At 36.8% G+C, this 72089-nt stretch overlaps 1 pseudogene; it reads right to left on the bottom strand.

Moving 5' to 3' along the window:
- Positions 1–48261: 48261 nt before the first annotated feature.
- Positions 48262–49203, bottom strand: LOC100993605 (aldo-keto reductase family 1 member B1-like; annotated as a pseudogene).
- Positions 49204–72089: the final 22886 nt, after the last annotated feature.

Here is a 72089-nt window from a genome sequence, read left to right as displayed (position 1 = left end):
AAATATGGGCAAAAGACTTGAACAGGTACTTCACTAAAGACAATAACCAAGGTGGCCGAATAGGAACAGCTTAAGTCTGCAACTCCCAGCAAGACCAATGCAGAAGGTGGTTAATTTCTGCATTTCCAACTGAGATACCCAGTTCATTGCGTTGGCAATGGTTAGGCCATGGGTCCATCCCACAGAGGGTGAGCAGACGCAGGGTGGTGTGTCACTTCACTTGGGAAATGCAACAAGCTGGGTACCTCCCTCCTCAAGCCAAAGGAAGCCATGAGGGACTCTGCTATCAGGCTGGGTTACTATGCTTTTCCTATGGCTTTTGCAATCTGCAGATCAGATCCCCTTGTGTGCCCACACCACCAGGACCCTGGGTTTCAAGCACAAAACCAGGTGGCTGTTTGGGCAGACACCAAGCTAGTGGCAGGAGTATTTTTTTTATACCCCAGTAGCACCTGGAACCCCAGCAAGACAGAACCATTCACTTCCCTGGAAAGAGGGCTGAAGCCAGGGAGCCAAGTGGTCTTGCTCAGCGGGTCCCACTCCCTTGAAGCCCAGCAAGCTAAGAACCACTGGATTGAAATTCAGCAAGCACAGCAGTCTGAGGTCAACCTGGGACGATTGAGCTTGGTGTGAGGAGGGGAGTCTGCCATTACTGAGGCTTTAGTAGGCGGTTTTTCCCTGACAGTGCAAAGGAGGCTGGGAGATCTGGGCTGGGTGCAGCAAAGAGGCTCTGGCCAGACTGCTTCTCTAGATTCCTCCTCACTGGGCAGGGCATTTCTGAAGGAACCATAACAGCCCCAGTCAGGGGCTTAAAGACAAAACCCCCATCTCCCTGGAACAGAGCACCTGGGGAGAAGGGGGGGTTGTGGGCACAGCTTCAGCAGATTTAATCATTCCTGCCTGCCAGCTCTGAAGAGAGCAGCTGATCCTGACAAGAAGGATTCTCCCAGCACAGCATACCAGCTCTGGCAAGGGACAGACTGCCTCCTCAAGTAGGTCTCTGACCCCTGTGCCTCCTGACTGGGAGAAACCTCCCAACAGGGGTAAACAGATAGCTCACACAGGAGAGCTCTGGCTGGCATAAGGCCAATGCCCCCCAGGGATGAAGATTCCAGAGGAAGGAGCAGGCAGCAATCTTTGCTGTTCTGCAGCATCCACTGGCAATACCCAGGAGAACAGGGTCTAGAGTGGACCTCCAGCAAACTGCAGCAGACCTGCAGAAGACGGGCTGGTCTGTTAGAAGAATAACAAACAGAAAACAACAACATCAACATAAGGGACCCCCACACAAAAACCCCATCCAAAGGTCATCAGCCTCAAAGATCAAAGATAGATAAATCCACGAAATGAGTAAAATCCAGGGCAAAAATGCTGAAAATTCCAAAAACCAAAATTCCTCTTCTCCTCTAAATGATCGGAACTCCTCTCCAGGAAGGATGCAAAACTGGACAGAGAATGAGATAGATGAAATGAAATAAGTAGGCTTAAGAAGGTGGGTAATAACAAACTCCTCTAAGCTAAAGGAGCATGTTCTAATCCAATGCAAGGAAGCTAAGAACCTTGATAAAAGGTTGCAGGAACTGCTAACTAGAATAACCAAAATACAGAGGAACATAACTGACGTGATGGAACTGAAAAACACAGCACGAGAACTTCGTGAAGCATACACAAGCATCAATAGCTGAATTGATCAAGCAGAAGAACAGATGTCAGAGACTGAAGATCAACTTACTAAAATAAGATGTGAAGACAAGATTAGAGAAAAAAGAATGAAAAGGAACAAGCAAAGCCTCCAAGAAATATGGGACTATGTGAAAAGACCAAACTTGCAATTAATTGGTGTACCTGAACGTGATGGGGAGAAAGGAAGCAAGAGCAATCCCAAGACACATAATCGTCAGATGCTCCAAGGTTGAAATGAAAGAAACAATGTTAAGGGCAGCCAGAGAGAAATGTCAGGTAACCTACAAAGGGAAGCCCATCAGAATAACAGTGGATCTGTCTGCAGAAACCCTACAAGCCAGAAGAGAGTGAGGGCCAATAGTCAACACTTTTTTTTTTTTTTTTTTTTTGAGATAGAGTCTCGCTCTGTCGATCTCGGCTCACTGCAAGCTCCGCCTCCCTGGTTCACACCGTTCTCCTGCCTCAGCCTCCTGAGTAACTGGGACTACAGGCACCCACCACCATGCCTGGCTAATTTTTTTGTATTTTTAGTAGAGATGGGGTTTCACTACATTAGCCAAGATGGTCTTGATCTCCTGACCTCGTGATCCGTCTGCCTTGGCCTCCCAAAGTGCTGGGATTACAGGCATGAGCCACTGCGCCTGGCCTCAAAACTCTTAAAGAAAAGAATTTTCAACCCAGAATGTCATATCCAGCCAAACTAAGCTTCAAAAGTGAAGGATAAATAAAATCCTTTCCAGACAAGCAAATGCTGAGGAATATTGTCAGCACTAGGCCTGCCTTACAAGAGCTCCTGAAGAAAGCACTAAAGATAAAAAGGAAAAATTGGTACCAGCCACTGTAAAAACACACCAAAATATAAAGACTGACACCATGAAGAAACTGCATCAACTAATGCGCAAAATTACCAGCTAGCATCATGATGACAGAATCAAATGCACACATAACAATATTAACCTTAAATGTAAATGGGCTAAATGCCACAATTAAAAGACACAGACTGGCAAATTGGATAGATTCAAGACCCATAGGAGTGCTTTATTCAGTAGACCCATCTCATGTGCAAACACACACATAGGCTCAAAATACAAAACTACAAACCACTGCTCAAGGAAGTCAAAGAAGACACAAACAAATGAAAAAATATTCCATGCTCATGGATAGGAAAAATCAATATCGTGAAAACGGCCATGCTGTCCAAAGCAATTTATAGATTCAATGCTATTCCCAAAAAACTACCAGTAATTTTCTTTATGAAATTAGAAAAAAAATACTTTAAATTTCATAAGTAACCAAAGAAGAGCCCATATAGCCAAGACAATCCTAAGCAAAAAGAACAAAGTTGGAGGCATCACATTACCCGACTTCAAACTATACTACAAGGTTACAGTAGCCAAAAAAGCATGGTACTAGTAGCAAAACAGATATATAGACCAATGGAACAGAACAGAGACCTCAGAAATAACACCACACATCTACACCCATCTGATCTTTGACAAACCTGATAAAAACAAGCAAAGGGGAAAGGAGTCCCTATTAAATAAATGGTGCTGGGAAAACTGGCTAGTCGTATGCAGAAAACTGAAACTGGACCCCTTCCTTACACCTTATACAAAAATAAACTTGAGATGGATTAAAGACTTAAATGTAAATCCAAAACCATAAAAACTCTAGAAGAAAACCTAGGCAATACCATTCAGGATATAGGCATGGGCAATGACTTCATGACTAAAACACCAAAAGCAATTGCAACAAAAGCCAAAATTGACAAATGGGATCAAACTAAAGAGCTTCTGCACAGTGAAAGAAACTATCATCAGAGTGAACAGGCAACCTACAGAATGGGAGAAAATTTTTGCAAGATATTCATCTGACAAAAGTCTAATACCCAGAATCTACAAGGAACTTAAACAAATTTACAAGAAAAAAAAAACAATCTCATCAAAAAGTGGGTGAAGTATGTGAACAGACACATCTCAAAAGAAGACATTCATGCAGCCAACAAACATATGAAAAAAAGTTTATCATCACTGGTCATTAGAGAAATGCATATCAAAACTGCAATGAGATACCATCTCACACCAGTTAGAATGGTGATTATTAAAAAGTCAGGAAACAACAGATGCTGGCAAGGCTCTGGAAAAATAGGAACGCTTTTACACCAGTGGTGGGAGTGTAAATTAGTTCAACCATTGTGGAAGACAGTGTGGCACTTCCTCAAGGATCTAGAACCAGAAATACCATTTGACCCAGCAATCACATTACTGGGTATATACCCAAAGGATTATAACTTATTCTACTATAAAGACACAAGCACACATATGTTTATTCCAGCACTGTGTACAATAGCAAATACTTGTAACCAACCCAAATGCCCATCAATGATAGACTGGATAAAGAAAATGTGGCACATATACACCATGGACTACTATGCAGCCATAAAAAAGAATGAGTTCATGTCCTTTGCAGGGACATGGATGAAGCTTGAAGCCATCATCCTCAGCAAACTAACACAGGAGCAGAAAAAAAAACACCACATGTTCTCACTTATAAGTGGGAGTTGAAGAATGAAAACACATGGACACAAGGAAGGGAACATCACACACTGGGGCCTGTTGGGGGTTGGGGGCCTGGGGAGGGAGAGCATTAGGACAAATACCTAACACATGTGGGGCTTAAAACCTAGATGATGGATTGATAGGTGCAGCAAACCACCATGGAACATGTATACCTGTGTAACAAACCTTCACATTCTGCACATGTATCCCAGAATTTAAAGTAATTTTTTTAAAAGGCAATAACCAAGTGGCAAATAAACATAGAAAATGGGAAATATCTTCAGGGAAATGCAAAGCAACAACTAAACCACAATTTACACTCATTACATATCCAAGAAAATGACTAAAATTGAAAAAATTGACAATATCAAGTGTTAGCCAAGATTTGAAGTAACTAGAATTCTCATGCAAATGAGAGCATAAATTGGTACAAGCACTTTAAATAACTGTTTGGCAGGACCCACTAAAACTGAATATATATGTACATACACATAAACAGAACTACCCACACACAAGGAAAAAGTATACTTCTAGATATATGCTCAAAAAAAATGCATGTATGTGTCCACTGAAAGGCATGTACAAGAATGAAACAGCAGTAGCTAAATAGTAGCCAAAACCCAGAAACAGCTCAAATGTCTACTATCAGAAAAATGAATAAATAAATTGGGCCAAAAAATGAAATACTACTCAACAATGAGAATGAATAATATTACATGCAACCATGTGGAAGAATCTCAAAAACATTGCATTCAGTGAAAAAAGCCAGACACAAAAGAATACATACTATATATTATTCTACTTGTTAGGAAGTTCAGGAACTTCATTAGGAGAGGATAGTTATTGGAAGGTGACACACAAAGAGGCTCTTGTGATCATATGCTGTTTCTTTATTTGTGGGCTGGTTGTATTTTGTTCATTAATGATGTCTGCACTTTCTTGAGTGTATTTTATAATATGAGAAAACTAAAAATAATAGTAAGTGAATGATTGTCCTGGGATTAAAGAGCTTTAAATAAATATTTTAAAACTGTAAGAGGCAGTTTTGTCTCAAAACTAAAAGACAATACATAACAGCTATGTCTGTGGAAGAAAAATAGAAGTCTTCAGCAGAAGATGACACATCATCTTTCAGGGCTATTTTAACAAATATTTCTGGACTGAGTGAAAGTTTGGACTGAAGGATTAGTCCTTAATGACACTTACAAACAGTAAGATAAATAAATGTCTTGATACCTCTGAGTAAAGTATTTAAGGTTGGTAACAGTTTATCTGGATAGTTGTGTATCTTCACTGCTATCATTCTATCTCCAATCCTCCTTTTCTGTTGGTACCCTTTAATAGGCTAGGCTAGGAATTTGAGTTCCAGTTCTGATACTAGTTATCTTATCTTAGACAACTCATAAATTCCTTCTGAATCTCAGTTTCTTCATTTAAAAAATGAGAATAAAATACTTCCCTTATCTGCCTCACAGTGTTATTATGAAAGTCAAATGCAAATGTATATGACAATGTTTTTAAATTCTAAAGAGAGACACAGATTTGTCATTACCAAATGTAAGAAATTTACTAACAATAATGTAGAAATGAAACATATTTTTATCATTGGCTATACTAATTGCATAGTAAAGTGTATTCTCTGTTACTGTTAGGTTAATGCATAATTTTATCATTTTCTGCTTAAAAGAAAGCACATCAAGTTGTATTTTGATGTATGCAGTCATCAATTCATGTTTTTTCTACCTGTAAGTCAGTGAGCTATAATAGATAAATCATTTCTTCCTCCAAATTTTAAAAGATGTCTATTACCTTTCTGAAAAGTGATTTCTTTAGCTACTTCATAGTCCAAAAGGATTCTACCGAAATTTTCTGCTCATTCAGTGAGTTTATATATGTACTCTTCCAGTGTTACCAAAACGTGTAAATTAAAAGATTCAAAGACCAGTGAGCAAGAACTTTTCTGCTCATAGCATCAGAGCAAAGGAAGAACAATGACCTATCTTCAGAGAGCCAAAGAGGGAAAAAGACCCCAAATGCATACAATTTTGGTAGCCTTTGGCATAGATGAGACAACATAAGAGAGTTGAAATGTGCATAAGAGTTGTGAAATGTGCACTTTTCAGTTTAGGATCAACGATCTGATTTAGCAGAGATTAAGGGAAAGAGACTGTGGCAATTCTGGGGCTCTGTCTGTAGAGAAATAAAGACTATCACAAAGGGATTTTTAAGTGGTGGGAAAGAACAATTATATCTATTTGGGCCTTGAAAATCCAATAAAAGACATAAGAAAAATATTGATGTGATTTAAGGTTAGGAAAACATTTTTTAAACAAGACACAAAAGTACCAAAGATTGATAAAATTTGATATTTTTAAAAATGCATTTCAAAAAAGAACTATAATACAGTAAAACAAGCAAACAGAGTGGAAAATGATATTTGGTATAAACATGTTTGAAAAGCTGGAATACAGAATATATTAAGAGCACCTAGAAATGAATCAGAGAAAGTCACACAATCAAAGGGAAAAGCAGTCAAAAGTTGCAGACAGGCAATACACAGAGGAGGAATATTAAATGGAAACTAAGCATATGAAAAAATGCTTCATCTTACTATCAGGGAAATACTATGGTTCATGAAAAATGCCTGTTGTAAAATAATACATGTATGTCTTTTCCTTAGTGTGTGTTTCATTGTTATTATTATTATTTTTGTTGTGTGGCCTATATATTTTTGTTAACCCTCTAAGTATTATAATATTAATAATAGCTTTATTGAGACATAATTCACATATGATAAAATTCACCATTTTGAAGTGTATAATACAGTGATTTTTTGTATATCCACAGACCTATGCCAGCATCATCACTATCTAAATTTATAATATTTTCATCACCTCAAAAAGAAATCCCACAGACACTGCAGTAATTCTCTATCCTGTGGCCACACCCAGCCCATGGCAAACACTGTCTCTAGGACTTTTCCTGTTCAGGACATATCTGTCTCTATTTTCTGTCTCTATGGATGTGTGTATTCTGGACATTTCAAAAAAATGGAATCACACATTATTTGGCCTTTTGTACCTGACTATTTCACACAGAACAATGTATGCAGTGTTAACATTTGTGGTGGCATGTATCATTATTTAATTCCTTTTGATTGACAACCAACAGTCAATTTATAGATGTATCACATTTTAATGATTTAGTCATTTGTCGGTGGACATTTGGCTACTTTCCAGTTTTTCTATTTAGGATAATGCTTCTATGAACATCAGTGCACAGTTTTTGGTGTAAACATATGTTTTTATTTCTCTTGATTACATAACTAGGAGTGGAATTGCTTGTTCATATGATAACTCAATGCTTAAACTTTTGACAAACTTCCAGACTGACTTCCAATGGATCTGCGCCAATTTACATTCCCATCAGAATAGTATAAAGGTTCCAATCTCTCCACATCCTGCCCACCACTTGTTATAGTTTGTCTTTTTGTATCTGTCCTCAGCATCTTCAGTGTCACTGAATCTTTCTTGTGCCCATCCACGACTACTGTTGAGGCCCTCTAGTAGATTTTTTTATTTTAGTTTATTATATATTTGAACTCCAGAATTTCTATTTGGTTCTTTTTTTTTTAATAAATTCTACCTTTTCCTTGTTGTTTTCTTTTTGGTGAACTATCATTCTGTGATGTTCCTTTTGTTCTTTAAACCCAACTTCCTTCATTGTCTTACAGATATTTGCAAGAACTGCTTTAAGATATCTTTTTTCTAGTAGGTCTAACATCTGAGTTTCCTCAAGGACAATTTCTGTTGACTTAATTTTTCCTGTGCATGGGTCATATTCTTCTGTTTCTTTGCATGTCAAATATTTTGGTTTAAAACTACACAATTCAAATAATATAATGTGACCACTGTGGAAATCAGCTCCCCTCCTCCCTGAATTAGTTGTTAACATTTGTTTGTTTTCCTTTGAAAAATGTATGTTCATGTCCTTTGCCCACCTTTTAATGACGTTATTTGTTTTCTTCTTGAGCTGTTTGAGCTCCTTGTAGATTCTAGATATGAGCCCTTTTATAGATGCATAGTTTGCAAAAGTGTCTTCTCATTCTGTAGATTGTCTGTTTATTCTGTTGATTGTTTATTTTACTGTGCAGAAGGTTTTCAGTTTAATTAAGTCCCACTTTTCTATTTTTGTTGTGTTTGCTTTTAAGAACTTGGTCATAAATTCATTGCCTAGACCAATGTCCAGAAGAATTTTCCTAGACTGTTTTCTAGGATTTTCATAGTTTCAGGTCCTACATTTAGGTCTTTAGTCCATCTTGAGTTAATTTTTGCATATGGTGAGTTGTATGAGCCTAGGTTCATTCTTTTGCATATGGCAATCCAATTTTCCCAGGACCATTTATTGGCGATTTCCTGTCACCAGTGTATATTTTTGTTGACTTTGTTGAAGATCAGTTGGTTATAGGTTTGTGGCTTCATTTCTGCTTTTCTATTCTGTTCCATTGATCTATGTGTCTGTTTGTTATTCCAGTACCATGCTGTTTTGGTTCCTATAGTCTCACAGTATAATTTGAAGTCAGGTAATGTCATGCCTTCAGCTTTGTTCTGTTTGTTTAGGATTGCTTTGGTTATTCAGACCCTTTTTGGTTTCATATTAATTTTACCATCATTTTTTCTAATTTTGTGAAAAACAAGGCTGGTAATTTGATAGGGATTGCATTGAACATGTAGATTGCTTTAAAGAGTATGGTTACTTTAATGATATTGATTCTTCCAGTCCATGAGCATGGAATGTTTTTCCATTTGTTTGTGTCATCTACAATTTTTTTCCTCTGTGTTTTTAGTTCTGTTTTTAGAGATCTTTTACCACATTGGTTAAATATATACCTAGATATTTTTATAGTTATTGTTAATGAGATTTCCTTCTTCATTTGGTCCTCAGCTAGATAATTAATGGTGTATAGATATGCTACTAATTCCTTTTATTTAACTTTTATTTTAGGTTTAGAGGTACATGTGCAGGTTTGTTATATAGGCAAACTCATGACATTGGGGTTTGCTGTGCAGATCATTTCATCACCCAGGTAGAAAGCCTAGTACCCAATAGTTGTTTTTTCTGCTCCTTCTCCTCACAATCTCCATTCTCAAGTTGGCCCCAGTGTCTGTTGTTTTCCTCTCTGTGTCCATGAGTTAACATCATTTACCTACAACTTATAAGTGAGTTTTCACTTACAAGTGAGAACATGCAGTATTTGGTTTTCTCTTTCTGCATTAGTTTGCTAAGAATCATGTTCCATCCATGTTCCTGAAAAGGACATAATCTTGTTCTTTTTTATGGCTACATAGTATTCCATGGTGTATATGTACCACATTTTCTTTATCCAGTCTATTATTGATCACCATTTAGGTTGATTCCATGTCTTTACTATTGTGAATAGTGCTGCAATGAATAGTGCATGTGTCTTTATGGTAGAGTGATTTATATTCCAGTCTATCATTGATCACTATTTAGGTTGATTCCATGTCTTTACTATTGTGAATAGTGATGCAACGAATAGTGCACGTGCCTTTATGGTAGAACAATTTGCATTTTGCATTCCTTTGGGTATATACCCAGTAATGGGATTGCTAGGTCAAATGGTAATTTGTTTTTAGCTCTTTGAGAAATTGCCACACTGCTTTCCACAATGGTTGAACTAATTTAGACTCCCACAAACAGTGTATAAGTGTTCCTTTTTCTCCACAATCTTGTTAGCATCTGTTAGTTTTTGATTTTTTAATAATAATAGCCATTCTGACTGGTGTGAGATGGTATTTCATTGTGGTTTTGATTTGCATTTCTCTAATGATTAGCGATATTGAGCTTTTTATCATATGCTTGTTGGCTACATGTATGTCTTATTTTGAAAAATGATGGTTCATGTTCTTTGCCCACGTTGTAATAGGGTTACTTGTTTTATTTTTGTAAATTTGTTTAAGTTCTTTATGCTGGATATTAGACTTTTGTCAGATGTATAATTTGCAGAAAATTTCTCCCATTCTGTAGATTGTCTGTTTACTCTATTGATAGTTTCTTTTGCTATGCACAAGCTCTTAAATTTAATTAGATCCTATTTGTCAATTTTTGCTATTGTCATGATCACTTTTGGTGTCTGCCTCATGAAATGCTCATTCACTCCTATGTCCAGAATGGTATTACCTAGGTTCTCTTCTGTATATTAATTTTGTCACCTGAAAATTTGCTGAATTCATTTGTCAAAGTTAAGAGTTTTTGGTGGAGTCTTTAGGGTTTTCTTAAGATTATATCATCAGAAAACATAAATTATTTGACTTCCTCTTTTCTAATTTGTATGCCTTTTATTTCTTTCTCTTGCCTCATTGCTCTAGCAAAGACATCAAATAACACGCTTAATAAAAGTGGTAAAAGTAAACATCTTTGTCTTGTTCCAGTTCTTATAGAAAATGCTTGCAAATTTTCTCTGCTATGTATTATGTTGGCTGGGTATTTGACATATACTGCCATTTTTTTGTTGAGGTATATTCCTTCTATGCCTAGTTTGTTGAGAGTTTTTATCCATGAATGGGTGCCGAATTTTACTGAATGTTTCTTTCTGTGTCTATTAAGATGATCATATGATTTTTCTCCTGCATTCTGTTGATGTGTTATATAACATTTGTTGGGTTCTGTATGTTGCACCATTCTTGCATCTCTGGGATAAATTCCAACTGACTGTGGTGTTTTATCTTTTGATATGCTTTTGGATTCAATTTGCTAATATTTTATTGAGGATTTTTGCATCTATACTCATCAGAGATATAGGTCGGTAGTTTGTTGTTGCTGTTATTGTGTCTTCGTCTGGCTTTGGTATCAGGGTCATATTGACCTTGTGGAATGAAATAGAACAAATTCCGTTCTCTTCCATTTTTTGAAATAGTTTGAGAATTGATGTTAGTTCTTCTTTAAAAGTTTGGTAGAATTTAGCAGTAAAACAATCCAGTCTTGGACTTTTCTTTGTTGGGAGACTTTTTAATCACTGATTAAATGTCATTTATTGCTATTCATCTGTTTGAGTTTTCTATTTCTTCCTGGTCCAATCTTGATAGGTTATATGTTCAGGAATTTATCCATTTCCTCCAGCCTTTCTAGTTTGAATGTATAGTGGTGCATGTAAGTCTCTAATTATTCTTTGTATTTCTGTGGTATCGATTGCAATGTCTCCTTTTTTACTTCTGATTTTATTTGTTTGGATTTTTTTCTTTTTCTTAGTTTAGCTAGAGGTTCATCAGTTTTATGTTTTCAAAGAAACAATTTTTTTGTTTGGTTTATCCTTTGTATATTTTTGACTCCATATTTCATTTAGTTCTGCTCTGATCTTTGCTACAGTGAGCTATGATCATGCCACTGCACTCCAGTCTGGGTGACAAAATGAGACTCTCTCTCAAAAAAGAATCAATATTTTGAAATCTTTATTTGACATTTCAAGGATCTCTTTTTCATTGGAATTTGTTGCTGGACAATTATCGTGGTCCTTTTGGGGTGACATATTTCCCTGCTTTTTCATGTTTCCTGTGTCTTTCCATTAATATATGTTAATGGTATAGCAGTCACATGCTCCAATCTTTAAAAACTGCTTTGTAGGGAGGAATGTTTTTCTGAATATGTATGTTTGTTGTTAATTGAGTCAGATACTTAGACTTTGATTGGGGTAACTGAGGTAGTGTGATCTCTGTATGACATCTTCAGCAGTGCACAGGGTCAATGATCTCTGTTATTTCTTCGATGACTTAAGATACAGTTATTAGTTGAGGTTGTGGTGATGTTTAGCAGAGAAATTTGACAGCAACCGAGCCATTCTTCAGGTCCCGGTGGTGGTAACAGTGGGATTAGTGTGCCTGTTTTTAGGACCCAGAGCAGATTACACTGGCTCCAGTGTTTTGGAGGTACTGAAGGGCTGATTTTTGGGCCTCCAGGCGACTTGCTTGGAAACTAGTTGTGGGAGTAGTGGGCCAGGTGTATGGGCAGGTTCTCAGGTCCCTGGGAAGCTTGTGTGGTGTAGGTGATGGCAGTAGCAGTGGAAGGCAAGCAGTCTGTGTTTCCGTTGTTGGAAGTCACCCAGGTGGGTGACTGGGGACTAGCAGTGGGTATTGCCCTATGTGTGCTTAAGAGAGCTTAGTCTTCCCGCTTCCTCCCCCAGCTAGGTGGTAGCGGCAGCCATGTTCCCTCAAACTCAGCATGAAAATGGGGCACAGTTCAGTTTTAAACTCTCAAAATGGTGCCTAATGTAAGCCTCTTATTAGAACAGGTGGGGCCTCTTTCAGGTAAACAGCATAGACCACTATAGGGAGTGTGGTGTGCTTGATTCTTTGTCTCACAGAAGTTCTTTGCAAGGCAATGGGTCTTGTTTTAGATATGTTTAGGATAACATGGTTTCCTTGTCCTTCCTTGAGTGGGTGGTGTCTGCAGCGACGTCAACTTAAATTAAGACATGTCTATTTTCAACCATCTCCTAGCAGTATTAATATCTTTAGAAAATAGATATAGTTGGCTACAATGAGAAATAGCTGTTATTTCTGTAAAGTCCTCTTATAGTCAAAGGACATTTTGTCACCATCCTGAGCATCATACACATCTGCTACATATTGTGACCAGGAACGCTATTCAGTTCTCAAATGAAGGTTTCAGTTTATTTTTTGTCAGAATCAAGATGTATATACAGGCAGACTTCATTAAACTCCACATCACCAGCCAAAATACAGTCTCACCAGCAGGTTATCTCTGTTGATGGCTTAAGTCCATCCTAGCCTGGCACGTAAAGCCTAGGAAATTAAAAATTGAAGTTTCAGCTGATGTTGTAAATGTAATTCTCACTCCCACTGAGACAAGATTTCATCAGCTATGGAGTGTATAGTTCTCCCCATTGTAAACACTTGACAAGAAGCAGTTTATTTTAGAGACACGCATTGCAAAATCTCCACAACTTATAAATTAGAGCACTATTCTGCACCATTAAAGAGGGGCTACTCGATTAAAAAAAAATAAGTTTAGAATGACCTAGCATTGATTTTTATGGCATCAGTCTATGTTAAATAATCAATTAATTAAAAGTCAAACATGTTTGGTATACTACCCATTGTTCATCATATAGAACATGTTATCAATAAAGACAGTCTGGCTTTGGCAAAATCTGGTATGCTATTTAGTAATATAAATACTAGAGTTGTGATGTGCTTTTGGGGTATGGCTATACTCTTCTGGCCTGCAAGGAAAAGAAAGCATTCCTTCAGGTAAGTGACTACTTTTTTCTCAAGGGAAAATGTATCCTGGTGCCAGTCATACAGGCAACATGTGAATGTAGGCCTTAGGTGGGTAAAAAAAACATAACCTAGCCGGGCACGGAAGCTTACGCCTGTAATCCCACACTTTGGGAGGCTGAGGTGGGGGGATCATATGAGGTCAGGAGTTCGAGACCAGCCTGGCCAACGTGGCGAAACCCTGTCCCTGCTAAAAATACAAAAATTAGCCAGGTGTGGCGGTGGACTCCTGTAATCCCAGCTACTCAGGAGGCTGAGGCAGGAGAATCGCTTGAACCCGGGAGGCAGAAGTTGCAGTGAGCCAAGATCACGCCATTGCACTCCAGCCTGAGCAACAGAGCAAGACTCCATCTCAAAACAACAACAACAACAACAACAACAACACATAACCCATCTTCTCCTCATCTGAATTTTTATTGTATTCTGTCCAAGAAGCACTCAAGATGCTGTCTGATGTATGAAGAAAGTTCGGGAGCTAGGCAAGAAGGAACTAAGTACTACTGTTACTCTCATAGAACAAATGCAAAAGGAGACACAAAGAGATTAAACTGTCCCAAGTCACAAAGCTTATAAATGTTAAAATTGAGAATAAAATCCAGACAGATAGGTCCTAGATTGTGATTTTTCACCATGATGTCATACTTCCTTTCAGTAGAGCAAGCTATTTCTTAACACAGACTTTCTGGCTTTATGGTACTCTATTTTCATCTTTTGTTACTCTAGGGCCTTAAATAAAGTCGTGCTTTGTTAGGCCAAACCAAGTTGAATCACATAATTGAAGAAGTAGAATCCAATTGTATGTGTGGTGGGGGCAGAAGTGATTTGTGAAAAATCCCAAAGAAAAAGAAAAATCCCAGAAAGATTTTCAGGAGACTGCACTTTTTCTGCAAACATAGAGGTCCTAAGGAAGCATAATTTTATCTTATAAATAAATGTTATATTTTATATTTCCATTTCTTACAACATTTTCCATACAAATCCAATACGTACATGTGGAAATAATGTATCTAATATATTTATTCCAGCTAAGCTTTTGGTGATGTACTCTCATACCATTTTAAAAGAAGGTAGAGAATGAGAGAGGGAGCAATCCTTAACTGAAAACAATAAATAATTTTGAAGCACAGATAAATGTACAGTCTTCACTCGGTGGCTGTGGAGGTTGGTTTCTGGACCCCCTCCCCCAACCTATACAGTCCCCTTAGATACCAAAATCAGTAGATGCTTAAGTCCTTTATAAAAAATGGTGTGGTGTGTTTGCGTATAACCTATGGACATACTCTCATATATATTTTTAACTATATAACACATTTTATTTTAACATTTTTTAACTTTTATTTTCATTTCAGGGAAACATGTCCAAGTTTGTTACATTGGTAAATTGCAAGTCATGAGGGTTTGGTGTAAAGATAATTTCATCATCCAGGTAATAAGTATAGTACCCAATAGGTATTTTTTTATTTTTCACCCTCCTGTCACCCTCCACCCTGAAATAGGCCCTGGTATCTATTGTTTCCTTCTCTGTGCCCATGTGTATGCAATATTTCATACCCACTTATAAGTGAGAACATGCAGTATTTGGTGTTCTATTCCTGCATTAGTTCACTTGGAATAATGGCCTCCAACTCCATCCATGTTACTGCAAAGGATGTGATCTGATTCTTTTTATAGCTGCATAGTATTCCATGGTGTATATGTACCACATTTTCTTTATCCATTCTACAAGATAGACTTAGATTGATTCCATGTTTTTGCTATAGTGAACAGGGCTGCAATAAACATACACATGCGTGTGCCTTTATGATCAAATTATTTTTATTCCTTTGGGTGTATAACCAATAATGGGATTTCTGAGCCAAATGGTGGTTTTGTTTTAAGTTATTTGAGAAATTTCCAAACTGCTTTCCACAGTGGCTGAACAAATTTACATCCTCACTAGCAGTATACAAGCATTCTTTTTTCTCTGCAACTTTTTATCTGTTTTTTTTTAATTTTTAGTAATAGCCATTCTGACAAGTGTGAGATGGTATCTCGTGGGTTAATTTCATTTCTCTGATAATTTGTGATGTTGAGCATTTTTTCTTATTTGTTGGCTGCTTAACTATCTTCTTTTGAGAAGTGTCTGTTCATGCTATTTGTCAACTTTTTAATGGGGTTATTTGTTTTTTGCTTGTTGAATCATTACAAATTCTGGACGCTAGACCTTTGTTGGATGCATAGGTTGCAAATATTTTCTCCCATTCTGTAGGCTGTCTGCTTAATCTGTTGATAATTTAATAGCTGGGCAGAAGCCCTTTAGATTAATTAGGTCTCATTTATCATTTTTTGTTGTTGTTGCAATTGCTTTTAGCATCTTTATCACCATATTTTAGGTAGGGCCTATGTATAGAATTGTTTTGCCTAGGTAATTTTCAAGGGTTTTTATGGTTTTAGGTTTTACATTTAAGTCTTTAATCCATCTCGACTTGATTTTGTATATAGTGGAAGGGAAGGGGTTTAGTTTCAATCTTCTGCAAATGCCTAGCTAGTTATTAAAGCACCATTTATTGAATGGACGGTGCCTTCCCCACTGGTTTTGTCAATTTTCTTAATGAACAGATAGTTGTAGATGTGCAGCTTTATTTCTGGGAACTCTATTCTGTTCCATTGGTCTATGCATCCATTTTTGTACCAGTGTCATATTGCTTCTGGTTACTATAGTCTTGTAGCATTGTTTGAAGTGGAATAATGTGATGCCACTATCTTTGTTCTTTTTGCCTAGGATGACTTTGGCCATTTGGGCTTTTTTTTTTTTTTTTTGGTTCCCCATGTATTTTAGAATTTTTTTTCTAATTCTATGCAGAATGTCATTGGTATTTTGATAGAAATAGCATTGAACCCATAAATTGCTTTGGACAGCATGCCATTTTAACAAAACTGATTCCTCCTATCCATGAGCAAGAAATGTTTTGCCATTGTTTCTGTTGTCTCCGATTTCTTTCAGCAGTGTTTTGTAATTCTTATGGTAGAAACCTTCACATCTCTGGATAGCTATAATCCTATGTATTTTTGTAGCTATTGTGAATGTGATTATGTTCTTGATTTGGCACTCAGCTTGAACACAGTTGGTTCATAAGGATGCTACTGATTTTTTTACATCCATTTTGTATTTTGAAACTGTGCTGAAGTTGTTTATCAGATCAAGGAGTTTTTGGGCAGAGACTATAGGGTTTTCCAGGTCTGAAATTATATTGACTACAGAGATAGTTTTACTTCCTCTCTTGTTATTTAAATGCCGTTTATTTCTTTATCTTACCAAATTGTTCTAGGCAGGACATTCAGTACTATGCTGAATAGAAGTGGTGAGAGTGGGCATCTTTGTCTTATTCTGGTTCTCAAAGGGAATGATTTCAGCTTTTGTATGTTCAGTATAATAGTAAGTGTGGATTTGTCATAGATGACTCTTATTATTTTGAAATATGTTCCTTCAGTGACTAATTTGTTAAGGTTTGTTAACATGAAGGAATGTTGGATTTTATTGAAAGCCTTTTATACATCTATTGAGATAATCATATGGTTTTTGTTTTTACTTCTGTTTGTGTGCTGAATGACATTTATTGATATGCTTATGTTGAACCAATATTGCATTCCAGAAATAAAGCCTACTTGATTGTGGTGGTTGAGATTTTTGATCTGCTGCGAGATTCGGTTTGCTAGTATTTTGTTGAGGAATTTTTTAATATGCTTATGTTGAACCAATATTGCTTGCCAGAAATAAAGCCTACTTGATTGTGGTGGATGAGTTTTTGATCTGCTGCAAGATTCAGTTTGCTAGTATGTTGTTGAGGAATTTTTCATCTAAGTTCCTCAAGGAAATTTGCATAAAGTTTTCCTTTCTTCTTGTGTTTCTGCCTGGTTTAAATATCAGAAATATGCTGACCTCATAGAACGAATTATGGAGGAGTATCTCCTCCATTTTTTGCAGTAGTTTCAGATGGAATGATATTGGCTCCTCCTTATACATGTGATAGTATTTGGCTGTGAATCTTTCTTGTCCTGGGCTTTTTATCATTGGTAGAGTTTTTGTTACTGACTCAATTTCATAATTCATTAGTAATCTGTGTTCAGGGTTTCAATTTCTTCCTGGTTCATTCTATGTTTCCAGAAATTTCTCCATTTCTTGTAGGTCCTCTAGTTTGTGTGTACAGAAGTGTTTTTAATAGTCTCTGAAGGATTTCTGTATTCCTGTGGGGTTAATGGCAATATCTCCTTTGTCATTTCTGATTGTGTTTATTTGGATCTTCTCTCTTTTTTCCTTATTGGTCTAGATAGTGGTCTATTAATCTTATTTATTCTTAAAAAAACACCTTTTCATTGTGTTGATCTTCTGTATGGCTTTTTGCATCTCAGTTTTATTCAGTTCAACTCTGATTTTGGCTATTTCTTTTCTTCTGCTAGCTTTGATGTTGGTTTGCTTGTTTCTGTAGTTTCTAAAGGTGTGACGTTAGGTTGTTAATTTGAGATTTCTCTAGCTTTTTGATGTGGGCATTTTGCACTATAAATATTCCTCTTAACACTGCTTTAGCTGTGGCCCACAGACTCTAATATGTTGTACCTTTGTTCTCATTCATTTCAAATAATTTATTGATTTTTGCCTTAATTTTATTGTTTACCCAGAAGTCATTAAGGAGCAGGTTGTTTAATTTCTCTATAATTGTGTGGTTTTGAGATCTCTAGTTAGTATTGATTTCAATTTTTATTACACTGTGGTCCAAGACTGTGGTTGGTATAATTTTGTGATTTTTTTAATTTGCTGAGAATTGTTTTGCAGCAGGTTGTGTGGTCAATTTTAGAATATGTACCATGTGCAGATGAGAAAAATGTATATTCTATTTTTGAGGGAAAGAGTTTTGTAGCTTTCTGTAAAATCCATTTGGTCAAGTGTGGAGTTTAGCTCCCAAATATATTTGTTAGATTTCTGTCTTGATGATCTGTCTAATACTGTCAGTGGGATGTAGAAGTCTCCCTCACTGTTATTGTGTGGCTATCTAGGTCTCTTCATATGTCTCTAAGAACCTGTTTAATTAATCTGAATGCTTCTATGTTGTGTACAAATATGTTTAGGATAGTTAAGTCTTGTGTAATTGAACTCTTTGCCATTATGTAATGCCCTCTTTTTTTTTTTTTTTGATCCTTGTTGGTTTGAAGTCTGTCTAAAATTACAACAGCAACCCCTCTTTTTTTTGTTCTCCATTTGCTTGATAGATATCTCTTCATCTCTTTACCTTGAGGATGTCTTTGCTTGTGCAATGGGTTTCTTGATGACAGCATACAGTTGGGTCTTTCTTCTTTATCCAACTTGCCACTCAGTGCCTTTTAATTTGAGCATTCAGACCACTTACATTCAAGATTAATATTGATATGTATGAATTTGATCTTGTCATCATGTGGTTAACTAGTATACATGATCATGTAGTTACTTCATAGTATCAATGGTCTATGTACCTAAGTGTGTTTTTGTGGTGGCCAATAATGGTCTTTCATTTCCACATTTAGTACTCCCTTAAGGAACTATTGTATGGGAGGTCTGGTGGTAAGAAGACCTTGGCATTTCCTTGTCTGAAAAGGATCTTATTTATTTCTTGCTTATGAAGCTTAATTTGGCTAGGTATGAAATTCTTCGTTTCAGGGTTTTTTCTATTTATTTAAGAATGCTGAAGATTTTTTGAAGGTATTTTGTGTCCGTATCTCCTTCAGTTTTGCTCTGATCTTAGTTATTTCTTGTCTTCTGCTAGCTTTTAATTTGGTTTGCCCTTGCTTCTCTGGTTCTTTTCATTGTAATGTTAGGGTGTCAATGTGAGATCTTTCATGCTTTCTGATGTGGGCACTTAGTGGTATAAATTTCCCTCTTAACACTGCTGTGTCCCAGAGATTCTGGTACATTGTCTCTTTATTCTCATTGGTTTCAAAGAACTTCTTGATTTCTGCCTTCATTTCATTATTTACCCAGGAGACATTCAGGAGCAGATTGTTCAATTTCCATGGAGTTGTGTGGTTTTAAGTTAGTTTCTTAATCCTGAGTTCTAATTTGTTTGCACTGTGGTCTGAGAGACTGTTTGTTGTATTTCTGTACTTTTGCAATTGCTGAAGAGTGTTTTACTTCCAATTATGTGGTCAATTTTAGAATAAGTGCTATGTGGTGCTGAGAAGAATGTATATTCTGTTGATTTGGGATGGAAAGTTCTGGAGATGTATATTAGTTCCACTTTGTCCAGAGTTGAGTTCAAGTCCTGAATATTCTTGTTAATTTTCTGTCTCATCTCATTTATCTGTCTAATATTGACAGGGGGTGTTAAAGTCTCCTGCTATTATTATGTTGGAGTCTAAGTCTCTTTGTGGGTCTCTAAATACAAATGCCATTCTATATATGTTTGTAACTCCCTTTTTATGCTATATGATTTAAAAGAAAAAAATAAAATAATCATTAAAATGTATGTTATTGGGCAAAAATGTATAAAAATGTAATGTATGACTTGAGCATAAATGGAGAGGGAAGGGCTATATGAAACCACAGTTTTGTATACTATTAAACATAAGGTTGTATTAATTCAAAGCATAAGTTTAAGATACCATTTACAACTTTTAGAGTAATCACTAAGATGATCATTTTTAAATGCATAGAAAAGTAAGTGAGGAAAGAATTTCTTTAAGTACACTATAAATAATCACTTAAATGCAAAAGAGGGCAGTAATGAAGAGATTGAGTAACAACAAAAAAGTAAGACTTATGGAAGACAAATAAGAAAACAAGAAAATTCAGTTATTTCTTGTCTATAATTACATTCAACATAAATGCATTTAACATTTCAATTAAAATCAGAGGTTTTAAAAATAAATGTATAAAAATGACCTGACTCTAAACTTTACACAATAGAATAACTTTAGATTCAAATACACAAATTTATATTGAATGTAAAAAGATAGAAAATATATTCTATGCAAGTAGTACCCAAAAGAGAGCTAAGGTGGCTGTGTTAATATAAGATACAATAAACTTTAACTCAAAACTAATAGAAGAAACAAGGAAAGACATTAGATATTGATGAAATTTAATCCACTAAGAAGATAAAACAATTAAAAATATATGCACACCTAACAATAGAGCATCAACATACATGAAACACACATTAACAGAACTTAAGGGATAAATAGTTCTACAAATATAGTTAAAGACTTCAGAATCCCACTTTCACCATTAAATAGAAGTATTTTTTAAATTCAATAAAGAAATAGAGGACTCAAAAACTACACATCAACTACATCTACTATATATCAAACACTCCACCTAGAAACAGCAGAAAACATGATTTATGCAAGTATACATAGAACATTTTCCAAGATAGAACATATGAGGCCACAAAAAATCCTCAATGGATTTAAAGATTAAGATCACACAAAGAATCTTCTCTAATGACAATGTAATGAAACTAGAAATCAACAACAGAAGAAACTAGAAAATTTAAAAATATGTGAAAGTTAAACAATACACACTTAAAGTAAAAAAACAAAAAGTAACTTTAAAAAAACTTTAAGAAAAATAGAAATGAAAACAAGACATACCAAAACTCATGGGATGCATCAAGAACAGTGTTCAGAGGAAAATTTATAGCTGTAAACAGAAACATTTTTTAAAAGCATTATCTCAGATCAGTAGCCTGATTTTACACCATAAGGAACTAAAAAAAAAAAAAGGAATAGATATAATAAAGATTAGAGTAAAAATAAATGAAACAGGAAATAGAAAAAAAAACAACTAAAAATCAACAAAACCAATAGTTGATTCTTTGAGAAGTACAACAAAAATGACAAACTCTAAGCTAGACTACATTGTATTAATTTCCTAGGGCTGCCATAAGAAAGTATTCCAAACTGTGTAGCTTAAAACAACAGAAATTTATTTGTGCAGTGCTGGAGGCTAGAGGTCCAAAATCAAGGTATTAGCAGAATTCGTTCCTTTTATGGATTCCGTGGGAATCTATTCCATGCCTCCCTTCTGGCTTCTGTGAGTGTAAGCAATTCTTAGCATCCTTGCCTTACATATGCATTACTCTACTATCTGCTTCTGTTTTCACGTGGAGTCCTCCTTGTTTCTAAGTGTCTTCACATGGCTGGCTAAGATATAAAAAAAAATCAGTCATATGGGATTGGCCCACCCTACTTCAGTACGACTGCATTTTAAGTTAATAAATTACATCTGCAATGACCGTTTTTCCCTGTGAGATTACAATCTGAGGTACTAGCAGTTAGCACTTCAACATATATTTTGAGGAGACATAATTCGCCCATTAGCACTGGCCAAAAAAAGGGAGAAGCCTCATATTATTAAAATCAGGAATGCAACTGAGGATTTTACTAGTGACCAAACAGAAATCAAAATTATTATAAAAGAATACTATTAAAAGTCTTATGCCAAAAAATTAAATGACTTATATACATGAAATTGACAAAGTACTAGGAAAATACACACTACCAAACTGACAAAAGAAGAAAATTTAAAACTGGACAGACTTATAACAAGTAATGAGATAGAATCAGTAATCAACACTTTCCCAAAAAAGGAAAGGCCCAAGACAAATGGCTGTACTGGAGAATAATATCAATTATTTTAAAAAGAATTAACATCACTCTTTCTCAAATTCCTTCAAAACCAAAAGAAAAAGAATCACCTCCTAGCTCATTTATGAGTCTGGCATACCACTGATTTGAAAGCCAGAAAAAGCCAAAGATGTCACAAGAATAGAAAGCTACCAACTATTATACCTTAAGAATACAGATAAAAAGATGCTCAAGAAAATACTAGGAAACCAAAAACTGGGAGCATATTAAAAATATCATACAGAGTGACAAATTGGAATTTATTCTAGACATGCAGGAGGAGCTCAGCATACCAAAATAAATCAATGTAATGCACAACATTAATAAGACAAAAGGGGAAAACACATGAATGTCTCAATTGATTTGAGAAAAAAAATCCAGAAAAAACAAAACTTTCCTGTAATAATGTTGAAGTATTCAACATATTATTGATATCAATATATTTTGAAGTCCTAATAGCCAGTACCCCAGAATGTAACTTATTAGGAAAAAGGGGTCATTGCAGATGTAATTTATTAAGTTAAAATGAAGTCATACTGGAGTAGGGTGGGCCCCAATCCCATAAGACTGATATTTTTATATCTTAGTCAACAAATGTGATACAGAAGGAAACTTCTTCAACACCATAAAAAGTTTGATTTAAAAATTTACAGATTCATACTCGATGAAAAACTGAAATGGTTCCCCCTAAGATCAGGAATAGACAAGTATGATTCTTTTGACTATTTCTACTCAACATTATATGACAAGTTTTAACCAGAGAAATTAGTCAACAAAAAGAAATAAAACACATTCAAATGGGAAGGAAAGAACTAAAGCCATTTCTGTTTTCTCATGACATACTCTTATATATAAAAAGTGTTAAGAATCCACACAAAAAAATTAAAGCAAATATGTGGAGCCAAGATGGCCAAATAAGAACAGCTCCAGTCTACAGCTCCCAGCGTGAGCACCACAGAAGACAGGTGATTTCTGCATTTCCAAATGAGGTACCAGGTTCATCTCACTGGGGAGGGTCAGACAGCGGGTGCAGGACAGTGGGTGCAGTGCACCGAGTGTGAGCCAAAGCAGGGTGAGGCATCGCCTCACCTGGGAAGTGCAAGGGGTCAGGGAATTCACTTTCCTAGTCAAAGGGGTGACAGACAGCACCTGGAAAATTGGGTCACTCCCACCCTAATACTGCACTTTCCCAACAGTCTTAGCAAACAGCACACCAGGAGATTATATCCTGCACATGGTTTGTAGGGTCCATGGAGCCTCGCTCATTGATAGCACAGCAATCTGAGATCAAACTGCAAGGTGGCAGTGACGCTGGGGGAGGGGCGCCCACCATTGCCCAGGCTTGAGTAGGTAAACAAAACAGCCGGGAAGCTCGAACTGGGTGGAGCCCACTGCAGCTCAAGGAGGCCTGCCTGCCTCTGTAGACTTCACCTCTGGGGACAGGGCATAGCCAAACAAAAGGCAGCAGAAACCTCTGCAGACTTAAATGTCCCTGTCTGACAGCTTTGAAGAAAGTAGTGGTCCTCCCAGGATGCAGCTGGAGATCTGAGAACGGACAGACTCTCTCCTCAAGTGTGTCACTGACCCCTGAGTAGCCTAACTGGGAGGCATTCCCCAGGAGGGGCAGACTGACACCTCACACGGCTGGGTACTCCTCTGAGACAAAACTTCCAGAGGAACGATCAGGTAGCAACATTTGCTGTGCACCAATATCCGCTGTTCTGCAGCCTCCACTCCTGAAACATGGGCAAACAGGGTCTGGAGTCAACCTCCAGCAAACTCCAGCAGACCTGCAGCTGAGGGTCCTGACTGTTAGAAGGAAAACTAACAAACAGAAAGGACATCCACACCAAAACCCCATCTGTACGTCACCATCATCAAAGACCAAAGGTAAATAAAACCACAAAGATGGGGAAAAAACAGAGCAGAAAAACTGGAAACTCTAAAAATCAGAGTGCCTCTCCTCCTCCAAAGGAATGCAGTTCCTCACCAGCAGGATATTATCCAGGAGAACTTCCCCAATCTAGCAAGGCAGGCCAATATTCAAACTCAGGAAATACAGAGAATGCCACAAAGATACTCCTCAAGAAAAGCAACTCAAAGGCACATAATTGTCAGATTCACCAAAGTTGAAATGAAGGAAAAAATGTTAAGGGCAGCCAGAGAGAAAGATCGGGTTACCCACAAAGGGAAGCCCATCAAACTAACAGCTGATCTCTCAGCAGAAACTCCACAAGCCAGAAGAGAGTGGGGGTCAATATTCAACATTCTTAAAGAAAAGAATTGTCAACCCAGAAGTCATATCCAGCCAAACTAAGCTTCATAAGTGAAGGAGAAATAAAATCTTTTACAGACAAGCAAATGCTGAGAGATTTTGTCACCACCAGGCCTGCCCTAAAAGAGCTCCTGAAGGAAGCACTAAACATGGAAAGGAACAACCACTACCTGCCACTGCAAAAACATGCCAAATTGTAAAGACCATCAAGGCTGGGAAGAAACTGCATCAACTAACTAGCAAAATAACCAGCTAACATCATAACAACAGGATCAAATTCAGACATAATAATATTAACCTTATATGTAAATGGGCTAAATGCTCCAATTGAAAGACACAGACTGGCAAATTGGATAAAGAATCAAGACTCATAAGTGTGCTGTATTCAGGAAACCCAACTCACGTGCAGAGACACACATAGGCTCAAAATAAAGGCATGAAGGAAGATCTACCAAGCAAATGGAAAACAAAAAAAGGCAGGGGTTGCAATCCTAGCCTCTGATAAAACAGATTTTAAACCAACAAACATCAAAAGAGACAAAGAAGGACATTACATAATGGTAAAGAGATCAATTCAACAAGAAGACCTAACTATCCTAAATATATATGCACCCAATACAGGAGCACCCAGATTCATAAAGCAAGTCCTTAGAAAACTACAAAGGGACTTAGACTCCCACACAATAATAATGGAAGACTTTAACACCCCACTGTCAACATTAGACAGATCAATGAGACAGAAAGTTAAAAAGGATATCCAGGACCTGAACTCAGCTCTGCACCAAGCAGACCTAATAGACTTCTACAGAACTCTCCACACAAAATCAACAGAATATACATTTTTTTCAGCACCACACCACACCTATTCCAAAATTGACCACATAGTTGGAAGTAAAGCTCTCCTCAGCAAATGTAAAAGAACAGAAATTATAACAAACTGTCTGTCAGACCACAGTACAATCAAACTAGAACTCAGGATTAAGAAACTCACTCAAAACTGCTCAACTACATGGAAACTGAACAACCTGCTCCTGAATGACTACTGGGTACATAAAGAAATGAAGGCAGAAATAAAGATGTTTTTTGAAGCCAAAGAGAACAAAGACACAACATACCAGAATCTCTGGGACACATTTAAAGCAGCGTGTAGAGGGAAAATTATAGCACTAAAGGCCCATGAGAGAAAGCAGAAAAGATCTAAAATTGACACCCTAACATCACAATTAAGAGAGCTAGAGAAGCAAGAGCAAACACATTCAAAAGCTAGCAGAAGGCAAGAAATAACTAAGATCAGAGCAGAACTGAAGGAAATAGAGACACAAAAAAAACCTTCAAAAAATCAATGGATCCAGGAGCTGGTTTTTGAAAAGATCAACAAAATTGATAGACTGCTAACAAGACTAATGAAGAAGAAAAGAGAGAAGAATCAAATAGACACAATAAAAAATGATAAAGGGGATATCACCACCGATCCCACAGAAATAAAAACTACCAACAGAGAATATTATAAACCCCTCTATGCAAATAAACAAGAAAATCTAGAAGAAATGGATAAATTCCTCCACACATACACCCTCCCAAGACTAAAGCAGGAAGAAGTTGAATCCCTGAATAGACCAATAACAGGAGATGAAATTGAGCCAATAATTAATAGCTTACCAACCAAAAAAAGTCCAGGACCAGATGGATTCACAGCTGAATTCTACCAGAGGTATAAGGAGGGGCTGGAACTATTCCTTCTGAAACTATTCCAATCAATAGAAAAAGAGGGAATGCTTGCTAACTCATTTTATGAGGCCAGCATCATCCTGATACCAAAGACTGGCAGAGACAAAACCAAAAAAGAGAATTTTAGACCAATATCCCTGATGAAAATCAATGCAAAAATCCTCAATAAAATACTGGCAAAATGAATCCAGCAGCACATCAAAAAGCTTATCCACCATGATCAAGTGGGCTTCATCCCTGGGATGCAAGGCAGCTCAACAAACGCAAATCAATAAACATAATCCAGCATGTAAACAGAACCAAAGACAAAAACCACATGATTATCTCAATAGATGCAGAAAAGGCCTTTGACAAAATTCAACAACGCTTCATGCTAAAAACTCTCAATAAATTAGGTATTGATGGGACGTATCTCAAAATAATAACAGCTATCTATGACAAACCCACAGCCAATATCATACTGAATGGGCAAAAACTGAAAGCATTCCCTTTGAAAACTGGCACAAGACAGGGATGCCCTCTCTCACCACTCTGATTCAACATAGTGTTGGAAGTTCTGGCCAGGGCAGTCAGGCAGGAGAAGGAAATAAAGGGTATCCAATTAGGAAAAGAGGAAGTCAAATTGTCCCTATTTGCAGATGACATGATTGTATATCTAGAAAACCCCATCGTCTCAGCCCAAAATCTCCTTAAGCTGATAGGCAACTTCAGCAAAGTCTCAGGATACAAAATCAATGTGCAAAAATCACAAGCGTTCCTACACACCAATAACAGACAGAGAGCCAAATCATGAGTGAACTCCCATTCACAATTGCTTCAAAGATAATAAAATACCTAGGAATCCAACTTTCAAGGGACATTAAGGACCTCTTTGAGGACAACTATAAACCACTGCTCAATGAAATAAAAGGGGGTACAAAGAAATGGAAGAACATTCCATGCTCATGGGTAGGAAGAATCAATATCGTGAAAATGGCCATACTGCCCAAGGTAATTCATAGATTCAATGCCATCCCGGTCAAGCTACCAATGACTTTCTTCATAGAATTGGAAAAAACTACTTTAAAGTTCATATGGAACCAAAAAAGAGCCTGCATTGCCAAGTCAATCCTAAGCCAAAAGAACAAAGCTGGAGGCATCACGCTACCTGACTTCAAACTATACTACAAGGCTACAGTAACCAAAAGAGCATGGTGCTGGTACCAAAACTGAGATATAGACCAATGGAACAGAACAGAGCCCTCAGAAATAATGCCACATATATACAACTATCTGATCTTTGACAAACCTGACAAAAACAAGAAATGGGGAAAGGATTCCCTATCTAATAAATGGTGCTGGGAAAACTGACTAGCCATATGTAGAAAGCTGAAACTGGATCCCTTCCTTACACCTTATACAAAAATTAATTCAAGATGGATTAAGGACTTAAATATTAGACCTAAAACCATAAAAACCCTAGAAGAAAACCTAGGCAATACCATTCAGGACATAGGCATGGGCAAGGACTTCATGTCTAAAACACCAAAAGCAATGGCAACAAAAGCCAAAATTGACAAATGGGATCTAATTAAACTAAAGAGCTTCTGCACAGCAAAAGAAACTGCCATCAGAGTGAACAGGCAACCTACAGAATGGGAGAAAATTTTTGAAATCTACTCATCTGACAAAGGGCTAATGTCCAGAAACTACAATGAACTCAAACAAATTTACAAGAAAAAAAGAAACAACCCCATCAACAAGTGGGTGAAGGATATGAACAAACACTTCTCAAAAGAAGACATTTATGCAGCCAAAAGACACATGAAAAAATGCTGATCATCACTGGCCATCAGAGAAATGCAAATCAAAACCACCATGTGATAGCATCTCACACCAGTTAGAATGGCGATCATTAAAAAGTCAGGAAACAGCAGGTGCTGGAGAGAATATGGATAAATAGGAGCATTTTTACACTATTGGTGGGACTGTAAACTAGTTCAACCATTGTGGAAGTCAGTGTGGCAATTCCTCAGGGATCTAGAACTAGAAATACCATTTGACCCAGCCATCCCATTAATGGGTATATACCCAAAGGATTATAAAACATGCTGCTATAAAGTCACATGCACACGTATGTTTATTGCGGCACTATTCACAATAGCAAAGACTGGGAACCAACACAAATGTCCAACAATGATAGACCGGATTAAGAAAATGTGGCACATATACACCATGGAATACTATGCAGCCATAAAAATGATGAGTTCATGTCCTTTTTAGGGACATGGATGAAGCTGGAAACCATCATTCTCAGCAAACTATTCCAAGGACAAAAAACCAAACACCGCATCTTCTCACTCATAGAGAACAGTGAGAACACATGGACACAGGAAGGGGAACATCACACACTGGGGCCTGTTGTGGGGTGGGGGTATGGGGGAGGGATAGCATTAGGAGATATACTTAATGTTAAATGATGAGTTAATGGGTGCAGCACACCAACATGGCTCATGTATACATATGTAACAAACCTGCACGTTGTGCACATGTACCCTAAAACTTAAAGTATAATAAAAAAAATTAAAGCAACCAAACAAAATCAGCAAAATTGCAGGATCCAAGAGCAACCTGTGAAACAGTTGTATTTCTATGTAAAAGCAATAAAAATTCTGAAAAAGAAATCAAGAAAACAATTTCATTTAAAATAGTATCATAAATAATAAAGTAAAAATAATAAATTATTTAGAAACAAATTTAACCAATGGGGTGAGACTTGTAAACTGAAAGTTACAATATGTTGCTGAAAGACATTACAGATTACCTAGATAAATGGATAGACAGTTCATGTTAATGGATTGGAGTATTTGACATCGTTCAGATGACACACTCTCCCAGACAAATCAACAGATTCAGTATCATCTTCATCAAATTCCCAAGGTCCCTTTTTGCAGAAAAGATGATGCTAAAATGTATATGGAAATGTAAGGAACATATAATAGCCAAAATAATCTTAAAGAAAAAAACAAAGTTGGAGGACTAACATTCCAAATTTCAAAATATAACAAAAAGCTATGGTAACAAAAGCAGCATGGTACTGACCTAATGATACACATATAGGTCAATGGAATAGAATTGGAAATCTAGAAATAAACCCACAAATTTATGGCTAATTGATTTAGCCATACATAGACCCAAACATTTGTGGCTAGTTGGGCATGGGTGCTCAAATTATTCAATGTAGAAGAAAGAATACGTTTAAAAAATGATGCTCAGACAACAGAATATATATATGCAAGAGAATGAAGTGGATCTCTTTCTCAAACCATACACAAAAATTAACTCAGTAAACAAAAGTAAAAATAGACAAGTGGGAATACAACTAACTGAAAAGCTTCTGCACAGCAAAGAAAGCAATTAATAGAGTGAAGAGAAAACCTACAAAATGGGAGAAAATATTTGTAAACCACATATCATAAAGGGTTAATGTCTAAAAGATAAAATGAATGAAAAAAAGCAATAACAAGAAAGCAAATAACTTGATTGAAAAATGTTCAAAAGGCTTGAATACACCTTCCTCAAAAGTAGACATACTAATAACCAACAGATAAATTTTTTGAATGCTCAACATCAGTAATCATTAGGGAAATATAAACTAAAACCACAGTGGGATACCACCTCACTACTGTTAGAATGTTTATTATCAAAAAGTCAAAAGATAACAAATGTTGGCAAGGATGTTAGGAAAAGAGAACCCTTATATACTATTGATGGGAATGTAAATTAATACAGCCATTATGGAAAGCAGCATGAACGTTTCTAAAAAAATAAATTAGAAATACCTTATGATCCAGCAATTCCATTAATGAGTAGGTATCCAACAGAAATAAAATCACTATGTCAAAGAGATATCTGTGTTCCCATATTGATTGCAGCAATATTCATAGTAGCAAAGAAATGGAATCAACTTAAGTGTCTATCAGTTGATGAATATGTAAAGAAAATGTGGTACATATACTGGATGGAATTTTATTCAGTCCTAAAAATGAATAAAATCTTGTTATTTGCAAAAACATGGATAAACCAGGAGGTTATGTTAAGTGAAATATGCAAAGAACAGAAAGACAGAAGCCACATAATTTCACACATGTGAAATCTTTAAAAGTTGACCTTATAGAAATCTACAATAGAATGGTGATCACCATAGTCTGGGATGGTTAGGGTGGAGGGAACAATGGGGAGATGTTGGTCAAGGGTATGTAATTACAGCTAGATGGGAGAAGTAAGTTCAAAAGGTGTATTATACAGCATGATGACAATATTCTTATTGAAGATGTATTATTAATATATTTTTAATGCAGAGGGAGTAGATGTTAAGTATTTTCACCACAAAATGATAACTATATGAGGTAATGTTTATTAATTAACTAAATTTAATCATTCCATAATATATATGTATTTCAAAAAAATTATCTTGTAGGACGTCAGCACTCATATTCCCTCACAACATGAATTCTGCATCCATTCACAGACAAAAGTCTCTCTATGAAAGTCTGGGATTCAGGTAGAAGGTTGTGAACACCAGCTGGATCACAAAACCTTAAAAGTGTCATTTTGAGAGTGAAGACCAGCACCCAGGAGTTTGACCCATTGATCTTGCTCCTGCAATTGAGCCCAGAGACAACCTCATTCCCCAGAAGGCTTGGCTACAGCCAGGTTTGGTCTTCAGCCTGCAATCAAATCCATCTACCAAGGGTCCAGGCAGAATCACACATACTAGTGTCCTGGTAAAGAGGTCCCCCTGCCCACTGACATTGATCTTGGCAGTAAACCTGAAAGTTGCTCTGTGGCTTGACTCTAGACCCCTCAGCTAAGGTCCCAGTTCAAGACTGCTCATACAAGGACCCAGAGAGAGACTCACCCATATCTTGCAGCTCAAGAGTCTGAGCCTTTACAACAGACTTGCCAACCTTCATGTCATGCCAGATCCCAAAAAGGGTCAGTCTCAGATGCAAACCTCCTCCCCTACACCCACCCTCTGCTGTAGTCAGAGAACTATCCTGTTTGTGCAGGGACCCGCTGGGAGACATGCAGTCATCTGAACCAATAAAAAGAGTCACCAGCCACCATCACATAGCATATCTCAAGGGGGATACGTATCAGATCCAGTCCCACCTGCTGCAGTTAAGGAACTACCCAACCTCTGCAATTACCAGTTGGAGATATACACCCATCTGAGCTAATGAGAAAGGATCTCCAGCCTCCATTCAACAGCAGATTCTCAGAAGGTCCTGTCTCAGCCCCAGTCCCTCTCACTACAGTCAGGGACCTAACACACCTGTGCAGGGACTTGCTGAGAGGCAAACCTGTCTGGGCCACTGGGACAGTCTTCTAGGCTAAAATCTCTGGTCAAACTTTCCTCAAAGCCTGGGTACTCTCTTTCGTACTTTCTCCAGAACCTACCAGGCTGGAAGCTGGCCATACTTGTAGGCCTCATGAGACTCAAAGGAAACTGAGGCTTAGCGAGTCCTCTAGTGCTAACATGGCTGCGTTGGTCAAGAGCTCAGAGAACTCAACAGTCAGTCTGCTTAGAATCTTTGGAAGTATCTCTGAAGAATGGTAATAAACAATACCATGTTTTAAAGACTGGAATAAATACCTAATCTTTCAATGTGTAGATATTATTGAACATTCACAAGCATCAAAAAAATTTAGTGTAATATCTCATCAAATGAACAAAATAAGGGTACATAGACTGAACTTAAAGTGATAGATATGTGTTATCTTGCAGAGAAAGAATTTAAAATAGCTGTTTGAAGGCAGCTCAATGGAATTCAATGAAGCACAGAAAATCAATTCAGAAATTTATTTTAAAAATGTAACAGAGAGATTGACATAACAAAAATCAGACAGAAATCCTGGAGCTGAAAAATACAATAGATGAAAAAAAAACTACAATAGGTAGCATCAAAAAAAGAATTGAGCAAACATTTAAAAGAATAATTATACTCAAAAAGGTAGTGTAGAGGGTGGAGAGATTGGTCAACTGGTAGAAAATTAAAGTTAGAAGAAATATGTCCTGATGCTCTATTGCACAGTAGGGTAATGATTGTTAACAACAATGTATTCTATATTTCAAAATAGCTGAGAGGACTTTAAATGTTCTTGCCACAAAGAAATAAAAATTTTTTAGGTGATAGGCATGTTAATTACCTCTGATCTGATTATTGTTTTATATATATGTATATATATATAAAAGCATTACACTATATCCCATAAATATGTACAATTATTATGTGACAATAAAAAATGAAATAAAATTTTTTAAACATCATGTGGTACACGAAAAATACATACAACTGTATCTGTCAACTTAAAAAATATCTATTGTTTTGATTTCTGCTTTTATCTTTGTAGTTCTGTTCCTTCTATTTTCCATGGGTTTATTCTGGTGGTTCTTTTATTTCTAGTTTCTCGAGTTGAAAATTATGGTCATGTATTTTTAAATTATTTTGTTTTTATTTTCTATGAAAATAAATGTATATGACTGTAAGTATAAAATAACCTAAATAAAAGAGCTAGAACTATTAAAAGTGTTTAAAGAAAACATAGTGGTATATTCACGACCTTGAATTTGAGATTGTATTATTAGATAGGGTATTAAAAGTATAAGCAATAAAAAATAGATCAATTGGACTTTATCAAAATCAAAAACTTTTGTGTATCAAATAGTATTATCTAGAAAGTCAGAAAACCACCTGGAGAATTAGAAAATATTTGTAATTATATATTTAATAATGGTCTAGTGTCCAGAATTTATTTTTTTAAAAGCTACTTACTATGCAACAGCAAAAAGACAAAGAACACAGGTTAAAAATGCATAAAGATTTCTGCCCCAATAGGGCCAGCTAGATACAGCCAGGAGGAAGATCTCCCACTGAGAGACCAGGACATCAGGAAAACTGGTACAGTTCTATCAGATATTCAGAGGGAAGGCATTGAGTGCAGACAGAAGGAAGACACGGAGGCTGTGCTGAAGGAGAAATCTGGGAAGCCTGCATGGGACTACCATGCACTAGGACTTGTTCCTGGCCTCCCTAGACACCTGCAGGGGTTAGGCAATGAGTCGACCAGCCAAGTAGCAACCCACTCTCACCAACGGCCTCTGGAATCTCAGCAGGTGGAGACCCCTCAACCACCATGAACACCTCAGTTAGCAGTGAAGCTGCTTAGATAAATAGTAGGAGCAGAACTCCAGCCTATACAGAGCCCAGAGGGTTCAGTATGGAAGCATCTGTAGTGGAGCACAGCCAGGGATGCCCTTCCTCCTAGGCTCAACGTGTTCTCAGAGGAGACTTTAGCCCTAGAAGAACTGTCAGACTTGAAATCTTTAGGGTAGTCTTGCCCATAAGATGGGGCTGGTCCAACCTGAGCACCTCTTGGCCTGCTGGCCTCTACTGGGGCCCAAGTCTGGCTGCACCCACTTACAGTGCAGCCCCCAGGTACCTCCTGGGAACTGCATTATAATTCCTGTGCTGGTGGACCACTCCTGACCAGCAGAGTGCTCCAGCAGAGTGGCCCCTGTGGACACACATCAGCCTGCCCACACCTTTCCCACTGCAGTCTCCCCCATGCCACTTTGCCTGCAGGCACTTGCCCATGAACAACCCCAACATTACTATGCCAGTGCATGTGTGTGTGGGCAGACATAGCCTTCCCTTCCCCACCAGCACATGTGTGTGCATGCACCCTGCCATGCAACCACTGCCAGCATTAGTGCACCTCATCCCCATCCCTTCTGCCACACCATAATTTGTATTGAAGCATCTCTGAGCAAGAAGCCCAGCAGCCCCACCAGCTGCTTCACACCTGTGCTGGAGCAGCTGGTGTGAAACTGAGCACAGAACAAAGCAGATCTGCTCCCATCTCTGAGCAACCAGTGTCACCAGTATGAATGTGCACAAACTTTACACAGAGTCCTATGCCCACCAGCACCCCACCACTGGCATGAACACGTGGACAGTTGCCACTGGGGGCTCCCTGCAACCTTGAGCCATACTACTGATGCTGCTGCTACACAGAGCCTGGCACTCCAGCACCCATTAGAATCCTGCCATAGCCAACAAGCATGCAACCAGCCATGCTGCTGCTGCCACTGCAGCTGGATATGTGGCTGAGAACACATCTCACTGTCCCTGAACTATGAAGTGCTTTGGCTGGCAACACCCATCAGAGTGTGTGACTAATGGTGTGGGACCAGCTCAGCCTTTTCACAGCTGCTTCCTAATCTCAAGAGCCAGAGATCAAAGCTAGGGCTTGATACCAGTCCTCCAAATTTGGAGTACATAGTCCAGGAATTCTGAGATGAGTCTTGGCCCCCTAAAATCTTCCAGTAAAAAAGCCAGTAGACTTAACATACTTTATACTACAATCAGACTCCCAAGGTTATCAAATAGAATAAAATAGAAAACTAATCCACAGAATAGCAACTTCGAAGATTGAAGGAACATTAACCAACAAAGGTGAAGAAAGAACCAGATCAAGATCTTTGACCACTCAAAAAGCCAGAGGGCCTTATTTCCTCCAAATGACCACACTAGATCTCCAGCAATGGTTCTTAACTGGGCTGAGATGACTGAAATGACATAAATATAATTCAGAATATGGATGAGAACAAAAATCATTTAAATTCAGGATGATGTTGAAACCTACTCTAAGCAAGCTAAGAATCACAATAAAATGGTACAGCAGGTGACAGACAAAATAGCCAGTAAAGAAAAGTCCATAACCAACCTGATAGAGCTGAAAAACATAATTCAATCACAAGTATTAACAGCAGAATAGACCAAGCTGAAAAAAAAGAATCTCAAAACGTGAAGACTGAGGTATTAGTCCATTTTCACACTGCTAAGAAGAACCATGTGAGACTGGGTAATTTATGAAGAAAACAGGTTGAATTGACTCACAGTTCCACATGGCTGGGGAGGCCTCAGGAAACTTACAATCATGGTGGAAGGCAAAGGGGAAGCAAGGCACATCTTCCTATGGTGGAGCAGGAGAAAGATGGAGAAAAGAAGGGAAGTGCCACACTTTAAAACCATCAGATCTCATGAGAACTCACTGACTATCATAAGAACAGCAAGGGGAAAATCTGCCACCATGATCCAATCACCTGCCACAAGGCCCTTCCTCTGACACATGGGGATTACAATTTGAGATGAGATTTGGGTGGGGACACAGAGCCAAATCCTATCAACTGTTTTTCTGAAATAAGATATTAAGACAATAATTTTAAATAAAGAATGAAAAGAAATGAACAGAACCTCTGAGAAATATGGGACTCTGTAAAGGAATTGAATCTACAACACATTGGCACCCCTGAAAGAGATGGAGAGAATGAAAGCAACTTGGAAAACATATTTCAGAATGTCATCCATGAGAACTTCTTCAACATAGCTCTAGAGGCCAACATTCAAATTCAGGAAATGCAGAGAACCCACACAACATACTTCGCAGGAAGATCATCTCCAAAACCAATAATCATCTGATTCTCCAAGATTGAAATGAAATTTTAAAATGTTAAGGGCCACTAAAAAATTCAAGTCACCTACAAAGGGAAGCCCATCTGACTAACAGCATACCTCTCAGTAGAAACCCTACATGGCAAAAGAGATTGGGAGCCTATATTCAACATTCTTAAAGAAAAGAAATTCCAACCAAGAGTTTTCTATTTGGCAAAACTAAGCTTCAAAAGCAAAGGAGAAATAACATTCTTTTTCAGAAAAGCAAATGCTGAGAGGATTCATTACCACCAGACTTCTCTTACCAGAACTCCTGAAAAAAGCACTAAATATGGAAAAGAGTGACTGTTACCAGCCACTGCAAAAACACACTTAAGTACACAGACCTGTGACACCATAAAGCAAATACACAAACAAGTAAGAATAATAAACAACTAACAACATGATTACGGAATTGAATTTACAAATAAATACTAACCTTGAGTTTAAATGAGCCAAATGCCCCCAATTTAAAGGCACAGACTGGCAATCTGGATAGAAAGCAGACCCAATGGTATGCTGTCTTCAAGAGATCCATCTCACATGCAATGACACACATAGGCTCAAAATACAGGGATGGAGAAAAATTTACAACACACACACACACACACACACACAACAACATGGGTTGCAATAGTAATTTTAGAAAATACAGATTTCAAATCAATAAAGATCAAAAAAGGCAAAGAAGGTCATTATATGATAGTAAAGTATTCCATTCAAAAAGAAGACTTAATTATCCTAAATATTTATGCACCCAACACAGAAGCACCCAGATTTATTAACCAAGTTCTTAGAGATCTACAAAGAGACTTAGACTCCAACACAATAAAAGTGGGAGACTTCAACACTCCAGTGACAGTATTAGACAGATCATTGTGGCAGAAAATAAACAAAAATATGCAGAACCTGTACAAAATACTGGACTAAATGGATCTGATAGACATCTACAGAACTCTCCACCCCAAAACAACAAAATATACATTCCTCTCATTGCTACATGGCACACATGCTAAAATCAAACACACAATAGAACATGAAGTAATTCTCAGCAAATGCAGAAGAACAGAAATCATACAAAAGAATCTCACACCACAGCACAAAAAAAAACAGAACTCAATACTAACAAAATTGCCCAAAACCATGGAAATTAAGCAACCTGCTTCTGAATGCCTTTTGAGCAAGTAATGAAACTAAGGCAGAAATCAAAAAGTTCTTTGAAACTAATGAGAACAAAAATACAACATACCAGTATCACTGGAACACATCTAAAACAGAATTAAGAGGGAAGTTTATAGTACTAAACATCAACAACAAAATGTTAGAAAAATCTCAAATTAACAAACAAACATCACAACTGAAAGAACTAGAAAAGCAAGAGCAAACTAACCTCAAAGCTAACAGAAGACAAGAAATAATAAAAATCAGAATGGAAAATGAAGGAAATTGAGATGGAAAATGAAGGAAATTGAGATGCAAAATAAACGTTTAAAAGATCAATGAATCAAGAAGGTGGTTTTTTGAAGATATTAATAAGATAGATAAACCACTAGCTAGACTAATAAAGAATAAAAGAGAGAAAAACCAAATAAATGCAATCAGAAATCACAAAGAGGATATTGCCACTGACTCAATGGAAATACAAATAACTATCAGAATATTATGAAAACAAGCTAGAAAACCTAGGAAAAAAAAGAATAAATTTCTAAACATATACATGCTCCCAAGACTGATCTAGGAAAAAATTAAATCCCTGAACAGACCAATAATAATCTCTGGAATTGAATAAGTAAAAAATAGCCTATAAAACAAAAACAGCCCTGGAACAGATGAATTCAGAGCCAAATTCTACCAGATGTACAAAGATGAGCTGGTACCATTTCTACTGAAATTATTGGAAAAAATTGAGGATGAGGGACTCTTCATCAACTCACTTTATAAGGCCACCATCATCCTGATTCTGAAACCTGGCAGAGAAATAACAACAAAAAATCTCAGGTCAACATCCTTGATAAACATTGATGCAAAAAATCCTCAACAAAATGTTAGCAAACCAAATCCAGAAGCACATCAGAAAGCTTATCCACCATGATCAAATAGGCTTTATACCTGAGATGCAAGGTTGGTTCAACATATGCAAATCAATAAATGTAATTTATCACATGAACAGAACTAAAGTCAAAAAACATGATTATTTGAATAGATGCAAAAATGACTTTCAATAAAATTCAGCATCCCTTCATGGTTAAAAAAACTCCCAAAAACCAGGCATTAAAGGAAGATATCTCAAAATAACAACAGCCACCATCATACTGAAGGAGCAAAAGCTGGAAGCATTCCTTTTGAAAACTGGCAAAAGACAAAGATGCTATCTCTCACCACATCTATTCAACAAAGTACTGGAAGTCTGGGCCAGAGCAACAAAGCAAGAGAAAGCAATAAAGTGCATTGAAATAGAAAGAGAAGAAGTCAAAATATCCCTGTTTGCAGATGACAGTATTCTGTATTAGAAAACCCCATAGTCTCAGCCCCAAAAATCTTTAAGCTGATAAACAACTTCAGCAAAGTTTCAGGATTCAAAATCAATGTACAACAATAAGTGGTATTCCTATACATCAGCAACAGCCAAACCGAGAGCAAAATTAGAAATGTAATCCCATTCATGGTAGCCAGAAATAAAATAAATTACTGAGAAATACAGCAAAGCAGAAAGGTAAAAAAAAAAAAAAAAAAAAAAAAACACACACACACACACAATGAGAATTTTAAAACACTGCTCAAAGAAATTAGCAATGACAAAAATAAATGGAAAAAAATTCTCTGTTCATGAGTTGGAACGCTCAATATTGTTAAAATGGTCATACTGCCCAAAGCAATTTACAGATTCAATGCTATTCCTGTCAAACTACCAATGATATATTTCAGAGAACTAGAAAAAAGTTATGTTAAAATTTATATAAAACCACAAAAGAGCCGGAATAATTAAGGCAATCCTAAGTAAAAAGAACAAAGAAGGAGAAATTATGCTACCTGATATACAACTATACGACAGAGCTATTGTAACCAAAAAAACATGGTGCAAGTACAAAAACAGACACATAGACAAATGGAACAGAATAGAGAGGCCAGCCCTTAGGCTACACAACTGCAATCATCTGATCTTCAACAAATTGAAAAAAATAAGCAATGGGGAAAGGACTTCCTATCAATAAATGGTGTTGGAATAACTGCCTGGACATGTGCAGAAGATAGAGAGTAAACCTCTTTTTTACAACATAAAAAATCAACACAAGATGGATTAAATACTTAAATGTAAAGCCCAAAACTATAAAAACCCTGAATGACAATGTAGGCAATACCATACTGGACATAGGCTCTGGCAAATATTTCATAATAAAGATGCCAAAAGAAGTTGCAACAAAAGAAAAATTGACACATGGGATCTAATTAAACTAAAGAGCTTCTGCACAGCAAAAGAAACTATCATCAGAGTAAATAGACAATCTACAGAATGGGAGAAAATATTCACAAACTACGCATCTGATAAAGGGCTAATATCCAGAACCTATAAAGGAACTTAAACAAACCAACAAGCAAAAAAACAAATAATCGCATTAAAAATGGGGAAAGTACAATAAGACATAAACAGAAACAACCAAAGGTTAAAAAGTGGAGAAACACACTTAAAGGATTGAAATTTTACTACTTTTCTTTCTGTGTTTGTTTATGCAATAAATGTTAAGTTGTCATTAGTTTAAAATAATGGGTTATAACAGTATTTGCAAGCCTCATGGTAACCTCTAATCAAAAAATGCACAATGAATACACAAAAAATAAAAAGCAAGAAATTAAAGCATACCACCAGAGAAAATAACCTTCACAAAAGTGAAGACAAGAAGAAAGAAAAGAAGGAAGAAAAAAAAGAAAAGAAAGAAAAGAAGGAAGAAAAACTGCAAAACAGCCATAAAACAATTAACAAATTATCAATAATAAAATTCAATATGAGGTCAGGCAGCCAAGATGGCCAAATAGGAACAGCTCCAGTCTACAGCTCCGAGCGTGAGCAACACAGAAGATGGGTGATTTCTGCATTTCCATCTGAGGTACCGGGTCCATCTCACTAGGGAGTGCCAGACAGTGGGCGCAGGACAGTGGGTGCAGCGCACCTTGCGTGAGCCAAAGCAGGGCAAGGCATTGCCTCACTCGGGAGGCAAAGGGGTCATGGAGTTCCCCTTCCTAGTCAAAGAAGGGGTGACAGATGGCACCTGGAAAATCGGGTCACTCCCACACTAATACTGCACTTTTCCAAAGGGCTTAAAAAACGGTGAAGCAGGAGATTATATCCCACACATGGCTCAGAGGGTCCTATGCCCATGGAGTCTCGCTGATTGCCAGCACAGCAGTCTGAGATCAAACTGCAAGGTGGCAGCGAGGCTGGGGGAGGGGTGCACACAATTGCCCAGGCTTGCTTAGGTAAACAAAGCAGCTGGGAAGTTCGAACTGGGTGGAGCCCACCACAACTCAAGGAGGCCTGACTGCCTCTGTAGGCTCCACCTCTGGGGGCAGGGCACATAAAAACAAAAAGACAACAGTAACCTCTGCAGACTAAAATGTCCCTGTCTGACAGCTTTGAGGAGAGCAGTGGTTATCCCAGCATGCAGCTGGAGATCTGAGAATGGGCAGACTGCCTCCTCAAGTGAGTCCCTGACAGCTGACCCCCGAGCAGCCTAACTGGGAGGCACCCCCCAGTAGGGGCAGACTGACACCTCACACGGCCAGGTACTCCTCTGAGACAAAACTTCCAGAGGAACGATCAGACAGCAGCATTCACCGTTCAGGAAAATCTGCTGTTCTGCAGCCACCGCTGCTGATACCCAAGCAAACAGGGTCTGGAGTGGACCTCTAGCAAATTCCAACAGACCTGCAGCTAAGGGTCCTGTCTGTTAGAAGGAAAACTAACAAACAGAATGGACATCCACACCAAAAACCCATCTGTACATCACCATCATCAAAGACCAAAAGTAGATAAAACCACAAAGATGGGGAAAAAACAGAGCAGAAAAACTGGAAACTCTAAAAAGCAGAGCTCCTCTCCTCCTCCAAAGGAACGCAGTTCCTCACCAGCAATGGAACAAAGCGTGACGGAGAATGACTTTGACGAGTTGAGAGAAGGCTTCAGACGATCAAACTACGCTGAGCTACAGGAGGAAATTCAAACCAAAGGCAAAGAAGTTAAAAACTTTGAAAAAAATTTAGACGAATGTATAACTAGAATAACCAATACAGAGAAGTGCTTAAAGGAGCTGATGGAGCTGAAAACCAAGGCTCGAGAACTACGTGAAGAATGCAGAAGCCTCAGGAGCTGATGCGATCAACTGGAACAAAGGGTATCAGTGATGGAAGAGGAAATGAATGACATAAAGCGAGAAGGGAAGTTTAGAGAAAAAAGAATAAAAAGAAATGAACAAAGCCTCCAAGAAATATGGGACTATGTGAAAAGACCAAATCTACGTCTGATTGGTGTATCTGAAAGTGACGGGGAAAATGGAACCAAGTTGGAAAACACTCTGCAGGATATTATCCAGGAGAACTTCCCCAATCTAGCAAGGCAGGCCAACATTCAGATTCAGGAAATACAGAGAACTCCACAAAGATACCCCTCAAGAAGAGCAACTCCAAGCCACATAATTGTCAGGTTCACCAAAGTTGAAATGAAGGAAAAAATGTTAAGGGCAGCCAGAGAGAAAGGTCGGGTTACCCACAAAGGGAAGCCCATCAGACTAGCAGTGGATCTCTCGGCAGAAACTCTACAAGCCAGAAGAGAGTGGGGGCCAATATTCAACAATCTTAAAGAAAAGAATTTTCAACCCAGAATTTCATATCCAGCCAAACTAAGCTTCATAAGTGAAGGAGAAATAAAATACTTTACAGAGAAGCAAATGCTGAGAGATTTTGTCACCACCAGGCCTGCCCTAAAAGAGCTCCTGAAGGAAGCACTAAACATGGAAAGGAACAACCAGTAGCAGCCACTGCAAAATCATGCCAAATTCTAAAGACCATCAAGGCTAGGAAGAAACTGCATCAACTAACGAGCAAAATAACCAGCGAACATCATAATGACAGGATCAAATTCCACATAACAATATTAACTTAAATGTAAATGGACTAAATGCTCCAATTAAAAGACGCAGACTGACAAATTGGATAAAGAGTCAAGACCCATCAGTGTGCTGTATTCAGGAAACCCATCTCACGTGCAGAGACACACATAGGCTCAAAATAAAAGGATGGAGGAAGATCTACCAAGCAAATGGAAAACAAAAAAAGGCAGGGGTTGCAATCCTAGCCTCTGATAAAACAGACTTTAAACCAACAAAGATCAAAAGAGACAAAGGAGGCCATTACATAATGGTAAAGAGATCAATTCAACAAGAAGAGCTAACTATAGTAAATATATATGCACCCAATACAGGAGCACCCAGATTCATAAAGCAAGTCCTGAGTGACCTACAAAGAGACTCAGACTCCCACACAATAATAATGGGAGACTTTAACACCCCACTGTCAACATTAGACAGATCAGCGAGACAGAAAGTTAACAAGGATACCCAGGAATTGAACTCAGCTCTGCACCAAGTGGACCTAATAGACATCTACAGAACTCTCCACCCCAAATCAACAGAATATACATTTTTTTCAGCACCACACCACACTTATTTCAAAATTGACCACATAGTTGGAAGTAAAGCTCTCCTCAGCAAATGTAAAAGAACAGAAATTATAACAAACTGTCTCTCAGACCACAGTGCAATCAAACTAGAACTCAGGATTAAGAAACTCACTCAAAACCACTCAACTACATGGAAACTGAACAACCTGCTCCTGAGTGACTACTGGGTACATAACGAAATGAAGGCAGAAATAAATATGTTCTTTGAAACCAACGAGAAAAAAGACACAACATACCAGAATCTCTGCGACACATTCAAAGCAGTGTGTAGAGGGAAACTGATAGCACTAAATGCCCACAAGAGAAAGCAGGAAAGATCTAAAATTGACACCCTAACATCACAATTAAAAGAATTAGAAAAGCAAGAGCAAACACATTCTGATAGACCACTAGCAAGACTAATAAAGAAGAAAAGAGAGAAGAATCAAATAGACACAATAAAAAAATGACAAAGGGGATATCACCACCGATCCCACAGAAATACAAACTACCATCAGTGAATACTACAAACACCTCTACGCAAATAAACTAGAAAATCTAGAAGAAATGGATAAATTTATTGACACATACACTCTCCCAAGACTAAACCAGGAAGAAGTTGAATCTCTGAATAGACCAATAACAGGATCTGAAATTGTGGAAATAATCAATAGCTTACCAACCAAAAAGAGTCCAGGACCAGATGGATTCCCAGCCGAATTCTACCAAAGGTACAAGGAGGAACTGGTACCATTCCTTCTGAAACTATTCCAATCAATAGAAAAAGAGGGAATCCTCCCTAACTCATTTGATGAGGCCAGCATCATCCTGATACCAAAGCTGGGCAGAGACACAACCAAAAAAGAGAATTTTAGACCAATATCCCTGATGAACATTGATGCAAAAATCCTCAATAAAATACTGGCAAACCGAATCCAGCAGCACATCAAAAAGCTTATCCACCATGATCAAGTGGGCTTCATCCCTGGGATGCAAGGCTGGTTCAATATACGCAAATCAATAAATGTAATCCAGCATATAAACAGAACCAAAGACAAAAACCACATGATTATCTCAATAGATGCAGAAAAGGCCTTTGACAAAATTTAACAACACTTCATGCTAAAAACTCTCAATAAATTAGGTATCGATGGGATGTATCTCAAAATAATAAGAGCTATCTGTGACAAACTCACAGCCAATATCATACTGAATGGGCAGAAACTGGAAGCATTCCCTTTGAAAACTGGCACAAGACAGGGATGCCCCAACTCACCACTCCTATTCAACATAGTGTTGGAAGTTCTGGCCAGGGTAATTAGGCAGGAGAAGGAAATAAAGGGTATTCAGTTAGCAAAAGAGGAAGTCAAATTGTCCCTGTTTGCAGATGACATGATTGTATATCTAGGAAACCCCATTGTCTCAGCCCAAAGTCTCCTTAAGCTGATAAGCAACTTCAGCAAAGTCTCAGGATTCAAAATCAATGTACAAAAATCACAAGCATTCTTATACACCAATAACAGACAAACAGAGAGCCAAATCATGAGTGAACTCCCATTCACAATTGCTTCAAAGAGAATAAAATACCTAGGAATCCAACTTACAAGGGACATGAAGAACCTCTTCAAGGAGAACTACAAACCACTGCTCAAGGAAATAAAAGAGGATACAAACAAATGGAAGAACATTCCATGCTCATGGGTAGGAAGAATCAATATCATGAAAATGGTCATACTGCCCAAGGTAATTTACAGATTCAATGCCATCCTCATCAAGCTACCAATGACTTTCTTCACAGAATTGGAAAAAACTACTTTAAAGTTCATATGGAACCAAAAAAGAGCCCGCATCTCCAATTCAATCCTAAGCCAAAAGAACAAAGCTGGAGGCATCACGCTACCTCACTTCAAACTACACTACAAGGCTACAGTAACCAAAACAGCATGGTGCTGGTACCAAAACAGTGATATAGATCAATGGAACAGAACAGAACCCTCAGAAATAACTCCGCATATCTACAACTATCTGATCTTTGACAAACCTGAGAAAAACAAGAAATGGGGAAAGGATTCCTTATTTAATAAATGTTGCTGGGAAAACTGGCTAGCCATATGCAGAAAGCTGAAACTGGATCCCTTCCTTACACCTTATACAAAAATTAATTCAAGTTGGATTAAAGACTTAAATGTTAAACCTAAAACCAAAAAAAACCCTAGAAGAAAATCTAGGCATTACCATTCAGGACATAGGCATGGGCAAGGACTTCATGTCTAAAACACCAAAAGCAATGGCAACAAAAGCCAAAATTGACAAATGGGATCTAATTAAACTAAAGAGCTTCTGCACAACAACAGAAACTACCATCAGAGTGAACAGGCAACCTACAAAATGGGAGAAAATTTTTGCAACCTACTCATCTGACAAAGGGCTAATATCCAGAATCTACAATGAACTCAAACAAATTTACAAGAAAAAAACAACCCTATCAAAAAGTGGTCGAAGGACATGAACAGACACTTATCAAAAGAAGACATTTATGCAGCCAAAAAACACGTGAAAAAAATGCTCATCATCACTGGCCATCAGAGAAATGCAAATCAAAACCACAATGAGTTACCATCTCACACCAGTTAGAATGGCAATCATTAAAAAGTCAGGAAACAACAGGTGCTGGAGAGGATGTGGAGAAATAGGAACACTTTTACACTGTTGGAGGGACTGTAAACTAGTTCAACCATTGTGGAAGTCAGTGTGGCAATTCCTCAGGGATCTAGAACTAGAAATACCATTTGACCCAGCCATCCCATTACTGGGTATATACCCAAAGGACTATAAATCATGCTGCTATAAAGACACATGCACACGTATGTTTATTGCGGCACTATTCACAATAGCAAAGACTTGGAACCAACCCAAATGTCCAACAATGATAGACTGGATTAAGAAAATGTGGCACATATACACTATGGAATATTATGCAGCCATAAGAAATGATGAGTTCGTGTCCTTTGTAGGGACATGGATGAAATTGGAAATCATCATTCTCAGTAAACTATCACAAGAACAAAAAAACCAAACACTACATATTCTCACTCATAGGTGGGAATTGAACAATGAGGACACATAGACACAGGAAGGGGAACATCACACTCTGGGGACAGTTGTGGGGTGGGGGGAGGGGGGAGGGATAGCATTAGGAGATACACCTAATGCTAAATGACGAGTTAATGGGTGCAGCACACCAGCATGGCACATGTATACGTATGTAACTAACCTGCACATTGTGCACATGCACCCTAAAACTTAAAGTAGACTAATGAAATTTAAAAAATTAAATAAATAAATAAATAAATAAAAATAAAATGAAATGTAAATGAATTACACTCTCCATTCAAAAAACATAGAGTGGCTGAATGGACTTTAAAAAACAAGACCCGCTGATCTGTTGCAAAACACAGATGACATCAAAACCATAAACTCAGTGAGGGAATTTGTAAAAGAGACATGAATGAAATGAAGTGAATTTGAAAGGATAACACTGTAACTATATCTACATCTTTATCTACAACTATCCATAAATAGAACAAACAGGAATGTGAAAATAAGCCAAATAAATTTTAATCATATATTAAATATTAAATGTTTAAAGTAAATGAAGGGGTTTTCTTTTCTTTACCATTTATATAGGTGTTTATTCTAGCACTAGCAACATATTATAGATACCATTGTAGCTCTGGAATTTTATTGGAATTGTATTACATGTATGCATACATATTCTCTGGGAGAGAATAGGCATCAGTACAATATAGTCTTCCAATCCAGAAATAGGAATCTCCACTTAATCACTTTTTTTTTTTGAGACAGAGTCCTACTCTGTCACCCAGCCTGGAGTGCCATGGCATGATCTCAGCTCACTACAACCTCCGTCTCCCAGGTTCAACTGATTCTCATGCCTCAGCCTCCCAAGTAGCTAGGATTACAGTTGTGTACCACCACGACCAGCTAATTTTTGTATTTTTTGTAGAGAGTGGGTTTCTCCATGTTGGTCAGGATGGTCTTGAACTCCTGGCCTCATGTGATCTGCCCACCTCAGACTCCCAAATTGCTGGAATTACAGGCGTGAACCACCGCACCCAGCCAATCATTTTTTCATGTACATCCATAAGGCCTAATAGTTTTCCCATAAAGGTCTCTACATATTTCTTGATACATACGTTGTTCTTATAAATAGGATTTTCCCCATTATATGTGCTAATTTCTTATTGTAGGTATACAATAAAACTGAAATCTTGCCTTGTATTTTACAACTGGAAATGTTATTGAATTTTTATTTTCCCCAATGATTTTTTTTAGATGATTCTCTGAATTTTACTAAGAAACAATCTTACGATTGTAAATAGTGATAATTTTGTGTCTTCCTTTCTAATATACATACTTTTTCCTCCTTTTATCACATTAGGTAGAATATCTAGAAAAAATGTTGAAATCATGGTAGTAGAAACAGATTTTATTAAAATATCTCTAATTTTTTATGATCAGACATAAACTTATGTATTGACCAGAGAATATTTTGTCATATTATGGAAATTATTTTTAGTATTTTTTGTTTTGTTTATTTTTTATATATTTAGGGGCTATAAGTACAGATTTTGTACATGTATATATTGTGTAATGGTGAAGTATGGCCTTTTAGTCTATGCATCACCTGAATAATGAAAATTGTACCAAATAGGTAATTCTTCAACCTTCATCCCCAACCCACATTTTTACCTTTTGTAGTCTCCAATGTCTATTTTTCCGCTCTGTATGTTCCTGTGTAGATATTATGTAAATTTATTTATATTCCTAGTTAAGACTTTGGTTTCTTGCTTTTTAAAATTTAGGAACACATGTAGAATTTTAAGTAACTATCTCTTTAATTCTCTTTTTTAAATTGCTTTTCTTGTATCTATTTAAGGTATATTTATGGTAGAAAATATATACATTGCAGAATAATTAAATCAAGCTAATTAACATACACATTACCTCATTTTTTTGTTGTTAGAACATTTAAAATATATTCTCTTAGCAATTTTCAAGTATATAATATGTTGTCATTGACTATAGTCAACATGATGTGCAACTGACGTCTTGCACATTAACTTCTTCCTCCTGTCTAACTGAAATTTTGTATTTTTCAACTGACATCTCTTCAATCCCCCTACCTCAGTCTCTGGTAACCACCATTTTACTCTCTCATTCTATGAATTTGACATTTTTAGATTCCACATATCAGCAAGATCATAAAGTCTCTCTGTGCCTGGCCTATTGCACTTAACATAATGTCCTTGAGATTCATTGATGTCATCCCAAATGACATGATTTCTGTTTTTATGGCTGACTACTATTCCATTACATATATTTATCACATTTTCTTTCATCCATTTATCTGTTTGGGTTTTTTTCCAAGCTCACAAAAACACTTTTTATTTGAGGCAAAAAGAAGTCTTGCTGAAAGGATTAAAATTCCAAGCAGTCAAATCTCAACTGTTAGTTGCACTATTTTGACCTTGTAGATTGTTTTTCTCCTTAGTCATAAAAGGGTATTCAGATTGTACTTTCCCCAGCTGGGCAAAAATGGGGGCAAAGAAAACTGGAAGAAACTTCTACTCTATGGGTATTGCTCTTCAGACCCAACAGCAAGCCAGGCAAGCCCTCGCTGGTCAATCTATAGATGGCTGTCTCACCACTGAGTGTCACAGGCCACATTACATTGGCAAGAATAAAATGAGGCAGGAAAAACAGATGTAGTTCACTTGGAGATGAGCAGGCATCCACAGCTTCAAAATTCTTCCTAGAAGGGGTAATCCTTGTGCGAGGCACAGCTTACCAAGGCACAGTTTCTGTTGTAGCTAGGTAAGGTGGTCATATCCTTGCTGCTTAGTTCAAAGTAAAAGGCCTTAAAGTTCTCTGCAATGCATTTTTGTGTCACAGACTTGGGATTCACCACCAAGTTTCTCTGAATGGGAAATCAAATCAGAACCTGAGCTGTAGTTTTATTATGCTTGACTGTGATCACCTTGCTTCTGGCATCCTCCAGGACAGAAGAATCCTTGAGCTTTGCCCAGGGCCTGTCCAGAGAGTCAAGGGGGCTATAGGCAGTCACCATGATGCCTTTGGACTGGCAGTACTGGATTAACTTCTTTTGAGTTAGGTATGTGCAGAACTCAATCTGTTTAACCATTGGCTGATACTTTAAGCCACGTTTGTTTAAGATCCTCCTGACATGAGAATAGTTGAACTTGGAGATGCCAATAGCTTTCACCAACCCTTCATCCACCAGCTCTTTCATGGCTGCTCATGTGTCCACAATGCTGGTGTCATTGGGATATACAGTGGCTGAATCATCCAGTGGGAAAAATTTCTTCCCTGGCTTAAAGCCAGTTGTCCAGTGAATAAGGTAGATGTCTAGGTAGTCCAGATTCAAGTAACTGAGCATCTTCTGGCAGGTTTTTATCAGCAGACCCTTCTTAAGACATGTGCACCACAGATTGCTGATGATGAAGAGCTACTTGCACTTTACTGCCTGCTCCCTGAGCTTCTCCTAAATGGCCACCCCTGACTCATTCTCATTCTGGTACACGTGGGCACAATCTATGTGGCAGTACCCAATGTTAATCACCACATTTACAGACTCGGTCACCAGGTCTGGAGGAGACTTCCAGGTACCTGGCCCCAGGATGGACATCTTGGCACTGTTGTTGAGCAAAAGATGGTTGATCATGGCTGCTGTACTCCTAGATCCCCACCCAGAACCATGTACATTTATCTGTTGATAAATACTTAGGTTGATTCCATATCTTGGCTACTGTGAATAATGCTGCATTTATCATGGGACTGCAGTTATCCTTTTGCAATTCTGATTTCTTTTTGATATATACACAGTAATAGGGTTGCTGGATCATATAGTAGTTCTATTACTAATTTTTTGAGGAACTTTCATTCTCTTTTCTATAATGGCTGTACTAATTTACGTTTCTACCAACAATGCACCATGATTCCTTTTTCCCCATGTTCTCACCAATATGTGTTATCTTTCATCTTTTTTAAAATAGTCATTTTAATAGGCATGAAATTTTCATTATGGTTTTGATTTGTTTTTTCCTGATGATTAGCCATGTTAAGAATTTGCTGATATACCTGTTGAGCATTTGTCTTATTTTAAGAAATGTCTATTCAGGTTCTTTTCCCATTTTTAATCAGATTGCTTTATTACTTTTGAGTTCCTTATGTATTTCAAATGTTATTAGCCCTATATCAAATGTGTAGTTTGCAAATATATTCTCTCATTCAGTACATTGTCTCTTTATCCTGTTCATTGTTTTCTTCTGTGCAGAAGCTTTTTAGTTTGATGTAATCCCATTTGTCTCTTTTTACTTTTGTTGCCTGTGCTTTCAGAGTCACATCCAAAAAATCATTGCCCAGACCAATTTCATCGAGGTTTTTTCCCCCTTTCTAAAAAACAACTTTTATTTTTGGTTCAGGGGTATATGTGAATATTTGTTATATAGGTAACCTTGTGTCATGGGGGTCTGTTGTACAGATTATTTCATCACTAAGGAATTAAGCCCAGTAACCAATAGTTATCTTTTCTGCTCCACTTCCTCCTCACACCCTCCACCCTCAAGTAGATCCCAGTGTGTTGTTCCCTTCATTGTATTCATGAGTTCTCTTCATTTAGCTCCCACTTATAAGAGATAATGTGTGGTATTTGGTTTTCTGTTCCTGTGTTAGTTTGCTGAGGATAATAGCTTGTGGCTCCATCCATGCTCCTGCAAAAGACATGATGTCATTCTTTTTATGACTGCATAGTATCCCATGGTGTATCTGTATCACGAACTCTGTCATTGATGGCCATTTAGATTGATTCCACTTTTTGCTATTGTGAATAGTGTTGCAATGAACATTCACAAGATTGTGTGTGTGTGGTAAAATGATTTATATTCCTCTGGGTATATACCCAATAATGGGATTGCTGGGTTGAATGGTGGTTCTGTTTTTAGCTCTTTGAGGAATCACTGTACTGCTTTCCACAATGGTTAAACTAATTTACACTCCCATCAACAGTGTATAAATGTTTTCTTTGCAACCTTGAACTAGCTCTTTGATTCCATAAAGACACTAATTTTCAAGGATGCTCTCCCCCTTCTTTTTATAATTATCAAAGATAATTGCATATGTTATTGCATATTCTAGGGTATTGATGTCAAAAATCAAAGAGCTTGAGGAGAAGAAGAAGTACTTCAGTTGAAAATAATTTATTATTTTATTAAAAGTGGCCACTGGAGTTCAGCATTATGACAGCCTGTAGGATGAGATTATAGCAGATGTCAGACTCTTATAGTATGAAATATCTAGTCAATTTTGACCAAATATTATCAAAAATTAGATTATTTCAGAGAAAAATCATTCTAACAACATGTTTATTTTACACCATGCAGACAATATAAATGGGATTTTGATTTTATATGAAAATAGGAAGTCACTAGTTGATTTTCTCTGCAAATTAATTAATCTCTCTTTTTCTTGACCTGAAATCTTTATTTTCCTTTAAGAAATGCTCTCTTCCTCCTCCCACCTCTGTTCATATGATTTTTTTTAACTTTTGCTTTACATATGTTATTGGGGGAATGGGTAGTGGTTGGTTACATGAGTAAGTTTTTTAGTGGTAATTTGTGGAATTTCAGTGCAGCCATCACTTGAGCAGTATACACTGCACACAATTTGTACTCTTTTATCCCTCATTCCTGCCGAGATCAGCTCGGTCATGGAGAGCCTAACCCAGTGGTGCTAGAGGAATTAAAGGCACACACACGGAAGTATGGAATATGGAGTGGGAAATCAGGTGACTGACAGCCTTCGGGGCTGACAGCCTTCAGAGCTGAGAGCCACGAACAGAGTTTTACCCACATATTTATTGATAGCAAGCCAGTGATAAGCATTGTTTCTATAGATTATAGATTAACTAAAATGGGAAACAAAGGGATGGGCTGAAACAAAGGGATGGGCTCTGGCTAGTTATCAGCAGCAGGAACATGTCCTTAAGGCACAGATTGCTCGTGCTATTGTTTGTGGCTTAGGAATGCCTTAAGCAATTTTCTGCCCTGAGTGGGCCAGGTGTTCCTTGCCCTCATTCCAGTAAACCCACAACCTTCAGCAAGGGCGTCATGGCCATGATGAACATGTCACAGTGCTGCAGAGATTTTGTTTGTGGCCAGTTTTGGGGCCTCTTACCAACATATTCCCCCTTTTTGTTTTTGCAAGACATTAAAAGCAAAGGTGGTTTTATCACAGTGAGCTACTTCTCGCAGGAGTTGGGATCCACATCTGCAGACTATACAAAGACAAACAACACAGATTAAAAGCACAATCATCATTGAAGTCACACAGTTTCCACATGTTTTTATCTATTTTAATGGGTTACTAGCTGCTAATCTGTCTGCAGCTCCTTCAAGCGCTCCAGTTCCTGGCATTAAGGTCAGTGTGCCTGGGATGCTTTAAATATTTGTTCTTTTAATTTTGCAATATCCAAAGACAAGTTTGTAGAGTGTCCTTCTAGATCCTTTTTCATTCTTTCCCAAATTTTGATCTTATTAAGAGCCATTAATAGTAGCCACAAATCCTTATGTTTAGCTCCTACAGCAGGCCATACCATTTGAGGTTGAGGTGCCACTATACTGCTATGTTTCCAGATAATAGGAACTCTTGCCATACTTCTTACCATTTCTACCATCTGACCATTTGTTCAGACCAGCTGAACATACTGTGGCCATGGCACACAGACTGAGAGGTGCAATTCAAGTTAAACATCCCCTTAGGGGACCAACTAATAATGATTCCACAGGAATCATTACACAGCACCTCTGCCTGTTCTGCAATGCAATCTTCCCAAACAAGTACGTTCATTATTTCTGGTCAGGTCCAATTCTGTTTACAAATAGGTTTTTTAGGGTGGTATGCCTCAATTATAGGAGCAGATTTATTATGGTAAATACTGAGATCAGAAAGCATGTGTAATTGTGTCATAGAGTGATTACATCCAGGCATTATTGCCAGTCAAGATTGATAGCGAGGAGTATGCAACTAGTGGCCTTTCCCAAACAGATAGGTGGATGTTCAAATCCTAAAGAAATGTTCATAATGGTTCTTTCCTCATGTAGGTGAGATGGGCCTCTATCAGCTGTAGGACCAAGCATCCAAGAGCTATCATTAGTGTATACCTCCACTGGGGGGTCCAGCCAAGTTACAGGCCATAGAAGTGGTGGAAAAGGTAAATATGCCCAATAGGTATAATTGTTCTCTGTGTCAGCCATTGCTAAAGGAATACTCACAGCAATGGTGATCACCGCTATCATAGCTATCATTAAATTACTCATTGTGACTGGTTGCCCCACTTTCCTCGGGTTTTCTTCTGCTATCTGTGACAGCTTCTTGATCTGTCGCCAGGTAGGTGGCTGTGTTCGAAAGGTGTTGCTCGTGACACTTGGGGTCCTCCTCAGCATCAGTCTCAACATGGCTGCAACCAGGGGGTCCTCAGGATCCTCCTGGAATCTCTTCCTCGGTATCTGGCTCATCATAAGGTTTCAGGTGTCTTGATGGTATCCAAATCGGCTGCTGGTTCTGGCCTGGAGGAACACAAGCATAACCTCTACCCCAAGTTATTATTTTACCTATTTCCCAACTTTTTATCGGATCTCTCCACCAAACCCGTTGTTCTGCTTCTGTCTTTGCAGCTGGTTTCTGTAGATGCTGTTCAGCTGCTGATAGCATCTGGCCTTTAGGCAGGCTCAAAAAATTTAAATTCAATAATGCTAGATTCAATTGCATATGGGGTGTCCTGTAGTCCCTGTTTCCCCCTTTTTGCTTTTGCAACTGCTGTTTCAGTGAGAGATTCATTCTTTCCACAATGGTTTGTCCTTGAAAATTATATGGGATACCAGTAATGTGTTTAATATTCCATATAGAGAACAATGTAGCTAGAGCTTGGCTAGTATAGCCTGGGGCATTGTCCATTTTGATAGAAGCTGGAATGTCCAACACTGCAAAACACTGCAAAAGGTGATGTTTAACACAGGCAGAAGACTCTCCTGATTGGCATGTAGCCCAGACAGAGTGAGAAAAGGTGTCCACACATACATGTACATAAGATAGTCTCCCAAATGAGGGAACATGTGTGACATCCATTTGCCAAAGAGAATTAGGTTCCAATCCCCAAGGATTAACTCCTCCTGTAAAAGATGAAGAATGCACCATTTGACAAGTTGGGCATTGCTGGATAATAGCTTTAGCTTCTTTCCAGGTGATTCTGTATCTGTGTTTGAGACCAGAGGCATTAACATGGGTTAAATTGTGAAAGTGTCTGGCATTAGATATTGCAGTAGCAACTAGGTAATCAGCTATTCGATTCCCTGCAGTCAAAGGTCCTGGAAGAGGTGTATGAGCTCTAATATGAGTAATGTAAAAATGGTGCATTCTACTCTTAACTGCTGTTTGCAATTGGGTAAATAAAGTCATCAGTTGTTCATATGAAATCAAAACTGAGTATTTTCAATTAATTGTGTGGAATGAATCATGTATGAAGAATCAGAAATCATATTAATAGGCATATCAAATGCACTCCATACCTCAATTACAGCTACAAGCTCTGCTTTTTGACTGAGGTTTAGGACATCTGAAAAACTTTACCTTTCAATCCAGAATAAGAAGGTTTATGATTACTAGACCCATCTGTGAAGACATTCTCAGCACCTTAAATTGGTTTAAATTTAGTTATTTTAGGTAGACTCCAATTAGTTAATTTCAAAAATTGAAATAATTTTGTTTTAGGAAAATGATTATCAAGAATACCCGCAAAGTCAACTAAATGGGTTTGCCAAGTAAGACTATTTATAAAAGCTTGCTGTGTTTGTGCCTTCATGAGAAAGACAATAATTTTTCCATGATCATATCCACATAATTTAACAATCTGAGTTCTCCCATTTCCTATCATGGTAGTGATTTGATCCAAATAAGGAGTTAGAGTCCTTGAATTAGTATGTGGAAGAAAAAGCCATTCTACTAAGTACTGCTCTTGGACAATAACACCAGTAAGTGAAGGTTGAATTGGAAAAATTAGCAAATCTAGAGTCTTCTCTGGATCTATTCTATTTATTTGAGCTTTATTGACTTGCTTTTCAATCAGTTGTAACTCTGTCTCAGCCTCCTTTGTTAATTGCCAAGGGCTAGTGAGACTAGGATCTCCTCTAAGGATAGAAAATAGATTACTCATGGCATAGGTAGGAATGCCTACAGCAGGTTGTATCCAATTAATGTCCCCTATTAACTTTTGAAAGTCATTTAATGTTTTCAATTGATTCTTACATATGGTTACTTTCTTGGCATTATTGTAGTGTATTCACTAAGGTCCCCAAGTAGGAGTAAGGAGTGGTAGTCTGAATTTTGTCAGGAGCTATAATTAAACCAATGCAAGAAATCGAGTTTTGCAAGTGATCATAACATTGGAGTAATAGTTCTTGAGTGGGGACAGAACAAAGTATATCATCCATATAATGAATAATGTAACACTGTGAAAATGTTTTAAGAGTAGGTTCAATTGCTTGCCTTACATACATCTGGCAAATTGTTGAACTGTTTAACATGCTTTGTGGCAACACTTTCCAATGAAAATGCTTAATAGGCTGCAGGTTGTTAACCTCAGGGATTATAAATGCAAACCTTTCACAGTCTTGCTCAGCTAAGGGGATAGTAAAGAAACAGTCTTTTAAATCTATGACTATTAAAGGCCAGTTTTTTGGAATCGTAGCAGGAGAAGGCAATCCTGGCTGTAATGTCCCCATGGGTTGTATAACTGAATTAATGACTCTAAGATTTGTCAACATTCTCCATTTACCTGATTTTTTCTTAATTACAAAAACTGGAGAATTCCAGGGGGAAAATGTTGGAGCTATGTGTCCTTTTTCTAACTGTTCAGTAATGAAGTCTGCTAAAGCCTCCAGTTTCTCTTTACCTTGGCCATTGTTCTAACCAAATTGGCTTATCTGTTAACCATTTTAAACGTATAGGTTCTGGAGGCTTAACAATGGCTGCCATCAAAAATGATATCCTAAACCTTGGCAGGAACTTTGTCTTTCCATTGAAGCAATTCCTTCAAACCTTGCAAATTTTTTCCTAGTACCATACCAGGGACATACCCCATTTCATGCATCATATGTTGACTTTGAGGGCTATATAATTGTTCAGGAATTAGAACTTGCACTCCCCATTGTTGTAATAAATCTCCCCTCTAAAAATTTATAGGTACAGAAGTTATAATTGGTTGAATAGTCCCAGGTTGTCCTTAGGGCCCTTCACAATGCAAAATATAACTACTTTGATATACTTCAGGGGCTTTACCAACTCTAACTATGTTAAATTGAATGGGTTGAATTTGCCACATGGACGGCCAGTGCTGTAGAGAAATGACTGAAATGTCCACTCCTGTATCTACCAAAGCTTTAAATTTCTTTCCCTGAATAGTTATTTCACAGGTAGGACATTTATCAGTAATTTGATTCACCCAATAAGTTGCTTTGTCTTGTTTATTTCCGCTTCCAAATCCTCCTGTTCGTTTAGGTTCACTTTTCCCCATTTTCACATACGGCACAATCAGGAGTTGTGCTATACACTCTCCTGGCTCTGCTTTCCAGGGAAGAGAGGTAGATATAACAATTTGAACTTCCCCATTGTAATCTGAATCAATGACTCCTGTATGTACTTGCAATCCTTTTAAAGTTAAACTAGATCTACCTAGAAGTAATCGTACCGTCACCACTGGCATCATCTGACTGGAGAGAGCAACATTCTTTAACAGTCCCATTATAAAAGGAGAACCTGGTCTATATTGATTAATAGCTTGCTTAAATTCTTTGAGTAATTTAAAAGGAAAAGGCTCAAATGTAACTATAATATTTCCTTGTTAATCTGGGTGGTGTATCCTAACAGGGAACTGCCAAGCCTTTATATCACCCTCTTGTCTAACTTGCTGGATTCCTGCCTGAATAGAACTGAGAGTGGTCACTCAAGGCACTGCCCAAACAGTCACTGAGGCAACTACTTTTTGCCCAGTGTCCTCTGGAAAAGAAAAATCTGGAGGGTCAGGCCATTCTTTTTCTTCAAAATAATGAGGGGGTGCAGAAGGGTAGGGATGAACCTCTCCCTCCTTTGCCACTTTAGCTTTAGCTGACAAACAAACCTGCTCTGTTGCCTCTTCTGTTACTTCATTATACTCTCCTTCCTCCTCATCATCAATGGAAAATGTTCCAAGGTGGAACAAACCAGAGCCCACACTTGTCCCATTGTTACCCTGATGCTTCTGAGCTCCCCTTCTTACTCACCACGGGGATTGCTTCAGAGTACTCAGGTGTCCTCCAGCTTAGTTCCACATTCTCCAACCATCACTCCGTGACACTTCAACCCGGGTTTGACCCTCATGTATGGGCACCACATGCCAAGACCAGCTCAGTCCTGGACACCCTAACCCAGTGGCACTAGAAGAATTAAAGACACACACACAGAAATGTAGAGTGTAGAGTGGGAAATCAGGTGACTGACAGCCTTCAGAGCTGAGAGCCATGAACAGAGTTTTACCCACATATTTATTGACAGAAAGCCAGTGATAAGCATTGTTTCTATAGACTATAGATTAACTAAAATGGGAAATAAAGGGATGGGCTGAAACAAAGGGATGGGCTCTGGCTAGTTATCTGCAGCAGGAACATGTTCTTAAGGCACAGATTGCTCATGCTATTGTTTGTGGCTTAGGAATGCCTTAAGCAATTTGCCAACCTGGGTGGGCCAGGTTTTCCTTGCTCTCATTCCAGTAAACCCACAACCTTCAGAGTGGGTGTCATGGTCATCATGAACATATCACAGTGCAGCAGAGATTTTGTTTATGGCCAGTTTAGGTGCCTGTTCCCAAAACATCCCCTTCCCACCCTTTCCCCCTGAGTCTCAAAACTCCATTGTGTCATTCTTATGCCTTTGCATCCTCATTCTTTAGCTCTGACATATGAGTGAGAACATACAATGTGTGATTTTCCATTCCTGAGTTACTTCACTTACAATAATGGTCTTCAATCTCATTCAGGTTGCTGCAAATGTCATTAATTCATTTCTTTTTATGGCTGAGTAGTATTCCATTGTATATATATACCACAGTCTCTTTATACACTCATTGATTGATGGGCATTTGGGATAGTTCCACGTTTCTGCAATTGCAAATTGTGCTGCTATAAACATGCGTGTTCAAGTACTTTTTTTCGTATGACTTCTTTTCCTCTGGGTAGATACGCAGTAGTGGTATTGCTGGATCAAATGGTAGTTCTACTTTTAGTTATTTAAGGAATCTTCACACTGTTTTCCATAATGATTTTACTAGTTTACATTTCCAGCAGCAGTGTAAAAGTGTTCCCTGTTCACCACATCCACATCAAGATCTTTTTTTTAATTAGTTTTTCATTGTGGCCATTCTTGCAGGTGCAAGGTGGTATTGCATTGTGATTTGGATTTGCATTTCCCTGATTATTAGTGATGTTGGGCATTTTTTCATATGTTTTTTGGCCATTTATACATCTTCTTTTGAGAATTTTCTATTCATGTCCTTATCCCACTTTTTGATGGGATTGTTTGTTTCTTTCTTGCTAATTTGTTTGAGTTAATTGTAGATTCTGGATATTAGTCCTTTGTTAGATGCATAGATTATGAAGATTTTTATCCTACTCTGTGGGGTTTCTCTATACTCTGTTGACTGTTCCTTTGGACATGCAAAATTCTTTAATTTAATTAAGTTTCAGCTATTTATCTTTGTTTTTATTGCCTTTGCTTTTGGGTTTTTGTCATGAAATCCTTGCCTAAGCTGATGTCTAGAAAACATTTTTCCAATGTTATCTTCTAGAATTTTCATAGTTTCAGGTCTTGGATATAAGTGCTTGATACATCTTGAGTTGATTTTTGTATAAGGTGAGAGAAGAGAATCCAGTTTCATTCTCCTACATGTGGCTTGCCAATTATCCCAGCAATATTTGTTGGAGAGGGTGTCATTTCCTCACTTTATGTTTTGGTTTCATTTGTCAAAGATCAGTTGGCTGTAAATATTTGGGTTTATTTCTGGGTTCTCTATTCTGATCCATTAGTCTATGTGCCTATTTTTATACTAGTACCATGCTGTTTTGGTGACTATGAGCTTATAGTATAGTTTGAAATCAGGTAATTGGTGTCTCCAGATTTGTTCTTTTTGCTTCTTCTTGCTTTAGCTATGTGGGCTCTTTGTTGGTTCCATATGAATTTTAGAATTGTTTTTCTAACTCTGTGAAGAATGACAGTGGTATTTTGATGGGGATTGCACTGAATTTGCAGATTCATTTTGGCAGTATGGTGATTTTTTACAATATTGATTCTACCCATCCATGAGCATGGGATGTGTTTGCATTTGTTTGTGTCATCTATGATTTCTTTCAGCAGTGTTTTGCACTATTCCTTGTGGAGGTTTTTCACCTCCTTTGTTAGGTATGTTCCTAAGGTTTTTTTGTTTGTTTGTTTGTTTGTTTGTTTGCAGCTATTGTAAAACGAATTGAGTTCTTGATTTGATTCTCTGCTTGGTTGTTGTTGGTGTATAGGAGAGCTACTGATTTGTGTATATTAACTTTCTTTTTTTATTATACTTTAAGTTCTGGGGTTCATGTGCAAAACGTGCAGGTTTGTTACATATGTATATATGTGCTGTGTTGGTGTGCTGCACCCATTAACTCATCATTTACATTAAGTATATCTCCTAATGCTATCCCTCACCCCTCCCCCCACCACATGACAGGCCCCAGTGTGTGATGTTCCCCACCCTGTGTCCAAGTGTTCTCATTGTTCAATTCCCACCTATGAGTGAGAACATGTGGTGTTTGGTTTTCTGTCCTTGTGATAGTTTGCTCAGAATGATGGTTTTCAGTTTCATCCATGTCCCTACAAAGGACATGAACTCATCCTCTTTTATGGCTGCATAGTATTCCATGGTGTATATGTGCCACATTTTCTTAATCCAGTCTCTCATTGTTGGACATTTAGGTTGGTTCCAAGTCTTTGCTATTGTGAATAGTGCCACAATAACACTTCTCAAAAGAAGACATTTATGCAGCCAAGAGACACGTGAAAAAATGCTCATCATCACTGGCCATCAGAGAAATGCAAATCAAAACCACAATGAGATACCATCTTGCAATAGTTAGAATGGCGATCATTAAAAAGTCAGGAAATGACAGGTGCTGGAGAGGATATGGAGAAATAGGAACACTTTTACACTGTTGGTGGGACTGTAAACTAGTTCAACCATTGTGAAAGACAGTGTAGCAATTCCTCAAGGATCTAGAACTGGACATACCATTTAACCCAGCCATCCCATTACTGGATATATACCCAAAGGATTGCAAATCATGCTGCTATAAAGACACATGTACATGTATGTTTATTGTGGCACTATTCACAATAGCAAAGACTTGGAACCAACCCAAATGTCCATCAATGATAGACTGGATTCCAATGACTTTGTTCAAAGAATTGGAAAAAACTACTTTAAAGTTCATATGGAACCAAAAAAGAGCCTGCATCACCAAGTCAATCCTAAGCCAAAAGAACAAAGCTGGAGGCATCACACTACCTGACTTCAAACTATACTACAAGTCTACAGTAACCAAAACAGCATGGTACTGGTACTAAAACAGAGCTATAGATCAATGGAACAGAACAGAGCCCTCAGAAATAACGCCACATATCTACAACTATCTGATCTTTGACAAACCTGAGAAAAACAAGCAATGGGAAAAGGATTCCCTATTTAATAAATGTTGCTGGGAAAACTGGCTAGCCATATGTAGAAAGCTGAAACTGGATCCCTTCCTTACATCTTATACAAAAATTATTTCAAGATGGATTAAAGACTTAAATGTTAGACCTAAAATCATAAAAAACCCTAGAAGAAAACCTAGGCAATGCCATTCAGGACATAGGCGTGGGCAAGGACTTCATGACTAAAACACCAAAAGCAATGGCAACAAAAGCCAAAATTGACAAATGGTTTCTAATTAAACTAAAGAGGTTCTGCATAGCAAAAGAAACTACCATCGGAGTGAACATGCAACCCACAGAATGGGAGAAAATGTTTACAATCTACCCATCTGGCAAAGGGCTAATATCCAGAATCTACAAAGAACTTGAACAAATTTACAAGAAAAAATCAAATAACCCCATCAAAAATTGAGGGAAGGATATCTACATTAACTTTCTATCCAGAAACTTTGCTGCATTCTTTTATCAGTTCTGGGAGATTTCTGGAGGAGTCTTTAGGGTTTTTTAGGTAAACAGTCACATCATCAACCAACAGCACCAGTTTGACTTTCTCTTTACCAATTTGAATGCCCTTTATATTTTTCTCTTGTCTGATTGCTCTGGCTAGGACTTCCAGTGTTATGTTGAACAGGAGCAGTTAGAGTGGGCATTTTTTTCTTGTTCCAGTTCTCAGATGGAATGCTTTCAACTTTTCCCCATTCAGTGTTATGTTGGCTGTGGGTTTGTCATAGATAGCTTTTATTACATTGAGGTATGTCCTTTGCATGGCACAAGTTGATTCAAAAGCCCTTGGGCCTTAAGGGAAGATTGGCAGTAGTCCAGCAGTACTCCCTGTGGACCTGTCATAGAGGTGGCCAAGCAGTGGGATTCCTCTGCATTTGGAAAGGGGAGGGAAAAGTGGGAAAGATTCCATCTTGCATTTTGAATGCCAGCTCAGCTACAGCACAATAGAACATCTGGTAGGCTTCTAAGGTTTTTGACTCTATTCCCTAGCTCCCAAAAGGCAAGGAACACAAGAAACAAGCCTGGCTTAATTTGGTATCTGCTGACTGTACAACCCCAAAGACTTCAGAAAACATAGAAAGTAGCCAGGGAGTGATTACAGCACTGGCTGGGTGAGAGTCAATGCTGTATTGTCTTCAGGTCTGACCCAGCACAGTCATAGTGGTGGTAGTCACAGAGTTACTTGTGTCACTCCATCCCCAGCTCTGGGAGACACAGCACAGAGAGAGAGAGACTGCATTGTTTGGGAGAAAATAATGGATGAGAACACCAGTCTCTGTCTGGTAATCCAGAAAAGTCTCCCAGATCTTGTCCAGGACCATAAAAGTGGCACCTGTACAAATCTACAAAACCCACAGCATTACTGGGCTAATGATGCACCCAACAGAAGTCAGAGCTTAAATCACAACACCCAAGTCCTTTTGAATATCTGGAAAGCCTTTCTAAGAAAGACAAGAACACAAGAGACCAGGCAGTAATAATTACAATAAATACTTGACTCTTCAATGCCCAGACACAGAAGAACATCTGCAAGTATAAACACATTTCAGGAAAAAAAAATCACGACTCCAAATAAACTAAATAAGGCACCAGGAAGCCTCCTAAAAAAAACCTATGCAAACTTTCAGAAGGGGAATTCAAAATGGCTGCATTGAGGAAACAAAAATAAATTCAGGAGAACACAAAGAAGAAATATAGATTTCTATCACATAAATGTAATGAAAATATTAAAATACGTTTTAAATCTAGCAGAAATTCTGAAGATGAAAAATGCAATTGGCATGCTAAAGAATGCCTCAGAGTCTTTTACAGCAGAGTTGATCAAGAAGGAAGAATTAGTGACCTTGAAGACAAGTTATTTGAAAATACAGTTAGAGGAGAAAACAATAAAGCATGCCTACAGGATCTAGAAAATAGCCACAAAGGATGAGTTTAATTTCTATTGGCCTTAAACAGAAGGTAGAGAAAGACATAGGGGTAGAAAATTTATTCAAAGTAATAATAACAGAGAACTTCCCAAACTTAGAGAAAGATATCAATATCCAAATACAAGAAGATTATACAACATGAAAGAAATTCAACTGAAAGAAGACTATCTCAAGGCATTTAACAATCAAACTCCCAAAGGTCAATGATAAAGAAAGAATTCTAACAGCAGCAAGAGAAAAGAAACAAATGACATACAATAGAGCTCCAATACAGCTACCACCAGACTTTTCAGTGAAAACATCACAGGCCAGAAGAGAGTGGCATGACATATTTAAAGTGTTAAAGTAAAAACCTTAAAGCTAAAATTGTAATAGATTTAGTGAAACTATACTTCAAACATGGAGAAATAAAAACTTTCCCAGATAAACAAAAGCTGAGGGATGTCATTAACATCCACTCTGTTCTACAAATTGCTAAAGGGAGAGCTTCAATCAAAAAGAAAAGGACATTAATGAGCAATAAGAAATCATCTGAAGGTACAAAACACAATGGTAATAGAAGTACACAAAAAACCCACAAAATATGATAACACTGTTACTGTCATTTATAAACTACTCTGAACTAAAGTAAAAAGACTGCTCTATATACCAATCAAAAACAATAACTACAATAATTTTTTAAGACATAGACAGTACAATAAAATATTAATAGAAACAAAAAAAGATTTTAAAAGCAAGGGGATTTAGTTGAGGCATAGAGCTTTTATCAGTTTTTTATTTGCTTATTTCTTTGTTTATGTAGTGTTGAGATGTTACCAGCTTAAAATAATGGGTTATAAGATAGTAATTACAAGCCTTATGGTAACCTCAAACAAAAAGCATACAATGGATACACAAAAAATAAAAAGCAGAAAACTAAATTATGTTAGCAGAGAAAATTACTTTCACTAGAAGATGAGAGGAAAGAAAGAAAAAAGAGGAGAACACAAAACAACCATAAAATTAATAGCAAAATGACAGAGGTAAGCCCTTACTTATCAATATAAATATTGAATGTAAATGAACTAAACTTTCCAATTAAAAAAATAGAGTAGTTTAATCGATAAAAAACAAGACCCAATGATCTGTTGCCTACAAGAAACACACTTCGCCTACCAAAAAAAAAAAAAAACAAAAAAACCCACATAGAAAGAAAATAAAGAGATGGAAAAAGATATTTAATGCCGAAAGAAACCAAAAAAGAGCAGGAGTTATTGTACATATATTAGACAGACTAGATTTCAAGCAACAAACTATAAGAAGAGACAAAAGGAGGTTACTATACAATGATAAATGGGACAATTCAGCAAGAGGTTATAACAATTTTAAATATACATGCAGCCAACACTAAAGCAGTCAGATATATTAAGCAAGTATTATTAAAGCTAAAGACAGAGCTAGGGCCCAATACGATAATAACTGGAGACACCAACACCTTGCTTCTTTCAACCCTGAACAGATCTTCCAGACAAAAAAATCAACAAACATTGGACTTAATCTGCAATATAGGCCAAAAGGAGCTAATAGATATTTATAGAACATTTTATTAAATGTCAGCATAATAAACATTCTTTTCCTCAGCACAGGAACTATTCCCAAGAATAGACCGTATGTTAGGTAACAAGACAAATCTTAAAACAGTGAAAAAATTGAATTATCAAGCATCTTCTCTAACCACAAAGAAATAAAACTAGAAATTAATAACAAGAATAATTTTGGAAGCTATGTGAATACATGGAAATTAAGCAATATGCTCCTGAATAATCAGTAGGTCACAGAAGAAATTAAGAATAAAAGTGAAAATTTTTTGAAGCAAATAATAATACAACATACCAAATTATCCTTGTTTGCATCTGATTGTAGAATACTGAAACAACATTATAAATCAATAGCATTTCTATACGCCAACAGAGAACAATGAGAAAAAATATATATAATGTAATCCCATTTACAATAACCATATATAGAATGTAATAGCTAGGAGTTAACCAAAACAGTGAAAGATCTCTAGAAAAAAATAATAAAACATTGATGCAAGAAATTGAAAAATTCATGAGAAATGGAAAAATGTTTGATATTTATGGATTAAAAGAATCCATATTGTTTAAATGACCATCCTACTCAAGGCAATCTACAGATCCAATGCAATTCTTATCAAAATCCCAATGGCATTGTTCACAGAAATAGAAAAAGCAATCCTAAAAAATATAAAAAAACACAAAATACCCAGAGTAGTCAAAGCTATTCTAAGCAAAAGAACAAAACATTTGGAATCATATTACCTGACTTCAAATTATACTACAGAACTATAGTAACCAAAACAGCATACTACATACAAATGGAGACACAGATTGATGGATCAGAATAGAGAATTCAGCAACAAATCCACACACCTACAATGAACTTATTTTTGACACAGTTGCCAAGAACACACGCTGGAGAAAAAACCATCTCTTCCACAAATGGTACTGGGAAAATTGGATATCCGTATGCAGAAGAATAAAAGTAGGCCCCTATCTCTCACTGTATACAAAAATCAAATACAAATGGATTGCAGACTTAAATCTAAGACCTTAAACTATTAAACTACTAGAAAAAAAATCAGAGCAACTCTCCAGGAGACTGATCTTAACATAGATTTCTAGAGTAATATCCCACAAACACAGGCAACACAAGGAAAAATGGACAAATGGGATAATATCAGGTGAAAAAGCTACTGCACAGCAAAGTATATAATCAACAAAGTGAAGACACAACCCACAGAATGAAAGAAAATATTTGCAAACTACCCATCTCACGTGGGATTAATAATCAGAATGTATAAGTAGCTCTAACAACTTTATAGGTGGAAACATACTAATCTGATTCAAAAATAGGCTAAATATTTGAACAGAAATTTCTTAAAAGAAGACATAAAAATGACCTACAGGTATATGAAAAGGTGCTCAACATCATTGATCATCAGAGAAATGCAAATCAAAACTACAATGAGATATCTCAACCCAGTTGAAATGGCTTATATCCAAATGTCAGCCAATAACAACTACTGGTGAGGATACGGAGAAAAGAGAACACCCGTACACTGTTGGTGAAAGGTAAATTAGTACAACTACTATGGAGAACACTTTAGAGGCTCCTTTAAAAGCTATAAATAAAGCTTCCACATGACCCAGCAATCCTACTGCTCAGATTACACCCAAAAGAAAGAAAATCAATATATTGAAGAGATATCGGCACTCCTATGTTTGTTAAAACACTGTTCACAAGAGCCAACATTTGGAAGCAACCTAAATGTCCATCAACAGATAAATGAATAAAGAAAACGTGGTACTTATACACAATGGAGTACTATCCAGCCTTTAAAAAAACCGAGATCCTGTAATTTGCAACAACATGGGTGGAACTGAAGTTTATTATGCTAAGTAAGCCAGGCACAGAAACAGAAACATTACATGTTCTCACTTATTTATGGAATTTAAAAATCAAAACAATTTAACCCATAGAGATAGAGTAGAAGGATTGTTACCAGAGGCTGAGAAGAGTAGTAGGAGGTTGAGTGTGAGGTGAGGATGGTTAATGGCTACCAAAAAATAGACAGTATTAATAAAACCTACTATTTGATGGCACAGTAGAGTGACTGTAGTCAATAATAATTTAATTGTACATATTAAAATAACTAATAGTGTATATTTGTATTGTTTTTAACACAAAGGATAAATGCTTGAGGGGCTAAATATCCCATTTTACATGGTGTGATTGTTATGCATTGCATGTCTGTATCAAAACATCTCATTTGCCCCATAAATATATACATCTCCCTTGTACCCATAAAAATTATAATAAAAATGTTTAAAATTTTAAAAATTAAATAGTTATATTGTTAGCTAAAGGAAATGGTCTTTGGTTTAAAACAAAGATGAGCCCATTAATCCTAATATGAATATTTGTCACCTTGAGAAATAAATGTTTTCCAGAAAAAGAAATCAATTCACAGAAATGGAACGTAGAAAGGTTGTTTCCAGAGGATAGTGGGTGGGTAGGAGAAATGGAGATATGGTGGTCAATGGGTACAAATTTTCAGTTATAAGATAAATAATTTCTGAGAAGGTAAGGTAAAGCATGTGAACTATAGTTAATAATATGATATTGTATACTTGAAATTTGCTATGGGCATAGATCTTAAGTGTTCTTTCCACAACAACAAAAACAGGTAACTATTTCAGGCAGTGAATGTGTTAACTAGCTTGAGCAGTAATCTTTTCACAATGTATATGTACATGTAACAAATCAGTGCATCATATAACTTAAATACATACAATGTTTATTTGTAAGTTATACTTCAATGAAGCTGAAAAAAATAAACATTTTCTAATTTTTTAAGTAGAAATATATGCCAGATATAATTGAAAGAATATAATTTGTCTAACTATAGATACATTACAATGCCATTTAAGTGTACACACATAAACATATAATACTGAAACCTTTCTATGGAGAAACATATAAGTATTTTAAAGGATACTCACCAAATTGATAAATGTAGGCACCTCTAGGAAGGGAGAATGGCATCATATTTAAGGGTAATTCAAAAGGAACTTGAAAAACTCTTACCATTAACATTTGAATTTTGCATTACCTGGTAATTAAAAATTAAATTTTAATTTTAGAAAAGTAATACATTAGTCAATAAATATCCTTAAAATAGTATTCACAGTCAAATTAATTCAACTTAACACCAATATTTTTGCTTACAAAATGCACTTGTTTTAAAGTATGATATTCAATGTTTGCAAAGCAGAGGGATACACAGTCACTTTAATAGCTAGCTGAGGATATGGATATTTGATACAATGTTTCTCTTCTAATAATATCAATCAAAATGTCACTCAATTGACCCATCAATTTCATTACTAGAATTACATCAAGATAAAATATTAGAAATGTGTGCAAAGATTTAACTACCTAGATATTTATTATGGCATTTTTTGTAATAGCAAAATTTAGAAATCACCAAATGTCTAAAATTATAAATTGCTAAGGTGAATTATACTATATTCACATAGTGAAGCTATATATAACCATTACAAAATAATGTTTCTGAAGAATTTTAAATGGCACATTAAAATATTCATGTTATATTCAGTAAAAACCGAGGTCACAAAATATTATGATTATCCCAATTTTATTTTTCTTAAACAGAGAAAAAGAAAGAGTGAGACTAGACTGTTAATAGTAATTAACTTAAGAATTTTATGAATTTTTAATTTTTTTAAATTTTTAATGTTTAGGGTACATGGTAGATGTATATTTTTATAGGGTACAAGATATTTTTGATACAGGCATGCAATATTACATAAGCATATCATGGAAAATCATATCCATTCCCTCAAACATTTATCCTTTGAGTTACAAACAATCCAATTATACTCCTTGAGTTATTTTAAAATGTAAAATTAAGTTATTATTGATGGTAGTCACCCTGTTGTGCTATCAAATATTAGGTCTTATTCATTCTTTCTATTATTTTTGTACACACTAACCATTTCCAACTCCCTCCCAGCTCCCCACTACCCTTTCCAGCCTCTGGTAATCTCTCTACTCTCAATGTCCATTAGTTCAACTGTTTTGATTTTTACATCCCACAAATAAGTGAGAACATGCGATGTTAGTCTTTCTGTGCCTGGCTTATTTCACTTAACAGAATGATCTTCAGTTTTATTCACGTTGTTGGAAATGACTAGATCTCATTCTTTGTATGGCTGAATAGTACTCCATTGTGTATATGTACCACATTTTCTTTATCCATTCATCTGTTGATGGACACGTAGGTTTCTTCAAAATATTAGCTATTGTGAAAAGTGCTGCAACAAATGTAAGAGTGCAGATACCTCTTCAATATATTGATTTCCTTCATTTTGGATATATACCCAGCTGTGGGGTTCATGGATAATATAGTAGCTCAACTTTTAGTCTTTTTAAAACCTGCAAACTGTTCTCTAGAGTTGTTGTACTAATTTACATTCACAACAAACAGCGTACTAGAGATCCCTTTTCTCCATCCTTGCCAAAATTTGTTATTGCCTGTATATTGGATAAAAACCATTTTAACTGTGGTGAGATCATATCTCATTGTAGTTTTTATTTACATTTCTATGATGATCAATGATGTTGAGCACCTTTTCATATGTTTGTTTGCCATTTGTGTGCCTTCTTCTGAGAAATGTCTATTCAAGTCTTTTGTCCATTTTTTTCGGATTATTTCATTTTTCCTATAGAATTGTTTGAGTTCCTTATGTATACTGATTATTAATTCCTCATCAGATGGGTAGTATAAAAACATTTTCTGCCATTTTTGGAGCTGTCTCTTCACTTCATTGATTGTATCCTTTGTTATGCAGAAGGTTTTTAACTTGATATGATTCCATTTGTTTATTTTTGCTTTGGTTGCCTGTGCTTGTGGGTAATTGCTGAAGAAATTTTGGGCCAGCCCAATGTCCTAGAGATGTTCTCCAATGTTTTCTTGTAGTGATTTCATAGTTTAAAGTTTTAGATTTTATTCTGTGATACATTTTCATTTTGTATATAGTGAGAGATAGAGGTTTAGTTTCATTCTTCTGCATATGAATATCCAGTATTCACAGCACCCTTTATTGAAGAGACTTTTTCCCATTGTATGTTCTTGACCCTTCTGTCAAAAATGACTTCACTGTAGGTCTGTGGATTTATTTCTGGGTTCTCTATTTTGTCCTATTGGTTTATTTGTCTATCTTTATGCCAATATCCCACTGTTTTGGTTACTATAGCTTTGCGGTATAATTTGAAGTCAGGTGATGCGATTCATCCAGTTTTGTTCTTTTTGCTTGGAATAGCATTGTCTATCCTGGGTCTTATATGGTTTCATATAAACTTTAAGATTGATTTTTCGATTTCTGTGAAAAATATCATTGGTAATTTGGATAGGAATTGTATTGAATCTATAGATTGCTTGGATTGTATGGACATTTTAACAATGTTGATTCTTCCAATTCATGAACATGAAAGAGCTTTTCATTTTTTTGGTGTCCTCTTCAATTTCTTTTATCAATGTTTTATAGTTTTCATTAAGGAAATCTTTCACGTTTTTGGTTAAGTTAATTTCCAGGTATTTACTTTTACGTGTGGCTATTGTAAGTGGGATTACTTTTTTATTTCTTTTTCACATTGTTCACTCTTGGCATATAGAAATGCTACTGATATTTGTATGTTGATTTTGCATCCTGTAACATTACTAAATTTGCTTATCAGTTTTATGAGCTTTTTGTGGAGTCTTTAGGTTTTTTCAAATAAAAGATCATATAATCTGCAAACAATAATTGTTTGACTTCTTCCTTTCTAATTGAGATGCCCTTTATATCTTTCTCTTGTGTGACTGCTCTAGCTAGGACTTCCAGTACTGTGTTGAATAACAGTGGTAACACTGGGCATCTTTGTTATGCTCTAGATCTTAGAGGAAAGGCTTTCGGTTTTTCCCCACTGAGTATGATACTAACTGTGGGTGTGTTGTACATGGCTCTTATTATGTTGAGGTATGTTCTTTATATTCTTAAATTTTCGAGGGTTTTTTTGTCATAAGATTACGTTGAGTTTTATCAAATGCTTTTACTGCATCAGCTGAAATGATCATATGGTTTTTATCCTTCATTTTCTTGATCTGATTTATCACATTGATTGATTTGCGTATGTTGAAACAACTTTGCATTCCAGAGGTAAATCCCCCTTTGTCATTATGAATGATCTTTCTAATGTATTATTGAATTCGGTTTGCTAGTGTTTTGTTGAGAGTTTTCACATCAGTATTCATTAGAGATATTGGCCTGTGGTTTTCTTTTTTTGATGTGTCTTTGTCTGGTTTTGGTACCAAGGTAATAATGACCTAAAAGAATGAGTGTAGAAGTATTTCCTTCTACTCTATTTTTTCAGCATAATTTGAGGATAAATAGTATTAGTTTTTTAAATGTTTAGTAAAATTCAGCAGGGAAGCCATCTGGTCCTAGGATTTTCTTAGCTGAGAGACTTTCTTATGGCATTGATCTCGTTACTTATTAGTCTGTTCTTGTTTTGGATTTCTTTCTGGTTCAATCTTTGTAGGTTTTATGTATCTAGGAATTTGTTAATTTATTCTAGATTTTCCAATTTACTTGCATATAGTTGCTCATAATAGCCACTAATGATCCTTTAAATTTCTGCAGTATCAGTGGCAATGTCTTTTTGTTTATCTCAGATTTTATTTATACAGATCTCTCTATTTTTCTTAATTAGTCTGACTAAAGCTTTGTCCATTTTTCACTTTCCAAAAAAACAACTTTTTGTTTCATTGATCTTTTGTATTGTTTTTACTTTTCATTTCAGTTTTACTTATTGCTGCTCTGATCCTTATTCTTTCTGTTCTCTTACTAATTTTGGGTTTGGTTTGCTCTAGTTTTCCTAGACTCATTGTTAGGTTGTTTATTTGAAGTGTTATTTTTAATGTAAGCTCTTATAGCTATAAACTTCCTTCTGAGTACCACTATTGGTGTATCTGATAAGTTTTGATATGTTGTGTTTTGGTGTTTCCATTATCAGTTGTTTCAAGAAATTATCTTAATTTCCTTCTTAATTTTTTCATTGATCCACTGGTAATTTAGAAGCATAATCTTTAATTTTCATGTATTTGTATAGTTTTCAATATTACTCTTGTTATTAATTTCTAGTTTTATTCCATTAGGAGCAGAGAGGATGCTTGATATCATTTCAAATTTTTAATGTTTTAACACTTGTTTTGTGACATAATATATGGTCTATTGTTGATAATGATCCATGTGCTGAGGAAAAGAATGTGTATTTTGCAACAATTGGATAAAATATTCTCTTAATATCTATTAGATCCATTTGGTTTATAGTGGAGATTGAGTCCAATGGGTTTTGGTGATTTTCCATATGGAAGATCTATCCAACGCTCAAAGTGATGAGTTGAAGTCTCCAGCTATTATTGTATTGGTGTATATATCTCTTTAGCTCTAATAATATTTGCTTTATATATCTGGGTGTTCCAGTGTTGGGTGCATATATATTTAAAATTATTATATTCTCTTGATGAATTGACCTTTTTATCATTATATAGTGACCTTCTTTCTCTTGTCTGATAGGTTTTATCTTGAGACCTATTTTGTCTGCTGTCAGTATAGCAACTCCTACTCTTTTCTGGTTTTCTTTGTCATGGAATATCTTTTTCCATTCCTTTATTTTCTGTTTTTGTGTGCCTTTATTAGTGAAGTGTGTTTTTCTGGCAGTAGATCATTGGGTCTTGGTGGGGGTTTTCTTGCCTATTTTCAGTCAGACAGTCTATGTCTTTTGATTGGAAAGTTGAGTTCATTTACATTCAATATTATTGTTGATAAGTAAGAACATACTCCTGCCATTTTGTTATTTGTTTTCTAGTTGTTTTGTTGTCTTCTCTTCCTTCTTTCATTCATTCCTGTCTTCCATTAGACAAGGTTTTTTTTTCTGGTTATATAATTCAGCTTCTTGCTTTTAATTTTTTGTGTATACATTGTATTTTTTTTGGTTTGAGTTACCATTAGATTGCAAATACTATCTTAAAATCCATTATTTTAACCTGATAATGACTAAACACTGTTTGCATAAACAAATGGACAAATAAGCAAAAAGTAAACTAATAAAATCTCTATTCCTTAACATCTTTCCCCCACTTTTTAACTTTTGGCTGTTTCTATTTATATCTTATTGTACTGAC

The sequence above is a fragment of the Pan paniscus genome, chromosome X (genome assembly GCF_029289425.2).
Source record: "Pan paniscus chromosome X, NHGRI_mPanPan1-v2.0_pri, whole genome shotgun sequence".
NCBI classification, from domain to species: Eukaryota; Metazoa; Chordata; class Mammalia; order Primates; family Hominidae; genus Pan; species Pan paniscus.
The sequence above is the reverse complement of the archived record's forward strand: the minus strand, read 5'-3'. Positions and strand labels throughout refer to the sequence as shown.